Genomic DNA, 72,089 nt, shown 5'->3' on the forward strand with positions numbered 1-72,089 from the left:
GCTTAACTTAGACAAAAAAAAAATTAAACACAAAAAAAAAGCTGTTTAACCCTTTAAATTACCCAAATTAATTCAAATCTGTTTGTTATCCTCATACTATCTAAGTATTACTATTCAAATCAGAATTTGAATTAAATACTATCATTCTTCAGATATTCAAATTTGAAAAAGAAAATCAAAATTTGCAATCATTTTAGGATATCCAAATCCATCAAAATTCAAATTAAAATCTACTAGAATTCTTTTTATTTATATATAAAATCAAATTTAGTGAATTCGAATATCTAAGTTCGAATATGTTATCTAAAAAATCATGCAAATTCAGATGATTGATATCTGGGATCTTTGTGTACATACTCCAAATTTGCAAGAGATAATAATTTTAAAATTTAAATTCGAATAATATCTAAATTTGAAAAAAATAAATCATATGTATGAATGGTGAAATCCGCACTCCAAATAATTAAAGTTGGATTTGAGATAAAAAATTATTTGTTTAAACTTATTCAATTACTCTCTATTAGGCTCAATTCAATTCAATTAGGCTCATTTAGCTAGTAAAAGTTCATGCTTTGCTTTGAATTTTATTATTTGTGCTATTAATATATATTAAAATTTAAAAATATCCGAGTAGGTTGACCGCTACTCAAATGGAGTCTTGGGGTCCTACGGGTTTTTTTTCACTAGGATTTAAGCTTTCTTTTTCGAAACTGACTCAAACAAATTAAATAATTATGAAAATGATCTACGAGTAAAATCATGTATAAGAATAACCTGAAATCTATGATGTTCATCTATGTTGATTTCGTCTTTAGTCAATCATTAACTTTTAAAAAGAATAAAAGTTTTTGGGTGTTGTCATTGTATCCAATGGCGCCTGTATGTATTTTTCAAAATAGTTATATTTCTCACGAATATTCACGGTGAGAAAAAAAAATTATTTTGGTGTCATCTCCATGTTAGGCTATACTTTTTTTTTTTAAAGTTTTGGTCTTTTTGTCATATCAAGCGACATCGTTGTCAGATTTTAAAAAAATATATATTTTTTCTTTGTGTTGTTGGTGTGTCAAGTAGCACCGGTGATTGTTTTTACAAAAATATTTTTTATGATTAAAAAAAAGCAAATCTTAAATATAGTGAAAGAGAAGAAAAAGAAATTGTAAGAACCAAAACACAAATAGAAAAAATCCAAGCTAAAAATAAAAGCCCCAGTGGCAGAAGAAAACAAAATGGAAAATAAATATATACATGGAAAAGAGTATTAAAAGAAACTAATGTTTTTTACTTCCAAATTTTCTAGGTAAAAGAGCAAATGTACACATGAATTAATGGTAAAAGAAAGAAAGGAAAGTCAAAAGAGGAAAATGAGGTCTTCCACTGAAGATGAAAGGAGGTTAGATTTGGTAACTTTTGGATTTGATTGAATGCATTTTTAAGTTATAAAAATGATGAGCTATGAAGATTGAAGGTATAGCTTGAGGAAGTTAAAACAAAAACAAAAATTTAGCTTGAAAGAGAGAAGAGGAAGACATGATAACAAAGAGACCCATTTTTTAAACTTTGAAAGATTTCTTAAGTTTATTAATGAATGATTAATAAGAAGATTAAAAGTAAGTTTGAATGAGAAAGGGAGAGGATTGTTGAAAACTTTTTCTAGGAAACCCTTTTCTGAAACGAAAATGAAAAATGAGAGAAAGATTTAAAAAGAGAGAGTAATAATTAACATAATTATCATAATTTACTTACGTTAAGTGGTGTACTAGAAGAAATTAATGTTTTTGGTTCCAGATTTTCTAGACTTAATTGCATTAATTATGTTAATTATTACTTTTTGAATCCTGAAAATATGTAAAATGTTGACAACTTTTATCAATCCATTTACTTTCTTTTTGACCTTATCGGTTTTGTTAACTTGTGTCCAAAATTTTTTAAGTTTTCCACTTTTCTTTCTCAATATATTTTCTTAAGAGTGAAGATTTTAAAGTTTTCACTTCATTTCTCTACTCTTGCAAATAACTTTTTTAGGTATTTTTTTTTTCCATTTTGTTTTCTTCTGCTTCTTTTTATTGCACCTTGTCATTGGAGCTTCTCCTTTTTTAGCCCGGATTTCTTTGCTTTTTTCTAACCATATAAAATAATTTTTGTAAAAACAGATGCCGCTTGATGCATCAGCGACAGCAAAAATTTATTTTTTTAAAAATTTAATAATGGTATCGTTTAATATAACTGCGGATAAAAAAAAGTGTCACTTAATACGGTGGCGGCACCAAAATAAAAAGAAGTTACTTTTTTTTCTCTTCTTTTCCCACCATGAATACTTATGAAAAATATGAGTATTTTTAAAAATATATACTGGTACCGCCCAAAAAAATTATTTAAAAAAAATCGATGATTGACTAATGATGAGTGGCGATGCTGCCAGTGTGTCAGACAGCACCAACAAACACTGTAGATTTCAAGTCATCCTTGTATATAATTTTACTCTTAAATTATTTTTATAATTATTTAATTTGTGTAGATCAGTTTCGAAAAAATGCCTGGGATTTAATTCTCGTAGAGTTTTTGGATTTTTAATATCCGACTTTTGATGTCTTCATAGAGGTGGTTTTGGTGCTATACTAGACCGTCACCCTGTGTCATTTCTTATGCCTTAAAGCTGTAATTTCTATTCAATAAATTCCTTCCTTCCAACCAAAAAACACAAATAAATAAAACTCACACTTTGATCTTTTACACTTATTATACAATGCCCGAATTTGTGTTGACGAACAACCCTCCAAGTCTAACATTTTTATTCAACTCCATAGCTTAAAAATGATACAAGAAAAAAAGCTTGAAATCTAATCAACATGACTTCCTACATTTAACACCTCACATTTAGCCCATTAAGTAACCACATGTTTGCCCTGCACATCAGCATGGACTCCAGATTCTTCACTTTTGTACTAATTATCTCTGCCCACAATTTCACTGGAAAAAAATTGAAATTAATTTTAGCAAAATTGCATTAATTAAAAGTTATCCATTGAAAAAAAAAATCATTACCGGAGTACTCCAGTTAATTGAGCAGCAGTGCCAAAATCGGCTTGTTGTCTTGCCTTGAGGATACTGAACATCAGGCCGAGTCGGATTTGAGTGTTGGCACTGCATCGGATCATTAGATCAATTTCGTCGCGAAGCTGCTTGCATTCTTGTTCGATAGCATTGAATTTTGCTACAACTTGACCTTGCCCTTCTTTGATGCTTTGCTGCACTTTGCTGGTCTTTTTCATATCCATTTTCAACCTTTCAAAACTCTTCATGTATTTTGTTGACTTAATCTTTCTCTAATTCCCAACATAATTCAAAATTTAGAGCAAATTTAAGTAACAAAACGAATATCAATCTCTAATTACTAAATTTTGTATCATAATTTTAAAGCAAAGACATTACCAAAAATAATGAAACTAAAGTTCACAATAAATTTTTTAAAAATTAAGTTGGAAACCCTAAAATTTGTTTTAGTAGAAAAAATTGCATGGCATAAAATTCTTCTTAATGTAATATCAACCATTCAGGGAAATTTTGTCTTTAAAGGATTCTACTTTTACATAAATCTACCTATATGCCATGGATTTTGCATAGATAATTTGCTACATGAAGTTAATATATCAATTTTACATCACATTCCTTAAAATATGTACATAAATTCATTCTAAATCTAAAGTTGAGGATCTTATCAATTTTAGCCAAGACAACAATTTCATGTTTGCTTTAAATTCTTTGGGTAACATGTTACAACCTATGACTGTTGATGATGTGTTAGAACAAGCTGGAAAATATAATGAAGACGAAACACAATTGTAAAAAAGAGTTTAGAGTTCCCTACATACCTTTGGCTTTTTACTCAAAATGAAATGTCGTTTTGACGGCTCCATTGAATACTGAAAACGGGACAACAAAAAGGGACACATCATGTAGTTCTTGCAAACGACGGCCAAAGCCATGAGGAACCTATTTAGTATTTATAGGAGGAGTAAGTCGGTTGTGCATTATTAAAATTCAGCCAGCTTTCCTAACTATGTCCACACACGGCAGCCTTCATTCCTTAATCGCTCGATCACCTAACGATTTCATATTCAGAGCTGGCCTGGGTCGCGCGCGATTTTATTCCTTTTGAAATAAAAAAATGCTTTGCTTAAGGAAACAAGATATCTCACCGATCAAACTTAAATATTTTTTTTTCTAAGTTTAAAACATACCCCAGCAAGTACAAGTAAGAGTTATAAGTCGGTATTTAGGTTGAGTACAAATCCATCTCTTCTCTCAAATTTGAATGTGTTCAAAAACTTTTAAGAAGTTCATACGCAACAGAAAGCCAAGTTTTCTTTGAATTTGAAGAAGAGATGAAAAATAAATGCATGATGACTATTTTTTTCAAAAGACAAAAAAAAAAAAAGTAAACTTCCAGATTATTCTCGTTTAGTTTATAAGGAATTCTTTTTTTCCCCTCTTTTCTTCAAAGAATTTGCAGGTCTTTTACCGAATAAAATGGATAGATAAAAAAATGAAATCTGCATATAATTTTTGCAAAATTAAACTATTTGATGAAGAAATCTAACTGAACAGTCACAGAAATAAACAAAGATTACAAGTATTAATTGAGGAAACTTGAATTCTTACATGAGCGCGTTGTTAATCGAAATCTGGGCATCCATCGGGCTATCTAACACTTACTGGTTCTAGTATCGATGGCCAGAAAATCAGAGATCAGGCATGCGACGTCTGATAAGAAACAGAGAGGAAATCCGAGAAATTAAGAGAAAAATTAACAGAGAAATAAACCAGACCGCAAGACAGCGGTGTAAAAGACCGATCGAAATAGAATACAACTGTAATAGTATTATTATATTTGGTCGAATGAAATAAAATTGTAATAGTATAATAAAAATTTGAAATAATCAGACTACCCTTAACAAAATTTTTTAGATAGATTATTACTATTAAATTTTAATGTGAATATTATTTAATTTTAATAGGATTATTATTAAATATTTTATATTAATTTAATTTAATGTTTTATAATAAATTATATTAAAATATTTTATTTATTTTATTTTATATTTTTGAAATTTGGAAATAATATTTTATATTGAATTATATTAAAATGTTTTTTTTATTTTTTATATTTAACATATTTGATATTAAAGCTCCATCCTAATATAGAAATCTTAAACCCAATTTCCATCATTACTAGAAAAGGACTTTCCACTGAAAATAAACTTTCATAAAATAACTAGATCAACATCAGTAAGAAATATGTGCTATCACGGCTTCAATCTAATTCAAAAATAAACAAATTTTATTTCCAAATTACCTTTCTTAAGCACAGGCAACCAAGAAATCATAAATAGATAAGGTTATATTTATGAGCAAAACTGGTAGGCTTTCTTGATAGCCCTATACATATTCGAAAAGGTCACCTACATCTCAAATTATTTTTCAAACCCCCTTCACTCGAATTCAAGAAAAGAAAAGAATTTAACAACATAAAGCTAAGAAATGATTGCTCCAACCTCTTAAGCTTTATCGATCCCTATGTTAGCAGCTAAATTTCCTTCGAAGCCGTCAAGATCAACATCTGTGGCATCATGAACAACAGACTCAGTAGGCACCTTTGGGATGTACCAGATCTTATTGCCGCCTTGAGAAGGAGATTTCCAGTGGGATAAATCTGGTCTCAAGCTTGAAAGTGATGCCAAAATAGTAGCCCCAGTAACAGTTGATGGATCTCCCGACATATCTAATTGCAAAACCTTTTCTACGAAATTCTGGACCTCTGAACCTTTAAAAGCAACCTCAGTCATAAGCTGCTGAAATATCTAGATTAAGTGGCATTAAATTAAAGAGATAACAAAACAAGCATAGATGCATAAAGCATCACCACTAGAGTAACTTAAAGCACTATAAAACGTCACCAATACTTTCTAAAATGGCTATTCCACTTCCTTCTTGTTGATCATGTGGACAAATTATGAGTACTCATACTGCAATTACATATTAGGGAGTTTATCTCCCAAAAAAAAGGAATATAAAAACAATAGCTTCCCAAACAAAACATTGAAAAAAAAAAGAGAAGAAGAAAGCAAACAGAACCCTAAATCTAAAGAGCTAAAGCATCTAAAGAGAGATAGAATCCAAAATCACATGAGTCAAGTGTCAAATTCCTCGTTGCAGAAGCATTCTTAATTTCGTAACAATCCAACAACCTTAGTGTGTTTTATCTTGCAAAGAAATGGCTTGGTTCTTTAATTGGAAATTATAGTGCCTATTCAATCTAATTGTGAAATTTGATGTGCAAATGGGAACATTAGGATTCTGCGGTTCACAAAAATGCTAAACTCATTACAAATATTATTAGAATTTTGATTTAAGTCAAAACTTAGAAAGATTGCCACTAGTTAGGAAATCTAAATTTAGCAAACATGAAATGCTTAAATATACCGAGAAGATTATGATTGAAAAGATAATATAAGAGAGAATGCTTTATATGTCAACAATCAATTAAACAAATACTAACTACTACAGAAGATAATTTTTCTTTAGAAATGTTTAAACTTACTAGAGCCGACTGTGATGAAAGCTTGCACCAATGTGTACAAGTCTTAGGATTTGGATTCTATTTTTGGCCAATAGTCCATGTAGAGAATGAACTCCTCCCCTTGTCTAAAGCAATTGGCACTGAACCTTTAAAACAACCAAATTCAATTTCAGTCAAAATGACACTCATGAATTGAAAAGAAAAAGCTAAAATGAATGTTTCAAGAATTAAGAATCAAAATCACTCAAACCACACTTGTAAATTCAAGAATCAATAATATCTAAAAACTCAAATGCAAGTCCAAATTAACTAAAATTAAACTCAAATAAACAATATACATATGCCAATAAAAAATAGCTGAAAACAAGAACTAACTATCAACTATAGGTACTGCCACGGTGACAGTAGCTGAAGAAGTCTCGCCCTTCTCGACGTTCATGTCATTGTTGATTGGAGCCTTTCCGTTCCTACAATCGCCGGGATGCACGGTAGGAGACGTGCACATTTCTTGGGAAAGCTTCACCTCTGACACCGGTTTCTCCACATTTTCCACCACATGCAAAACCCAAAAATAGAGAGTCTCTTGATGCATTTTATGCAAAACCTAAGAAGATCTCTTGCTAGTGTTACCAGAATGATAAGCGAAGGTGGAAGGATATTTTTGTCTTCAAAAAAGTGAGAGCTATTACGAGAGGAATTGAATAGGCAATTCAAAGCCCAACCCTCTAAATGAGTATGCAATGTTCATACGTAATAGGATTCGTATGGAATAATTGATTCGACACTTAAATTTCAACCAGGCAAATGTAACACTGTAGTGCGTGGAATAGGGATAGAATGGAATTGTAATAGCCTAATTTTCAGTGGTGACGAAACAGTGGTTTTGGGACCACAAATTTCTGTCACATCGACTCTAATTATTATTTTTAGAATTTTTATAGAGTCATTATAGTCGTATTAAAATTTGGTTTAAAAATATTAACGTTTAGATAGTTAATTAAAAGAAATTGACTAAATTGAAAAAGGTGCAAAATTTAGTAAATCTTGAATTCTATAGACTTAATAGCTTAATTATGGAATAAAAAGGGGCTTAAATAATAATTAGCCCATTTGATTATTAATGAACCATAATGGGTTTTTAAATTGTGGTTTTAAAAGGTTTTAATTAAGGGTAATAAGGTAATTTAGTAAATAAATTAATGTTTAATAAAACAAAAGTCAAAATTATCATCCTTTTCATCTTCTTGCAGAAAACCTAAGGCATTTTTCACCATTTTTGGAAGCTTTACAATCGGTTGAGCATAGAAGCTTGCATGAATTTCCATTTTAATTCAGTTTCCTGTAATTTTTATATTTTTGATATCGTTGCAACTAGGTCCAACTAGCACGTACCTTCGTTTTTTATTCTGTTAAAAATTTTGGAAGTTTCCATTGATGAATATTGAATTTTTTTTATGAATACCAAGTGTTTGGATCTTTGATTATGCTATTTGATGAATTTGTAAAGTGATTTTTGTTAGATTTTGATTTAGGATTATAAATTGTGAAAATGTTAAAATTTTAGGGTTTAATAGTGAATTTGATGTTTATTAGGGACTTTTTTAGGGCCTGGTATATTTGGATAAAATATTGACTTGATAAAAATGGTTAATCTGATGAATTTCGGGTTAAAGGACTAATTTACAAAAATTATAAAAGTTTGGGATAATTGTGTAAATTTAAAAAATAAAAGAATATTAATTGTAAAATGTATTGGAAATGAAATATATGCTAATAAATGAGTAATTTTACATTTTAGATCAAGATCTCGTAGATACTCATGGAAAAGAAAAAATAGCGGAATAGTCTCTGAATTTCTGCAGTTTTTACAATTCAGTCCAGGTAAGTTCGTATGGTTAAAATTTAATATTTATATACATAAGTGATTGGAATTACATGATATAATATATATGTTCCATTTTTGGAAATGAATCATTATCTGAGTTATAATATTGAATTTGATGCTCGATTTGAATTGAACACGGGATAGAGTACATTTGTGTTTTGGTGTATTACGGGAGTTTGGAGTGAAGATGGTATTGGAGGGAGATATTTGTATATTACCCAAGTAAACGGAGGTTTAGCATGTAACACCCCTATGCCCGATCCAACTATATGGACCCGATGTGAGACTATTACATTTGGCGCCAAAGCAACTTTGGCTAGACATTCTATAATTCAATCATTCATACATAGTGTTTTAACTTATTTAACTCAAAAATTATTAATATAAATATCTGAGGTTATTAATGGATGTTTGTTTGCGTTTGGAAATGATTTAAAAATTATTTTTACTTAAAACAGGGGCAAAATATCGATACTTAAAAAAAGTATTGATATTTTATGAAAAGTGTCTATACTGTTAAATAAAAACGATACCAAAATAGCATCTAGAACTCCAAAAATTCAAGTTTTGATGAAGGTATCGATACCTTAAGCCTAGGTATTGATACCTAGGCTTATATCGATACCTACCTCAAAAACAATACCAAAATTGCTCTTTGTTTCTAAAAAAAATTTGATTTTTAGGTCAAGGTATTGATACCTTTTAGCTATGGTGACAAAAAAATAGTTTGGAAAAATTGCTAAAAAGCCCCCTGCACTAATTCAAAGTATTCAAACACTTTCAAATCAATTTAATTACCCTCAAACTCATTAAAATTCACCACAAAATCTATATAATAACATCATATATGATGCATATGTTAAGCTATTATAAATTTCTTTCAAAAGCTTACAAAATATACCATTAGATCACCAAAATAAAAATGTTTCCAATGTTTGAATTTTAGTCCATCTAACATTCACCTATACTAAAAACCTATATACATGCCATACTAACCCCAAAAGTCATACATACAACCTTGCCTCTTGGAATGGTGATGAGATGGGATGCACACGACCTCAATATTAGCCCAACCGGATCTACTTCACCTACGCGTTAGAGAATTAATGCGGTAAGTCTGTGAAAACATAGTAAGTACTTCAAGATTTTTTTTAAAATCTACTATTAATAATAACATAAAAATAAAATTTTATTCATTTTATAGACATATAATTTTCATCAAATTAGTTCCTAAAGTTTAATATATTTTTCTTAAAAATCACACTTACCATTACTTAACGTAACCCAATAATTGATAATAGCCGAATTACAACACTGTAGCCCAATGTAGACTACTTGAACACTTAGGATATGCAGAAATAAATCAATAATGCATTGTTAATGCATATCATATATCACTAAGCACAAAGTGCAAATAACGATAAGCACCGAAGTGCAAAATAATTATGATAAGCACCAAAGGGCAAATTTTACAACGATAATCATCGAAGTACGAAATAATACGATAAGCGCGCTAATTTTTCCTTAATTGTATGTCATCAATATCCCAATAGTTCAAGAATCATCTACATAGGCTTTTCTTATTATTAAATCTTTTTATTCATTCACTTGACAAAAAATAATATAACTTTATATTTTTTACGATTTAGTCCTTATCACAATAATAACAATATAACATGTAAATTCTCTTTATTTTACCATATAAAACACTATAATTTTTACATTACTTTATTTAAACTCACTTTCCACATATTCATAATATAATAACATATTTTAATTTCTTTCAATTTAGTCCTTTTTCATTATCACCACTGTCGAAACTCTTTTTTGAAATCAGCTTTTTATTTTAAAACAAAAGAAGATGGGAGTCGCCACCAATCATTTTTATGAGGTGCGATCGGATCACCTCGCAATTTGATTATTTTACTAAAAGGTTTGACTTAAAACAATGATTTTCGATCTACAAAATTCAAGAAATGGGTTCGGGATTCGGTTACGCACGAGGAAGGATTAGCACCCTCATGACCCCCAAAATTGGTGCCTAGTTGATTAATTGATGTTTTAATGTCTAAAATTAAAAATTTGAAAAGAATTTAAAACACGATCCCTCTTTACATATTATTAAGATATGACTTAACTAAATTAAATTAAATGGAAAAGGCCTTATTTCAAGTTAATCAATAAGGAAGACCATGCCCCGTGAGTTAGGACATGATACATTGAATTCTCAAAAACAAGAATGATCGCCATTTGGTCATTACTTAAATCTCATTTTTATATTTTTAAAATAGATATTCAACGATTTCAGTTTTAGAAAGAGGACATACTCCGTAAGTTAGGTGCACGACTCCTCTAATTCCAAAAATGATGAACATTGTCTTGTTCTTTAAAAAAAAAACATTTCCTATTCATATGGTAAAGCGAACGCAACCCTTTAACGATATGCTTTTCTAATTTATCTAGACCTAGTAATAAAATGGACGAGTATCTTTTAACATGATACTCAATACGTATGTTGGCAAAAATAAAATAACATGGTAGCGGGTAAACAAAGGCGATATTAAAATAATAGGCAAATAAATAAATGAACAAATAAATAAGAAATAAAATAAAGATGCTATGCTAGTGAGTGATAATAATGCAACTACAATGATAAAATGTCAATTTATAATAATAGAGATAATCATAATTTTAATACGAATAATAAAAGTATAATAAATAATAATGATAACAATGATAAAACATAAAAATACATAAAAGAGGAATTTAAATAACATAAATTTTAAATATTTTTAAAAAGGTAAGAAAATAATAAAAATAAAATAAGTCCATAAAGGGTAAAAAAAGATAAACGAATATTTAAATTGAAATTAAAATGAAATTAAAAGCAAAAACTATAAAGAAAAAATAAACAAACAAATAAATGAAGACCTAAAATGAAAAAGCGAAAACAAACAGGGACAAAATGGGAAATTATCCCAATCCTCCGGACACGCAGTCTTTCTCCAGAAGATCAGCGAACCGAGGACCTAATTGAAAGCGAGTTAAAATTGAATAGCATAATTTCTAAAAAGAAAGAATAGTGAAATTAAGACTAAATTAAAATAACTCAAAAGGTAGAAGGACTAAAGTTGAAAATATCCCCTTAAGAAAAACACGCGGATCTTAAGGGTGGTTCGGGTCAGATCTCGGGTCGCGTCAAAATGACGCCGTTTTGGCACCTGAAGCTTAAGCCCAAAACGACGTCGTTTTATGAGGCTATATAATTAAAAAAGTGTTTAAAAAATTTCATTTTTTCAGTTTCTAAAAAAAGAAATCCGAGCTCTCTTTTTTTCTCTCTCAAACATCCTTTAATAGCCTTTGTCGCCCCGCCGTGGTCCACCGTGGCCACCGGTCATCGGCGACGGCGGCCGTCGCCTCTAGTGGCCGGAAAAATGCCCTTTTGCCTTTTTTTTATAAAAAAAACCTTTTAAACATTTTTTAGCCCCGATCTCGAAGGCAAAACCTTCTATTCGCAAAAAAAAAAAAAAAGAAACAAAAAAAGCTTTTGATCCCTTTACAAAACTGGTGCGCACGACCACGCCTTGCTCCGTTGAACTCAAACCAAACCTTAATGGGCTTTAGGTCTTTTTGGTGCCAGAGAAAACTTCTGATGACGGAAGGAGATGAATCGACTCAAGTAAGGAAACGATTACTATCTTTTTCTTTATTATTTTTTCGAAATAAAAAATAAAAAGCTGAAAATCACCTTTGAAATTTTCTTTATATTCTGTCTTTTTTTCTATTGCTTTGTGTATATTTCTCCCCGTAAAAATTAGATTACATGGTGGCCATGGCTTTTATAGTCGAATATGATACACTTTGTTGTTTTTTTTTTTGTTCACCATCGCCCTTGCATCGTTCTTTCCGTTTTTTTGCTTCTGTCCTTGTTCTTTCTTTTTTGCAGGTGTCCTTGGCCGCCGCCGACGACGGACAGACGAGGTGTCAGACCTTGAGCGACAAAACCGTTAGCGAAGTGGAGACGGCGGCACGCAGAAACCCTAAGGTTTCTGACTTTTTTGAAAAAATTTAAGTTTTTGGGCCACTGGGCCTCTTTTTTTGCATTTGGGCTTGTAATATTTTTTTGGCCATTTTGTAATTGTTTTATTTATTTATTGTTTTTTGGGTTTAGTTTGGGTTGATTAGTTTGGGCCTTTTATTTGTTTGTAATTCGGGCCCGAGCAAAATTGGGCTATTACAACCACAAGACATCATATAATGGTACACCAAAGCCAACATTTATAACATTTACATTATTTACCCCTACTAAATACTTACTATGATATCATTAATTTAGTAATTAACTACTTAATTAACATAATTATCTAATTAACATAACTTAAACAAAATTACTACTTGAAGTACTTACAACCAAAATTTGGATGATGAGTTTTTCTTCTCTTTTACTGGCCACTTTTTTTCCTTTCTTTTCACTTTTGTCCTCAAACTTCTTCTCTTTTCCTTTAATTTCATAACAACATATAACATTTATAAGTTAAAACTAAAAATCAAATAACTTTTCTGTACTAGATTATGAAAATAAACATGTATGCTATGAGAATTTTCATCATCCTTACCTTTTTTGAAAACCCAAAACCCTAACTCATGTATTTCTCTCTTTTAACTCATCTATGGAAGTTTACTCATGAAATAAAGTTGCTCACTAGTCTTCTTTTTAGATTTTACTAAAGAAATTTCAAAGAAAAATGAAAGTTTGGAGCTTAGATGGTTCAACAATGGAGGAAGGACATGGAAGGAAATAAAAGAAAAGTTGGATAGATTTTAGGGGGGGTGAGTGACAGTTGGTATGTTGGAAAAGATGATATCTTTCATCTTTCCTCCACTTTTGTACACATTTCCACTAAAAATATCTCACTTTTTTTTTATTAAATGGTCAATTTGCTAATAAGTCATCAAGCCATCCATGTTTGCACTTTTACCCATCATCATTACACCTTAAAATATCTACTTGGCTATTTACTATTTTATCCCAACTCATCTTTTATAATTCCTAGAATGACTCATACTTCACTTAGTTAAATTTCTTTTTAGTCCTTCCTTCCTTTCTACTACCACTATGTATCTCCTAACTTTCTAAATTCCTACTTCCACCACAACAATTTTTATACTCTTTCAATTTAGTCTAAGCTTCTATTTAAATCTTTTCTATCTCGAAAATATTTTCTAATCTCCTATCAAGTCTAAATACTTTCTAATTTAATACTAAAAATCTCTATTTAGTAAATTTTAAAATTTCTCCACTATTTTCTGACCCGGTCCATCACTGTACCTAACTCCAAGTCAAAATGTGGTCGTTACACAGCATTTGTTGCGAACTCTCGCGTTATACTTTCTGTTTGGCGTGATTCGAATGGATCAACTCTTATGAGCTTCTGTTGGCATGTTTCAAGTGGACCAGCTCTTATGAGCTTCTGTTTGGCATATTTACGTTGGATAAGCTCTTATGAGCTTCTGTCTGGTGTGTTCGGTCTATCTAATGATGTACTCTTACCCGTAAGTCATTCTTCGAATGGAAAATCTCGGTAAGGTAATCTGTTTAATGAATTTGAAAGATATGTTACTTATTCCATATTGATCTGAACATAGATGAATTTATCGATTGAAATTGTGAATGACAGAAGTTCTCATGAATGATTATTATTGTTAGAATTATTATAATTAGTTTGGTAAGATTTATCGTTTAATACGTCAAACTTACTAAGCTTCATTAAGCTTACTTATGTTGTTTAATGTCATTGTAGATTCTTGGAAGGTTGGACGATCAGATCAACACTCAAGTCACACTATCCAGCTCATCTCGGTAGTTTTTGGAACGTTTAATTCAGATTATATGGCATGTATAGGCTCTTGTGTGGTTTTGGTTATTGTTTGACTTATGTAAATATTATGAATGATATTTTGTGTAAATAACCAACTTACATATTACATGAGAATGAGGTATAATTTTTATGCTAGTCTGAATGGTATATATAAATGAAATGTTGTTATTGTGGTACCTTTTATAGGTATTTTGATTAGGTATTGCTTGAAAGAATCGATGAATTGAATTGATGTTTATTTTGATGTATAATTGTATATACTTGTGGTACCAATGAAGGTACATTGGTTAGGCACTTATTAGGTTGGTTTTGGTGTGTTTTTTGGCTCGATTAATGTCATTTTGAGTTGGTATTTTGGTTGGTATTTGAGTTTTTTAAGGTCCAAGCAAACTTGAAAATGGTAAACTTGTGTTTTAAAGTTCATTTTAGGGATACACGGCCTGAGACACGGACGTGTGTCTCAGCCATGTGTGACACACGACCATGCGACATGACCGTGTGTCCCCTATAGGTTCAAGGCATGCAAGTCAGACAGTTACACGGCCTAGCACACGGGCGTGTGAGGCCATTTCGAGGGTTACACGACTTGGTACACGGGCGTGTGGCTTGGCCGTGTGACCCAAGTCAGTGAGGTACATGAGCATGAACACCGGCTAGGACACGGTCGTGTGTCCCTATTTCGAATGTCCACACGACTGCGTGACCCTTACAGTCCAAATTTTTTGACTTTTTCCTAAAATTTTCAAATATTTTCGATTTTGTCTCGAACTATTTCTATAGTATTTTTAGGGCCTCGAGGGCTCCATTAAGGGACATTATGAATGAAATTAGATTATGTTTGCATTGATGTATGAATTGAATGGTTTACTATTCCATTGGTCCAGTCTGAATTGAATAATTTTCAAAAATTATTTGTATGAGATGAGATTTGAATTCACACAAATTATTGAATTAGTATTTAATCAAAACTTTATTTAAATATTATATTTTTTATTTTAATATCTACAATTTACTATATTCATCTATGTTAATTTAAATTTGTGTATGCATGTAATAAGATTCATAGTATGTAATAAATTTTTATTACATCCAATGTAGAAAAATACAAAAAAAAAGGGTTAACAATCATTTCATTACTATTGTTATATTTTAACAAATTGAATACCTAATTGAGTGACTTAATAAAATATTTTGAAATTTTGAAAGATTTTACAACCAAAATTAAAGAAAATAAAACAATATATATTATTAAAGTCATATTAATAATTTAATTTTCATTTATTATTTTCCTTATTTAGTCACTCTCTTCACTCCTTTTATCTCAAGTTATTTCACTATTATTATCATTATTATTATTTACTTTTTTCTATTATAAATATATTATTTTCCATTATTTTTATTTTAAATATATCTTTATACTAATTTTCCCAACTCAAGTGAGTATATATAAGATTAATATATGTTTATAACAAATTTTCATTTATAATAACAACATCCATAATTATATTTTATTAAATAAAATAACATTAATTAAAATATTATTTCAATAAAATAATTAAATTTCTCAAGAAATATATTAATTATATTTTATTAACTACAATCTTCAATGAGTCGAATTAAATATATCAATTTAAGAAACTATTAAGTTCCCTAACTAAATATTCTACTATGAATTTGGAACATCGTAAACTTATGAATTGATTACTTGAAATTAGTAACTTATTATAAATTAATTAATTTTATTTCATAACTCATATTGATTAATTGAACTTGTTAGATTTAAGAACTTTATAATTAATTACGTGAAAGAATGTAAAAGAAAAGATGCATAAAAGCAATAATATATGCACATGTTATATGTCTTTTAATTTTGTTGATTTGATTCTTACTTTCTTTCTTTTTTGAAAATAATTCTCGCTTTCTTTATTTGTTAAAAATTCATTACATGAATTCTATGGTATTTTTACAACAGTTATCTCTCTATAACAAGTAAAATCTAGACAAACAAATGATGCTGTTATACAGAGTGTTGATTGCATATCTATACTCTATAAAAAATAGTTGCTTCAAATTACATTTTAGTCACTTATATTTGAAATATTACATTTTAGTATCTTATGTTATCGTTGTGTTACGAAGTGGACACTCTACCGTTAAACTCCGTTACCTCCCTAACAGTAGCCTACATGGTAGTCCAAATGGATTTTAAATGCCAACTTAGATATCTAATGCTGAGATGAAAATATGTTTTAATTAAATAAATTTAATTTAGATTGTCACGTAGGATATCTAAGTTGGTATTTAAAACCCATTTAGATTGCCACATAGAACTGCTGTTAGGGAGTTAACGAAGCTTAATGGTAGACTGACTACTTTGTAATAAAATAATAATGTAAGTGATTTAAATATAAAATTTTAAACATAAATAATTAAAATATAGTATGAGACAAATAAAAGTGATTATTTTGTAGTTAAAAAAAAAAACTCCCCCTGCATGTGACAACGGTCAAAATGAAATACAGTGCCATTTTACACTCTTCACATTTAGTTTAGATAAACCCTCAACCCCCCAATCAGAACAACTCTGGATGGAGGTTTCAATCCCCTGCGCCCAAACCCCTCTTCTCTTTTCTTCCTCTAAAACCCCTCAAACCCTCACTTTCTATCAGCTCCCTACAAGGCGCAGGCTCAATATTAGAGCTTCTTCTTCGTCTGCCAATCCCAGTGGGTCTGGCTCCAATGCCTTCTCTTGGCTCCGCCTCGGCTCGCAGAAGTTCTGGTTCAAATTTGGGGAGTCGGTTAAGAAGGAAACGGGGTTTGATTTGGATGAGGCGAATGTGAGGGTTGGTGAGTTGGTGGGGCGAGTTAACCAAGGGCTCAGGAAGGGCGAGGGTGAATTCAATCGGTTACGGACTGAGTTGCTTCCCGAGTTTGTTAGCTGGAACCGGTGGGATCGTTGGAAGGTTAGTTTCTTTGTTTCTTTTTCCTATTTGGCTATTGCATTTTCTTAGATAAAAATTATAACTAATGAATTACAAATTAAAAATAGTTTAATAAATAACTACTGAAATCCATAATGGTTTAAGCTACTGAATTATCATTATCACAAAGCCTGCAAATGTCGTAAACAAATATTATCCATGGAAAGATATGACTAGTCTCTACAATCCAGTTTCTCTTCTGTCTAGTTTCGAAAGTTTTGGCTATGCCCGGTAATGGTCTATTGCTGTTGTTTGAACTGACACGATGTATGCTAACCAAATAGAGCACCAAAGGCTAACATATTCCTAGAAGGAATGTGCATCATTAGGCTGTTACAAGCTTTTATAAGGAGTCTTTCTGGATTTTTTGCCACCATGCCTTGAAATTTGCCTCAGTCGACTTTTCTTTTTGGAATTCTTTCTTCATTTGCTTTTATATAAAATTGTTCTCCAACTTAGGAATTCTGTAAATAGTAAATTCACTGCCGAACAAATGTAGTTTTTTCCCCCTTTCATGATCGTAAAAGGTCAAATGTAGTTGATAGGCAACAAATCCGATGATTTTCAGTGCATCTTCAGGTCATGGTTTTGAATTAAAAAATTAAAATTTCCTTGAAAATAAACCAACGTAACAATATTGTAGCAATCTTTAATAGTGATTGGGAATAGTGCTAGAGTGCCTTTCTACTTGCCCTTTAATTGTTACCCTATTGCCTGCTCAAGGAAGTTGAGTTTCAGGATATAGTTCATGGTGTACCACTTACAGTAGCTTTCTGCTTTTCTATTTTTTTTGCCTGGACCATTTCATTGTTTTTAAGCTGATAATTGGTTAACTCTTTTCAGGATTTAAAAAATTGGGAGCTCAAACGGATAGCTGCTTTGATCCTCTATATTTTTGTTGCAATAATTTCTTGTCAAAAGTTGTATGCTGTTGTGCGAGCTCCTCAACAAGATCAAGAAAGAAAACAATTAACAGAGGCTTATATGGAGGCTTTGATTCCTGAGCCATCTCCTAATAATATTAGAAAGTAAATGCATTTCTTTTATTACGTGCAATTACAATTGCAGTTTACTAATTTCTTTATATTCTAATAATATACCAGGCATGACTATCTAGTTGTGCTTTGCTGCATGATTTTTTACTCAACCAACATCTAAGTTCACGTTTTAATGGAAGTTTAATCTCCTTCTATATAATTTTCGTGATTTTGAACCTTTTAGATTTTTCTGCTTATTGTTTATTTATTTTCTTGGTTTTGAAGTAAGTTGGTCACTTTCATGTGTGTCTAGGGATTTTCAAAAATATCAATCTTTTATAATATAAAGATTTTGCTCAAAATCTGTCTATGAATCTATTTTCGGACAATGCACAGTATCATTTTGAGTAAAGGTCTAGATACTCATACATAATTGTGGAAGTAAGTGATTTGTTGTGTTAAAAAGAATGTGTTCTTCTTTAATTTACTAAATTCTTGAAGGGAATACAAGTGATGTCTTCTGCACATATACTACTCCCAATCATTTTAGCTATATCTACTGTTTTTGAGTAACAAGTAACCTGCATCTTATGTTTAGTCTATTGTTGGTTATTATGAAGCATTTATTTGGCCTATAAATACTCATGTGTGCCTATAATCTAATTTTCTTTCCCAGTTCTATTGTCTCTGAGCTTTGTTAATTTGAGTTCTTTCTTGTGATACAAACATTGAAAATGGTAAAGCAACACAGGGATTTTGCAGCATGCAGGCCTTTCGATTAATTCTTATATCTCTAGCTTTCATGTAATTACAGGTTTAAGAAGGGTTTATGGAGGAAGACAACTCCCAAAGGCCTCAAATTGAAGAAATTCATTGAAGGGCCGAATGGAATGCTTATTCACGATAGTTTTTATGTTGGAGAAAATGCGTGGGACGATGATCCAGAGTCTTCTAAGGAGAATGTGAAACAAATTATTGACAATGATGCACGATTGAATGCAGAAGAAAAGGAGGAGCTGAGAAAAGAGTTAGGCATTTCAGGTCAGTTAATATGTATGCTTGTACATAGCCATCAATCATTAATGCAAGGCTTTTATTTGCTTCTACAGAAGAAAGTTCTCTTGCATTGTGTTTTGAGTCTTCTCTTTTTTTCAATGGAAACTTTTCATTCTAGTATTTTACCTTAGTTCGTCTCCAGTACATGAGTAGTAACTGGCTTCCTGCTTTAGTATTTTCTGCATGTCAGGTATATAACTTGTGGTTAATTTATGACAAGTGTTTTTCTTAAAGTCATGTCGGTTTTTTGGGTATTTGACTTGAATTTTATCTATCTATAATGACTGAATATTTTTCCCTTTGTGTTTATTGACACCCTGTTTTATTCATGCTTGCTCCGGCAGGTGAAGTTCCAGATAGCATGGGAACATGGCGTGACAGGCTTCAAGCTTGGAAAGAGATCCTGAGAAAGGAAAAGTTATCTGAGCAATTAGATTCCATAAATGCCAAGTATGTGGTTGAATTTGACATGAAAGAGGTGGAAAATAGCCTTCGCAAGGATGTAGTTGAAAAGGTAACAGAAACACAGGGAACTAGAGCTCTATGGATATCTAAGAGATGGTGGCTTTATCGTCCTAAACTACCTTACACTTACTTTCTTCAAAAACTTGAGTCCTCTGAGGTAAGCTGGTGTCCCGTCTTGTTTATTCTTGCACTTTTTGGGAAATAACTAGCATGCTTCTTGAATTCCATTGCTTGAATTTTTTTTTATTGTTTTCCATACCCTACTAACTGGAATTTATTTTGCATTTCGTTGGTGAATTTCATATTGTTACCATCAAAATTCATACACACATTAATACCATAGTTGTCTAGATGAGAGTACATGCTGGTACATTCCATTTGTTTTATGTGCCTCTCAGTCTCAGTTTATTTCTTTGTACTGGCTTGTTTCAAAGCATTATGTTTCAGTGAGAGCAAATCTTCTGTGGTTTTTTATTTTGTTTTTCATTTTCAAAATCTAATGCTACAGATCTCATAAAATCACTTGAGAATAGCTGCCCTATAACACCAAAAGGCAAAAGCTGCAAACACCAGGAATTATATAGTTAGAGATTTGTGTTGTAGAGCAGTAAAATGACTTCAATTTTCCTCTCAGAAAGGTAAGGAGTTGTTGAGAGATTGGCAAAATGAAAGCCCATGTGGAGGGAAAGAGGACCTACATAAAAACTGATACTGTAGAAACATGGGCAGAATGGGTCAATAATTTCCAGTGGTCATGCATAATAAAACATATACCTTTTGTGTTTACTCAAACCGAGCTTGGCGTTCTGTCTTTAAGATGAGCGCTGTATGGTTTTCTTATTCTAGAAATTAAGAGCTTCCACATTTTTCACTTCCAGTTATATCTTCTAGGTGCTTGGTGATTTGAATGGGTGGGCATTTGCCCACTAAAAAGTTAAAATGTCTTCACCTGTATATTCAGTTTTACTAAGCAAGGAGATTTTATTTGTGGCAAATTTCTCAATTACTTTTGTTTAAGATTATTACTTTTGTTTAAGATTTTTTGTTTTGATTATTGTTTAGAGGACTATGATACCGTGTTGATTTACATTTTGGTATTGTTATAATCAAAGAGAATATAATTTATATTCTCTCTGTTATTAATATTATTCAAACTATTTTTTATTATGTAACTTGAGTTAATTTTCCTGTTTTCATTTCATGCATATAAACAAATGTCTGAAATTCATTTCGTTATATATGCCATAAGACTGAAATGGTATATCGAAATGCATTGTACCAGCATGTACAACTTTTCTGAGAAAATGGAATGCTGCTTATCAATATGGTACTTGCAATCTTTGAATATGTGGTGTCTGTGTACACATATATTTGTATGCAGACATGTGTGCTCATCTGTCATGTACATATGTAAGCATGTGCATTGCCAATGCGCTTGCACTTGCTCGTGCATCTTCATAAGCATATTCCCTTTATTTGCTTTTTGGGGTGAGGATTTAGATGGTTGTATAGAAATCCTCTAAATTTTAGAAAGTGTGAATCCAACATAAAAGAAAGGGAGGAGGTACATTGTGACACGAAATTCAGGGGATAAAATGCATGGTGCTAACATAATTATTTGTTGTTAAAACAATTATTACTGTATGATTTTTGTGGGATACCAGAATAGCAGTGGAGGAAGTTTTGATAATGCATTCTTTTTAAAAACAGGTTGCTGCTGTCGTGTTCACTGAGGACTTGAAAAGATTGTATGTAACAATGAAAGAAGGTTTTCCATTAGAATATATTGTAAGTATGATGTTTCTTTCTTGTTGCTTCTGAAACAGAGTTATATATACATATCCTTTTCATAAAATTTCTTGTTTCCATACCTCTTTGGCAGGTTGATATTCCCCTTGATCCTCACTTATTTGAGATTATCTCAAGTTCTGGAGTTGAAGTAGACCTCCTTCAGAAGCGACAGATCCATTATTTTATGAAAGTTGTGATTGCACTGGTTCCTGGATTATTAATTTTATGGTTAATTAGGGAGTCTGCAATGCTTCTCCATATCACTTCTAAGCGTTTTCTTTACAAAAAGTATAACCAACTATTTGATATGGCTTATGCGGAAAACTTCATTCTGGTAAAATTTTCAAATTTCCCTTTTGTTTTTCCCTGCTGTCAAATTCTTCACATTCTTAAATTCTGATTTCATTCTGTACTTATTCAGCCAGTTGGAGATGTTGGTGAAACAAAATCCATGTACAAAGAAGTGGTATTGGGTGGTGATGTCTGGGATCTTCTTGATGAGCTGATGATTTACATGGGAAATCCTATGCAATACTATGAAAAAGGCGTTCAGTTTGTTAGGGTAAACTTTTTATACTCGATGGATGTTTTCTCAGTCTTCTACTATTGATTGGATACTAAGGTAAGCATGTCATTGGTATGTCATGATAGGGTGTACTTCTCTCTGGACCTCCTGGGACAGGCAAAACACTTTTTGCTAGAACACTAGCTAAAGAAAGTGGGTTGCCTTTTGTTTTTGCTTCTGGTGCAGAGTTTACAGATAGTGAAAAAAGTGGCGCAGCTAGGATCAATGAGATGTTTTCTATAGCAAGGAGAAATGTAAGCCTCCTCCTTCACCCCCCCCCCCCTCTCTCTTCAATTTTGAAAAAAAATTGTTAATTTTCAGTTCCATTTTGGCTCATTTATTTATTGACATTTTGGAGCTCATTTTTTGCTGGTGGAATCTGGTTGCTCTGGTGATTTGGAACTACTTTACCCATCGAAAGCATGAAAACTAATTGCTACTAAAGCTTTCTTGGTTTGACTTGATTGAAGTTTCTGTAAACTGTCTTGAAACTTAAATCAGTTGGATTCCAGGTGCAGTCCTAAAATAGCTCTTTCGATTTTCACCCCTAATATACTCCGTGAATAGCTTCTCAAATGTTTTAAGAAAGAGTGGTGAAGCAAAATCATGATTGGAATAATTAAGAATAAAGTGGTTGTCTGATGTTGTTGTAATTTTGGCCTTCTCTTTTTTCTTTTTAATTAACAATAAGTAAAAAGTTAAAAAATTGATGTTTTTAATTTTTAAAATCAGAAAAAGTTAACATGGAAAATGGAAAAAGATATCTTTTATGCTTCCAAAATAAGTAGAAAGTTAAAAAAATTGATGTTTTTAGTTTCTAAAATCAGAAAAAAAAGTTTGAGTTAATGTGGAAAATAGAAGAAAGATGCCTTTTATTCTTCCAAAAGTTCTAGAAACAAGAGAAAACAGTTAATTCTTTTTGGCACTGTATGACACTCTACCAAATACTCTTCATTCACCACCTTTTCATGAGAACAACCATCGAGAGTGACTTCCAAAGTTTTCAACACATGCGCTGCTCTGCCATCTTTCACAGCTTGCACCATCTGAACTCTGCATTTTCTCAAAATGATTAAATTTTATCATACACTAGTTGCTAATCCCCGCATTGTCTCTATTACCTTGTAGGACTACAATTACTCTGCTTAGTTCCAGTATTCGTGCCAACCACCAAAATTTTAAATAACACAATATTTTGTAATCCATGACTGCATCATGATTTAGCATCATAATCTCTTTCTATTCATGATTGCCTTTTATTCATAATTTAGTGTCATAATTACCTTAAGTAGTCTCAGTTACTAAAAGAAAGACAGTTTGGATTGCGGCAAAAACTTGATTAATGTTGATGGATAATGATAAAAAGTTCTTTGCCTTTTATGAGTCCTTGGATAAGTGATAGAAGACTTCATAAAACTTAGTAATTATTTCTTGAGCATTTGGTCTTTTTTAAAAAAAAATTCTTGAGAATTTAGACAGTAAAATCTCCTAAGATTAGTTAGAACTGGTTATTGGCAATTGATTGTGCTTTTTCTTCTTTTAATACCATTATCACACTCTATATTCATCTCTCTCTTGGCCATAGAAGAACATAATATTATTAATGGAAAGGAGAGGCCTACTGTAATACCAATGAGAACAGCTTTCGTGGTAAGAAGTAGGGACACTGATCAAAACTGAGCATCCTCCCTTAAAGGTTATAATGGTCCTTCTCCTGGATTTATTAGTGCGAATAATGGATGTCAGGAAGTTACCTTTATTTTTTTTCTCTTTAAAATTTCAGCCAATTGTTTCTTGATCTTTTAAGGACCATGAGGACTTTCATTTCCAAAGGTTCTGTTGGCATTCTGATATGGCTTTAGTTGAACACATTGGTTAAATGAAACCAAATGCTACATTGGAATTTATCTGTCTTTATTCATAATTTTGCTTGCTGAGTACTGACAGCATTGTTATTTTCAAGTAGCAGTTCTAATATGCCAGCATTCTCATTCTAATTCCCTTGTAATAATTTTTGATTTTCTTACTCTAGTTGTTTTCCGCTTATCAGAATTACATGCATATCCTTTGTTCCAGGCACCTGCATTTGTGTTTGTTGATGAAATTGATGCTATTGCTGGAAGGCATGCAAGAAAAGATCCACGCAGAAGGGCAACATTTGAAGCACTTATTGCTCAGCTTGATGGGGAGTAAGTGTACTAGTTTTTGTCACTGCATATGCCAGTATTTGCTCTCGTAGCTACTTGTTTGCCTTCGGATTTATTGGAGAATAATTAGAATTCTTAAACAATATTTAGTAATACTCATTATTGTTTAATTCAAATTTCCATGCTCATCTCATCTAAGTGTCTTGTTTTCATTTTCTTTTTAGATTAATAAACATTCTAATCATTTTAACAGAGATTGATTTGTTATGAGCCTTCAGGGTGGTGGGACTGAGTTGGTAGAGTTTGTTCAGCTGATGTGCATTTTTGGACTTCTAGTTAATATTTTTCACTTTTCCTCACTTTTTTTTTTTTACTTATTGAACAATGATAAGTACTCTCTTTTGGTGCTGTACTAGAGCATCTGGTCAAAGGTTAAATCAGTTTGAATCCTAAAATGGTCATATTTTTAATTCTTGAAAGGAGCTCTGTATTTTGTTGTTTTGTAGACTCTGCAGACTAAGCTACTTTTTTCAGGCCTTTTCATGCTTGCAAATTAGTTTTCTTATTGAACTCTACATCATATAGGAAGGAAAAAACTGGTGTTGATCGGTTTTCACTCAGACAAGCAGTGATATTCATCTGCGCCACCAATAGGCCAGATGAATTGGACCTTGAATTTGTTCGCCCTGGACGCATTGATCGCCGTCTATACATTGGTTTGCCAGATGCAAAGCAACGAGTGCAAATATTTGGTGTGCATAGTGCAGGAAAGCTGCTAGCTGAAGATGTGAACTTTGAACAGGTAAGTTAATGTAATTTGAGCATGTGTCTAAGTATAGTGGTTGGTCTGTTCTTAACTTCTTATTCATGTGTTTTCCTAAATTTGCTCAAGTTCATCCAACCCTTTTTTCATGTATCATGCACCTATAGATTAAAGGGATAACATATCTGCTGTTGACGAATAAATAGCATTTTCTTACCATCATCATCATCATCATCATCATCATTGCATGTAACACTTGTTTGATGCTTTTATAAAGTCTGATTATGTGTTAAAGCACCCAACCTACAAGGTTAAAACTAACTGGCATTAAGCAAAGAGGCCCAATTCTATACAAGGACAAGGCATTGTCCAAAGCTAATTGACGTTAAATACATACCACTTAGTCCACTAGTAAGCTCTATTATCCATCAATTATGCACTTGATGTCATTTTCTTAACCTTGTACATCACCAATGATCCCTTGTTCTGCCTTCCTGAAGCATATCAGTCTTCATAACTAGTCACAACTCTTGGCATGCTCAAGAATGAGTTCAAAAGCTGCTGAGATTGGTCAAATATACCTAGAATCTTCATGTTGTATCTTTTTTGGTCTGATTACAATATTTTCTGACCTGCTTTTATTTTTTTGTGATATTTGGTGAGAAGGCAATGGAAGCTGCCTTCTGAAGTTTATGTTAAGGGGATAAACAATTCTAGTACTTAGCAAATTTAAAAAATCACTCTTTCTTTTTCTTTACTGAGCTTGCCAATAACTCAAGCATTATCACCATTTTTCTTTCAGTTGGAAATGTTCTGCTGGATTTTATATTGTCTTCTGCATCTACTGCACTGAGAAAAATCATTGAAGAATGTGTATTATGTAAACATTTTTTAACTCCTATGAGTTAGGCAGCTGTTTTTACCAATATATATAGGTGAAGTTATTTGGGTGGTTGTGTTGCTTCACTCTAGTGAAAGGGACAACCAAACAAGTATGTCTTTGTGTAATTGTTTTTGAGAAATAAAGGTTGATGTGTAATTTGATTGAACAAGATTTTTCGCCTGCTGCTTTCTCATATTATTGTAATTATTAAGACCCTATTGGTATATGACTGCACAGTTGCACAATCCACACTCTGTTTAGAAGGATTAAATAGACAAATAATTTGAAGTAATGCAATTTTTAAATAAATGTAAAAATGAGGAGAGAAAATATGTTAGCTGTTAGAATGAAAATGGTATTTCAGGAAAATGGAAAAAAGAGAGAGAGAGAGAAGGAATATGGATTTTTAGTGTAGATCAGAGTTCTTCGTTAGAAAAATGGAGTGCCACCTTTTTGGTGCAGTAATGTGCACAATATGGCTTATCAGTTTTCAATTAGACATACTAAGTGTTTGAGTTTGAATGCTATCTAATTTGGTTTTGGGCTAACTGTTGTCTTATCTCATCCCACTACAGCTTGTATTTCGCACAGTTGGTTTTTCCGGGGCAGATATCCGAAATCTTGTCAATGAAGCAGCAATAATGTCGGTAAGTACTCATTTTGTCATTAATCCAAAAATAATTGCTTTGACATATGATTCTAATGAAGTATATGTTTTTAGTCTACTCTCAGTTATGTATCTAGCCCTCATGATAGCTTTCTTTCGGATATAGCTTTTTCATGTTTGCAGATGCTTAATTGTTAGGGATGTCATACTGATTGTTGCCTGGAAATATGTAGATGCTTTGTCTCCTAAGTTGATCATATTCGTTAGTCTGTAGGAATAGAGCTGTGATTTGGTAAAAGAAAGCAGGTTGTCAATGTTGTTTAAATCAGTCAATTCTAAATTGGGACACTGGAGGAGTTGAGTTTGGTAATCCCAGTTTTCAGGTTAGCCCCTCTATGAAGCTGTGAAATACATGGCTCAATTTACATTTCCATGTCAAATCTGGTTAAATGTCTAACATGGCTGGATACATGTATATACTACCAAAGATGCCAAAGCTGTTAAATAACAAGATTATTTTGTTTTCCAGCATGAGACAGACATAGTGTGGCCATGCTATATGCTGGTGAAGCAAGAAATAATTATTGCCACCATATTAGTGAAAAGAGAGAGCGATTGTGATGACTGTTTAGTCATACCTTGGCTTTGCCTCGTGCATCAATCTTCATAGCTAAGGTTCATGGTAGAACTGAACACAGCATAGTTGATGCAATAAAGGAGTGAAAGGCGATACAATGATGTTCAAAAGCAGCTTGTGACAGCTGCTATGAAAGAAAAGATGAGTTTAACTAGTGAGGCACAAGTTTTTAAAAGTTTTGGTACAAGTGAGCTTTCTTAGTCAAAAGATTTCACGCCTTCTGGGCTGGAGGTTTTAGATGAAAAAAGTAATTGGGTTTAGATAAATTTGAAGATCAACCCAATGGAGAATTTATGCATGATAACAAAATTACTTTTAAGCATTTGTTAATAGTGACATACCCTCAATTATGTATATTGTTTTCTGTTTTCTCTTTTTGTCAAACTGTGAAATTTTAAATAATATAGACGTGTATATAACCATAATATTGTACCATGTTCATGCCCTAATTGATGTAGCTATGTCCATGCCTCTTTCTTTTGTTTTTGTTGTTGTGTGTGTGTGAGGCTACCAGGAATTTAGCCCTGGTCACGGGAACTAAATCCAACATTCTATGTACAAACCACACGGTAGCACACGCCTGTTTCCTGTTTTTGTGTTCGTGTCCATGCTTCTTAGTGCTGGAGCTTGTTTGAAAACCTTTGGACTACTGTGGTGACCTCTAGTGCAATCTGAGCGAAAGTTATTTTTTGTTGTTTCCTTCGGCCTTGGGTTTCTGTTACATTTATATCGTATTGCAGGTGAGAAAAGGGCATTCTAAGATCTCCCAGCAAGATATTATTGATGTGTTAGATAAACAGTTGCTTGAAGGTATGGGTGTACTCCTTACAGAGGAAGAGCAGCAAAAATGTGAAGCAAGTGTAAGTGCTGAAATCTACTATTCTTAAGTAGTGCTATCAGACAAACTTTGCAACCTTTTGTTGTAATATGCCAGACTTTAAGAAGTTCGATTTTCATATTTTCTGTTCCAAGGGTGCATTTTTACATCTAGAGATATGATTACTGGTTATAAAATTTCAGGGAAAGATCACCTAGAATCCTGAAATTGGCTAGCACTAAAAGCATGTAACAAAAAATTGAAAAAGGATTTTCAAGTTTTATGAAAATATCCTAGTGTAATCATTTGGTGGAGTAGTAGAAGCTGGTGGAATAACTACTATTGCCCTTTAAATTACTTCCTGTTGATTATTGGAAATTTGACAATGAAAGGAAGCTGATCATTTTGTATTATAGAATGTTTTAGCTTATTTTTCTGGTTTTTTTGGTTGACATAATATAGGTATCTTTTGAAAAGAAGAGACTTCTGGCTGTTCATGAAGCTGGGCACATAGTTTTAGCTCACTTGTTTCCTCGATTTGATTGGCATGCATTTTCTCAGCTCCTGCCTGGTGGCAAGGTACAAATGTTTTATCCTCAATTGGTTTCTATTTGATGGTTTGTTATGTACTTTTTATTTTTTTTTTCCTTTCTTTGTTATTTTATCTTCTTCTTCTTCCCAACATGAATAGGAAACGGCAATATCTGTATTCTACCCCCGTGAAGACATGGTTGACCAAGGTTATACAACATTTGGTTACATGAAAATGCAAATGGTGGTAGCCCATGGTGGACGTTGTGCTGAACGTGTTGTGTTTGGTGATGACATAACTGATGGTGGAAGGGATGATTTGGAAAAGATAACAAAGGTGTTTGCCTTATAGCATTTGTTTTTTGATAGAACAGTTCAAATGCGTTGCTCATTTTGAGGAAAATTTACAAATATTACTCTTGTCACGTTAGCATGTTCTCGCCACTAACCCCCCCCCCCTTCTCTCTCCTTTTTTTTTTTGATTTGGTGAATTTTGGAGTCAAAGCTTTCTTCTGAAATCTGTTGAATATGAGTTCAGGATAATTTGTCTTTTGCCAGTATCTTCTGCCTCGGTGATAGTGTTCTTTGTGTGGAACCTTAAGGAAGCTTGAGGCAGGTGCCTGCACTGGTTTGGTTTAGTTAGAAGGAATCAGAAAAAGAGGTAGCTTTGAGAAGAGATGAAGAAATGTTTTATTGAAGTTAAATGGAATTTCAAAATCCTTAATTTATTTATCTGGCTCCCTGTCTTTTCTCTTGCACTGGTTCAAACTAATCTGAGTTGAGAAGCTAGTTGAGGTACCTGCTGCCATAGGAGTTAAAATTGATGATATCTGACGTCTAAGTTAGTGGGCTAGGTTTACCTTTGTTCCACTCTGCATTACTGAGAAAGTGTTATGGAAATGGAGCAAACAAAGATTTCATGATCTAGTTCTTTTCTGAATTTGTTTTCTCAAACTTAAGCACTGATTTTATTCGTAGTTTATCTTGATAGTCATTTTAGAAGCTTTTCCAGCTGCATAAGCATAGCATGTCTTGAGTCACAACTTGGTGCACTACACACAAATGCCCTAAGGACTAGATCAAATTGACTCATGAACATGGATGCTTACTTCTGTAAGAACATATACAGATAGGTTTTTTTGTGTTTGTATTGTTTTTTTGACTCTTGTTCAACCTTTTAGTCTCGAACTTTTGCTCTTACCCAGGGTTAGCCTCATGGCATTTTACATTGTCACAACTCACCTTTCAGGCATTAAGAGGGAAATTTTGTTTTAGTTTTCTTCTCCAAGAAATCATGTCTGAAGTATGAGCTAAGCTTTAATAAGAGTTTTTTATTTATAATTTTAGATGTGCCTTATTTTACGTCATAATTTTTCTTAAGGATGTAAGTATCTAAACTAATTGCACTTCGGGGTGTCTTAAATTTACAATGATCTATGTCTTTGTTTTTTATTTGAAAAGTACCCTTCAAATCTTGTTTTTTCTCACTGAATGTGTCTCTTCAGATTGCAAGGGAAATGGTAATCAGTCCACAAAATGCAAGGTTAGGGCTTACTCAACTAACCAAAAGAGTGGGGCTGTTAGATCGACCAGATAGCCCAGATGGTGAATTAATAAAATATAGGGTATAACTCTCAAGTTGTAAATTTTAATAGAAACATCCTATTTCTTTTTAACTAATTATTTTTCCCTACTCCTCTGTTGTGCTAGTGGGATGATCCTCATGTAATTCCTGCCAATATGACACTTGAAGTATCTGAGCTGTTTAGTCGAGAGTTGACAAGGGTAATTTTAGCTTGCTCTGTCTTTTTATAACTGTTGTTTGATATTGTGATAATGTACCATTAGTCTATTAGTAGTAGGTGCTACTACCTGCACAGTAGTAACAAATATCTGTTTCTTTATAATCTGATTCCCATCGGTGAAGAACAAAATATGGTGAAATATCTTTTAATCTCCCCCCCCCAACTGTCAAATCTTTAGTTAGTTGACAGGCTTGATAAGTGGTAACATCGTCTATCTTACTCTTAGATTTTACTTCTTTACAGCCAAAATGATTACTCTTCTGCATGATGAATTGGTATTGTCAAATGCATGCACAGAACATATGATCTTGTGACAGCTACCTCAAAATGAGTACTGCATTTGTTCTTGCAATTGCCCACTTAACTATATGCATTCATGTAATTACATGTAAGAACAGGCATGAAGTAGCTTTGAAGCAGTGAGCAAGCTATTTGGCTTGAATTAAGCCATAGCTATTCATACATATTTTAATCTAAACACAGGCACATCTGTATGTATATAAGAAAGATGAAGAAAGAATGTCTACCCCTGCTGCAATGAGGTCTGATTGCAAATTATAGTCACTGCTGTTATATTCACGTAGGATGAATATGAAATTCTGGTGGAGCTTAATCATTTGATTATTTGATGAACTGTTTGATATTTATCTGAAGTAGGATGGAGTTTTGGCTTAAAAAATTCCTACTCTTAACATGTAAAGTGCTACCTCAAAATGAGTACTGCATTTGTTCTTGCAATTGCCCACTTAACTATATGCATTCATGTAATTACATGTAAGAACAGGCATGAAGTAGCTTTGAAGCAGTGAGCAAGCTATTTGGCTTGAATTAAGCCATAGCTATTCATACATATTTTAATCTAAACACAGGCACATCTGTATGTATATAAGAAAGATGAAGAAAGAATGTCTACCCCTGCTGCAATGAGGTCTGATTGCAAATTATAGTCACTGCTGTTATATTCACGTAGGATGAATATGAAATTCTGGTGGAGCTTAATCATTTGATTATTTGATGAACTGTTTGATATTTATCTGAAGTAGGATGGAGTTTTGGCTTAAAAAATTCCTACTCTTAACATGTAAAGTGCTACCATACTAGGGACAATGTTTAGTTTTATCAACAAATTGGTTTCACTTCAAAATAGATATTCGACACCACCTATAAATCTCAATAAAAAGATGTGCATGCCTTTAAGGTATCTGTGAGTGTACGATTTTTGTTTGTTAAACAGGCATTGAAATGCTTTATTTTTTCCTTTTAAGTATAAATATGAAGGATGTGTTTAGTTTTCTGACTTTTTAACTTCAATTGAAATTATGATGCTTGTTGTTCATGCAGTACATTGAAGAGACTGAAGAGCTTGCAATAAATGCTTTGAAAGACAACAGGCACATACTGGATATGATTGCAAAGGAACTGTTGGAAAAGTCAAGAATCACAGGATTGGTATGCTAAAATACACCTATTCCATATATTGGTTGATTTAAAGTTGGACAATTTTGCTGTGTTGTCCGTGATTATTCTTTAATGTTCTTGGGTTTAACTCTTAGGATAAATCATATTCAGTTGAGGCCTTTAATCAACTCACTTTTTTGTCCTTGATCCTCTATACATTTCTTTTGGTCTCTTTTATTGCCTTTTTAAGTTTTGTGGAAACTGCTGATTCACTGATGTAGTTCAGTAGCTACATCTTCATGTTGCATGTATGCTTTTCTATCATATGATCATGGAAAATCCCATGGTTGCCCATTCTCAAAGTGTATCGTTGACATCCTATCCCAGAAATTACTTGTATGTAAACAACGTACAACATTTGAAGCAGAAAGCAAAGAAGTAAGATTATAAGATAAGAACATAAGGCGATTATAAGATAGGAACATAAGGCGTGCGAGTATATTGCTATATATATATATTCATGTTATGGAACTAATAGTATGATCTGGTAGTAAAGCACCTCATGAGACAGAGGCTTATCGTACTGCATTTTTTCCTATAGACCTCTTGAGATAAATACTTGAATTTCCATTACGACCGCCTCCTATACTTTGGCAACTATTGTCTGTGTATTTTCTTATAACCTTTCTGCTGAGATCAGTTTTGCATTCTTAGTTATCAAAGTAATTGGCCTATACATTGGTTAGATATCTGACCCTTTAGGGTCTTGATGCTTTTCGCAAGCATAATTTCATCCTTGATAAACATTAAAAATTTTCAGTTTTGAAAGTAAATTGGCCTTTCCTCAAAACTTATTAGGTTCCTGTTGAGAATGAGGACCAAACTTTTGCTGATGATTTGGTGAGAATGTGGCATTTAAATTTAAGTGGCCAGCTACTCCTGATAAAAAAAGAAGACCAAATGGGAGCTAACCACATTTTTTACTGCAAATTTGACATGTTGATGTATCTTTGGGTTTAGCAGTTACTTTTCATATCGTATACATGATCTTTGCTTTATCTTCTGCTGTTTTCTTTCAAATAATGGAGATTAGGCAAGAAAAACTTTCCTTTCTTCAAAATGAATTAGCTTTTCCAAATTAGAGTATGTGAAATTACACGTAGAAAGAGATCTCAAAATGATTCTGGAAACGTACATCAAAAAAATGCTGTTCAGAATGTCAAGATTATGCAATTTATTCCAAATGGTATTGGCCAGCCCTTACTAAAGGGTAATTCTATCCAAACACACTCTGCACTAGTCTAGTGGGCCATGATTGCTGAATTATGACATTCACATAATTAAGGTTTGGAGATTACATCCATCCAAGTAGAATTTATAGTTTCGGTATCCATTATTGGCTATTGTATCACCTACGGAACTCTTACAACATGGCTTGGGGTTTTTGTTATGACCCTCCTAAGCATATTGAGTTGTTTCTTCTTGTAGGAAGTTGAGGAGAAAATTAAGGGACTCTATCCAGTGATGTTTGAGGATTTTGTCAAGCCATTCCAGATCAACTTGGATGAGGTATTTTAATTTGCATTTTATCAACTATTATAATTCATTACAGATCTGAAAAGGTATGGACAAATAAAATTTTAGTGATCCGAGTGTTGGAAAAAAATTGTGATACGAGTGTTTTTAGCATGTCTAATGCTGGTTTTATATGGACATTATTCCTTAAAACATCTGCTTAAGTGGTGAATTGAACTGTCCAGCCCTTTCTGGATTTATCATTTAGGGATATAGTTGCCTTGGCTAAGTTGTTTATGCATTTTTTTTTCATTTCGTCCTAACTGCCTGTTGTACCTTTGTCTAACAACTCACTTGTTTTAGTCAAACTTGACTTCACTTAATACACTTGTTAAAATACACAGGAGGGACCTTTGCCTCATAATGATCGCTTACGATATCAACCTCTGGACATATATCCTGCTCCCCTTCACAGATGCTGATGGTTCCTAAATTTAATGACAAATCGTGGCATTCAAGACTTATGGTTGTTGGATGTCAAGAGGCTAGATATCAGCCCCACCTTCCAAATTTCAGTATTTGTCTCCTAACTGAGGAATTTTGATGGTTGCTTGAGTTATTACATACAAAAAACGCCTCTGCTCCGTGTGAAAGCCTTGCTTATTATGATGTTCATAATCATGATTCAATACTACTACTGAAGTCCATTGAAGCTTTCATAATTTCATAGATGAGTTGCAGTTTGACTTTTCAACAAATTAGAATCTGAATTGCTAAAATTGAGTTGAAAGTCCCAATATCCATCGGCTAGATGCCAATTCCAAGCAGTTCGTTTCAACAAAGGAAGGTGGAAATCCAGGAATTCAGCTGTGTTGTGTGCAATAAGCAAAGCATAATAATTGTTTTCCTGAACTGTAATAGTAATTTCCTCGCCTGAAAAGTTTTGGTCTATTTCCATTCCGATAAACTTGTGATTCTTATTCTTTAGATCTTTAGAGCAATTTACGTGCTGAAAATGAAAATATGAGAAGTTGTATGTTGTTCCTAGCCTTTTTTGATCCCCTATTCCATAATGTTGTGAACATATGATAAAGGCTAATACTTTATTTTTATATCGACGAATTTATTGCAAATGATTTTACATGTTTAAATATTTTAATTTATTAAATTCATGTAAGGTAAAATAATGAACATAATTAAACTATATAAATTATTTTGATAATTCAGTATTATCATAGTAATATATTTCAGATCATAATTAAAGAATTTGTATAATATTATAAAATAAATGTATTGTAAATTTTTCCAATGCTTTTTCCTTTATTTAATAAATTGAACTATGTTTGTTCAAAAATTATTTATGTTTGTGCTTTTATATATTATTCATCATTTACATGCGTTGCATGTGGTGTGCATTAATTTTGATATTATGCAATTTTGATTACATTTTAGTTGCTTAGTTGATTTACAGTTGTTTGATAAGTTTTTAATATTGGCTTCGTGCATCATCATTTTTTTTTGGTAAAGGGCGTAGTGCATCATTTAGTCATTGAAGTGTATATATACACACACATATATATATATATACTACTTTGGTCTTTAAAAGTTTTTTTTTATCCAACTAAGGACTTAACGTTTCTGTTGATCACTGGACTACACCAAAACAGGCTTTTAGCGACGCTTTTTTAAGCCTTTAGCGGTACTTTTTAGCGCCACAAATACTTTTAGCGGCGCTTTTAGAAGCGCCGGAAAAAATGCCGCTAAAGAACGCGTCGCTAACTTTAGCGGCGCGTATACCACAAACGCCGCTAAAGACCAAGACCTTTAGCGGCGCTTTTCCCACAACGCCGCTAAAGACCAGGTCCTTTAGCGGCGCTTTTTCCACAAACACCGCTAAAGACCAAGACCTTTAGCGGCGCTTTTCCCAAAAACGCCGCTAAAGACCAAGACCTTTAGCGGCGCTTATACCACAAACGCCGCTAAAGACTAAGACCTTTAGCGGCGCTTTTACCACAAACGCCGCTAAAGACCAAAACCTTTAGCGGCGCTTTTTATCACAAACGCCGCTAAAAACATAATCTTTAAAAAAAATTTATTTTAATCAAATAATATTTATTTTTATGATAAATATTATATTATATTATATTATGTTTTATTTTTTAAATTTGACTTTAAATATACTTTTTAAGGATAAATAAAAAATATTATTTAAATTAAATTTTCTATGAAAATTTTAACTTTAAAACTAAATATAAAAATTAATGAATTTAGTTTTAGAATTTAGGGCAGTAAATTAATAAGGCAATTAAAATCTAAAAGTTAGAACTCAAGTTGTCGTAAATATTAAAGTAAAAATAAAAATTTAGAATCAAAACTAAAATAAACAATGGAAAGATAGCTCAAATGTAAGTTTTTGCTACAAGTTACATGATAATAACGAAAAATTAAACACCACACATAAAATTTATCAAACTAGTTAAGAAATACATGGTGCGACCATGCAATATAAATACAATAGAATCATAGGGTAATTTTGCATAAATATCTTGAGTACCAAGAACAATTTGTCACAAAATTATAAAACATGAAAAAAAAAAAAAAACAGGTAGCAGACAAGCTATTTGTTACTTTTTGTTTTGCTTCCAAGGCTTCCTCACCGCCTTCATCTTGGCAACAAAATCATCTTCATCATCTCTCGCTTAAGAAAACAAAGAACCTATTGTTAAACAATTTAGAACTTGAAAAGAAAAGAACCATGTTACTCGGACTTAGGTATGAGTGTTAGGTGTCGAGATAAAGACATGTCGATATGGGTATGAAGGCATGTCCGAGATGAGTATGTTCAATTTTTTTCCAAGTTTTCCCACATCCATGAGTTCAACACCGGTACTTAAATCATAAAGAGTCGGAATAAAAGCATAACCATAATAATAAAGTATGAACCTAAAAGAGCAAGTACATTCAACAACAGATGTCTTGATAATGAATCAAGATAACAAGCAATTTGTAGGCTATGATCAATGACCCCATGAATAATTAAAAACCCCATGAATCAGCATGTTCATGAGTCAAAACAATCTGCAGTTCATACAAGAATCGGTACTAGTTTTGAAATTCCATTCATCAATGAAGAGATTATATTTGTAAAAAAAAAAAGCACAAAGCCATCATATACATCAACAAACTCGCTATAAATCCTATAAAAAACATGAGAACAACTAAAATCATATACATAAAATAAGATAGATACTCTGCAAAGACACAAAGACAAAAACCCAAAGAAGACAGATCAAATTTTAAAGCAAATTTTAAAGCAAATTGTTGATGAATTATAAATAAAATAAGGGAAGAAGAAACAGCAACCTTAAAACCAGATCTGACGGCGAAATCAGTGGTGGTAGTATTATTAAACCATCCAAATGCAATCAAAATCACGTTATTATTATTTTTCTATTATTTGTATAGCTTTTGTTCATCAAACTAAACTAGAAGAATAGCTCGAAATAAGAACTATAGTTTTTAAGTGTAACAAAACATACAAATTGAGAAAAGATACCATAGAACTCTCTTATGCTTGCTTTCCTTTCATGTGTAGACATGGTGGTAGTACCATCGACATAAACCTGCATGATATGATAACGATGAAGAAACGGCTAATTTTCACTATTACATCAAGAGATAAACATGAAGTAACAAAATATAACTTTGTAAATTAAGATTCTTAACAGCCCGAGTGCACCTGCAAGGTGAAAGTCAGTCCACTGCACCAAGAATAGGAAGAGGTGTGCAGTCGGACTGTATGACATTCTCATTTGAAGGCATTCACCGTCATATTCCCTCGGAAAATCAGAAGCCCTGCACCTTGCATTACACGATGGCCATTTACACAGGATGAGAAGAACATAATTAACGTTAAGTTAGATGGATAAACAAAAAGATAAAAAATCTATAAAGATAATGAAAATTATCCTCACAAACATGCAATCTCTGAAAAGAAACATTGCACTATTTTGTTACTCTATTTTAACATTACCAAAATAAAAGATTATATAAAAAAATGGCACTCATAATTAAGAAATATAGTGTCCAATTGGGGAAAATAAGTGCCAGATAAAGAAATTGAACTCAACCTATCATTTAACTAGAAATATTAAATGCATTACTCACTTAAAATAAGCTGGAAGAACCTCACCTGGTTTATTATTATACAAGTTCTTTTGAAGACTACACATAACATTGTATGAATAGCTGAAAAAGAAGTCCTTTGTAAGATCCACTGAGCTTAGGAGCTTCTTGTACCTAAACAAAAATGAAACAACAAATATCAAATTACAAACCATATGTGTAAAATGCATAGCAGAATAAAAGCACCTGGGTTAAAAACAAACACAAATGAGACTCTATCACATACAGACAATTTTCTACTTTTCACACAATAGAACATAATAGAATAGAACATCTTTCGCAAAACAATGACTCTCTAGTCAGAGACGCAGTTCTTTAATGAATAGAAGAATACTGTTCTCTTTCCTAAAGTCCGTAATGCTTGGGTTAATGAGATGAATTTGGGAGGGAATCATCTCACTTTTCAAATCGCATATACATTGTGTCCGAAAAATATTATTACAAATTTAATAAACCCTAAAACATTACCTAAAATTTACATAACATTAACAATTCCTAAAGTCATATTACAAATTTGCAAACAAACATAATTTATGGCAATACGCGTATTTACACAACAAAAAGAAGAAGAAGAAGAAAAAGATTTTTTAAGCAAAGATGCAAAAAGAAAGCTGAAAGAGATTCTTCACCTTCTTCGACCTTTTTTATCTCTTTATTTCAATGAACGACCTTACTCCCCCTCTTCGTTTCCTTTATCTTTCAACTCCTCTTACTCCGATTTCCTTTATCTCTTTATTTTTCTTAAGAAAATCTAAATCATAAAGAAAAGAAAGAAAAATTGGAAGCAAAACAGAGAAGAAGAATGAGAGAAGAATATGAAAAGCTTACAAAGTGATGAACAACCCAAAAAGCAGATGAAGGCAACCAAGTCGAACACAAAGAATACAATAATAATGGAAGAAGGAGACGCAAATATATCTTACGCTTCAAAACATGGAAAGGTTTTGTTCAAATCTCTTTTCATGCTTCTTCTTGGTGGGTTTAGACTTTAGAATTGATGTGCATCTCCATGACTTAAACTGCGAGTTGATGATGAGTGCGTAGAAAGTTTTATGGAGCAACTTAAAGCCAAAGTGAAGAGTAAAGTAGATTATTCGACTTCCAAATCTTAGAAGAGGATTTAGGAAGGATTTGAGAATGGTTGGGAGATTTAGTGTTTCGCTACGCTGGCTCTTATTGTAAAATGAATCAAAGATGGGTTTGGCTTCACTTGGGAAGAAACACGAGTTGAAAAACTTCTGGGTTTCTTTCTTGGATGTGGGAAATTAGGGATTTTAGGAGGGAAAGATGGGGATTTCAGGGGGAGGGGGGTAGGGAATTAAAAAAAATGGCGCTATTTTTTTAAAAGTAAATTTTATTTTGTATGCGTTTTTATAAAACGCGCTATTGTTTATCTATTATGCGTTTTTACACAAACGCCATAAAAAATTATTTTATTTGGAATAAACGAGGAATTTAAAAAATGGCGCTATTTTTTAAAAGTAAATTTTATTTTGTATGTTTTTTTATAAAAACGCCGCTATTGCTATCTATTATGGCGTTTTTACGTAAACGCATAAAAAATTATTTTATTTGGAATAAAATGACACTGTTTTGCTATATAAAATCTAAATTTTTAAAATAAAATTATTTTTGTGGCGTTTTTACAAAACGCATACAAAAATTATTTCATTTGGAATAAAACGACACTATTTTGCTATGCTAAAATCTTTTATTTTGTCTCATTAAAAATTATTAGTTAAGTGATTTTATAAAACATTTATTATTTTTTATAAATTAAATTTTTATAAAAAAATCAAGTACTCTCAAAATAAATATCGTATATTTTAATAAGAAAAAATGATTAAATGGCTGTAATTAATTATTAAGTTAGAATTATTCAATGTAAGCAATTAATCTCACATATCAAGTTTCTATTAAAGATTGAGACATTAATCATGATTTTATATTGTTCATTTCGATCTAATCTCCATTTTATTAGAGATATTTCTTCCTAACTAAAATATAATTATTTTACTAGATGTTCGATGTGGAATGATTTTAGTTTTTGTATTTTATTTTTATTTGCTATAATTTGGTCCTATATATCCAAAATAGATAGTTACCTATCGTATCAATTTGTTACATATTTTATTAATTTTTAAATCTAATATTTAAATATATCAAATGGTAATTTAGATTAAATATTTTTAGTCATAAACATCGCTAATGTTACCTTTTCCGCGTCTCTGTAAGAAACGCCACTAATAAATTAAATTCTTGTAATGAAACGACACTGTTTTGAAAATTCTAATACATATTAGCGGCGTTTTTGCTATAAACGCCGCCAAAACTCAGATATTTTATAATTTTAATATTCAATTATTGTATATTGCATATCAATTTTAAACTAATAATCTTTACAATTTATTATTTCTCTTTTACAATTATATAAGAACTTATTTAATATATAAATTAAAAAATACTAATTAATCTAAACCTTAAACCCTAACTCGACCTCAAATCTCTAAACCCTAAATCACTAACTCTTAACCCCAAACCCCAAACCACTAACCTCTAAACCTTATTTAATATAGAAATTAAAAAACACTAATTAATCTAAATCATAAACCCTAACATGACCCCAAATCCCTAACTCCTAAACATTATTTAATATATAAATTAAAACACACTAATTAATCTAAACCCTAAACCCTAAACTAACACTAAATCTATAAACCCTAAATTCCTAACTCTTAATCTCTAACCCTTACCCCTATCCCCTAACCCATAAACCTTAAATCACAACCCTTAAATTAGAATCCCTAATCCATAATCCCTAATTCCATAATTTATAAACCTTAAAATTGCAACTCTTAAACCAGCCCTAAATCCTAAATTAACCATATATATACCCTAAACCATATATATTAAACCCTAAATTATAATGATAATTAAATTAAATATTTTAAAATTAATACTATAATATCTTTTACAATTATATTTGAAATTATTTAATATATAAATTAAAAATCAATCAATGATGTACAAAAAAAATTTAAAATTATTTTAAATAATAGTATTTTAATTTCTTCATTTTAACAAATATTATTCTATGTTTTTTATTTTTACGTGTCATTATTTCAAATTTATACATTTTAACAAATATTCAATTAAAATAAATTAAATAGTAAATAGCAGATAAAATGTTTTTTGGCGCTTTTTCAAAACGCCGCTAAAGATTCGAGCATTAGCGGCGCTTTCTCAAAACGCCGCTAAAGATTCGAGCATTAGCGGCGCTTTTTTAAAAACACCGCTAAAGATCTGAGCATTAGTGGTGCTTTCTCAAAAATGCCGCTAAAGATCTGAGCATTAGCGGCGTTTTTTTAAAAATGCCGCTAAAGATCTGAGCATTAGCGGCGCTTTCTCAAAAAGCGCCGCTAAAGACTTGAGCATTAGCGGCGCTTTCTCAAAAACGCCGCTAAAGATCTGAGCATTAGCAGCGCTTTTTTAAAAACGCCGCTAAAGATCTGAAAGGTACAAAACGATGTCGTTGGGCTTAGACTTTTTGCGGCATTTTTCCAAAAAACGCCGCTAATGCTAATTTTTAGCGGCGCTTTCCTAGAAACGCCGCTAATGCTCGATCTTTAGCGGCGTTTTACGTTAAGCGCCGCTAATGCTCGATTTTTAGTGGCGTTTTTTGTCCAAACGCTGCTAAAAACGCCGCTAAAAGCCTATTTTGGTGTAGTGCTGGTTAAATTTTTGGACATTAAAAATACTGGTTGGGATATCTTACGAATTATAAATCATCGTATATTTGATGATGATACCGTTGTGACCTTATCATTTAAAAATTCTAAAAATTTATAAGAATTATAAAAAATAATGAAAAATATTAAAAATTGTAAAAAATTACAAAAAAAAAAAGCTGTGCATAAGGTGAGGAGGGTCATTTGCTCTTAAACTAGACATGAGTAAAATCTATGATCGTATTGAGTGGTACTTTGTTATAGATTTACTGGTTAAAATGGGTTTTGTAGGTTGATGGATCAATTTGGTAACGTGATGTGTTTCTTCGATTTGGTATTTAGTTGTGCTTAATGGGTTTGCTAGAGGAAGAATTACCCCATCTAGAGCGCCATAACAAGGAGGTTGTTATGTTGTGACTTGCACATTAGGAGGGGGCTTTACAAAAGGCAAGAGTTGGTCGAGGTGGTCTTTTAGATAACGCACCTTTTTTTTTTGTCGCTGACAATAACATCTTTGGTGAGGCTTTGGTTGAAGGAACCAATGTGATTAAGGGAATCATCAATGAATATGAACAATGTTTTGGACAAATTGTGAATTTTGAGAAATTGCTTATTTGTTTGTGCTAATATGACTACGCCTGATAGGCACTTGGTAGCTTGAGCTTTTGGGGTTCATAATTTGGCTTATCTGGAAAAGTACTTGATGGCCTTCCTATTATGATAAGTTGGAATAAGAAATCAAGTTATTAGGCTTTAAAAGATAGGATTAGGAGTAAGATCAATAGATTGAGTATACGACACTTTCTTAGGGAGGTAATGGGGTGTTTATAAAGTTTGATTTGCAGGCTATTCCCACTTACATTATGGATTGTTTTCTGTTACCGAATTTATTATGCAAAGAATTGGAATCCATTTTAATTTGATATTGATGGAAAAAATCTCATGGTAAGAGAGGGGATTCACTGGTGTTCGTGGGCCGCACTATGTGATCTTAAAGAGGTGGGCAGTTTGGGTTTCAAGATTTAGCAAAATTTAACATAGCTCTATTGGCTAAGCAAGGATGTCGTCTCTTCTGTAATTCTAGTTCTTTTATTTATCATGTTTTAAAGGCGAAGTATTTTACGAATAAAGAATTTTTACGAGCTGAGTTAGGAAATCAACTTTTATTCATTTGGGGTGGTATTTGGTTGACTAGGGGCTTTTAGAGAACATGATCCAATAGGAGGTAGGTTCTGGGAATTGTATTATTGTCTAGAATGATTGTTGGCTTCTATGCAAGTTCCTTGTAAGGTGTGTGTAAGTAAAGTGAATAATATATAATGGATTGCTGATCTTATTAACTCTAATAGAAATTTTTGGAATGAGAACCTAGTCCTGTTGGTATTTCATGTGGAGGAGGCAAATATGATTCTCAATGTTCCCATTTCGCTACATGGCTAAGAGGACCATCTAGTTTGGTTTGTGAAGAGTATTGGTGTCTACACGGTCTGTAGCGGGTATAGATTGTTGCTGCAGGGGTTCACTTTGAGTGAGGATGATGCTTATGTAGATATTGGTTCAGACATTGAGAACCTTTATCGACAACTATAGTTTTCAACGGCCTCAGAGATAGTAAAACAAACTCGGACATGTGGGTGAACTACACCACACTAAGATAGCTCGTATGAGTATAAACTACACCACACCAACACATCGTAGTGCAAAGCCTATAGGCATCAAATGTTTAAACATATTAAAATACATACCTCCACCATACTAAGGTCTCTGTATAGATAGTAAATACTCGATGATCTGCAATAAATGTTGGATCCCAAAATAACACATCATAATCTCCACATCGTCAACTATCTTGTACACAAGTGTCACATCCCACAATTGGGCCTAGTAGTTTTGAGGGTAATTTAGGGATTTTAGCTCAAAATGTGCCTGAAAATTTTGATGTATGGCAAACCAAATATATATTTGACTATGCCTTTTTGAAAGTTAAATCAAATTTTGAAAATAATGTAGAAAAGATCTGCAATATTAAAATGAGGATTGTTTTGAAGAATGAGTTAAAATCAAGAGTACCATGAAGGTAAAAATCCCAAAACTTAAAAAAAAAACACCCTATTTCCACACTCCCCTCACCTATTTGTGCTGCCATTTGAAATTCCCAAACTCCATTAATCTATTTTGATCTTCCAAACTCTAATCCTTTGGTTTTCATCAAATCTTAAACACCAAATCCCTCTTAAATTCAAAGAGAAACACTAGAAACACCATTGATTTTATCATTGTTCGACTTGTGAGTTTTCTGGATTTTCAATCAAACACTTGTTTTACTTTCAATGAAGGTAATGTTTAATTTTCCTAATAGTTTTCATGAACTCTAGCTATTTAAATTGAGTTTTTATCTACTGAATCAAAGGTTTTGTGTAAATGCCAAAATTTAGGGCTTTAATGGTGAAATTCAAGATTGTGAATGAAAATAATATTTCAAAGTATTTTTCAACTTGTTTTGATATGATTAGAAGATTTCTAATCTCACTTTAAATATTTGTTAAAAGATTCTAAGGTTTTATTGAATTTTCATGAAAAAGGGCGATTATATGTCGAAATATCGGAACCACGAATCTGTATAGTTTTGTGTAGTTTAAGGGTTGAGAATCATTCTTAGACAAATAACTAGATGATTGGAATTGATTTTAGGGAAAGGTAATGAGTAAAGATTAAGATATTTGAGTTTCGAATTTCCAAGTAAAAAATTTCAGTTCCAAGAGGAAGAAACCTTAGACATGCATTTTTGATTGATTAGGTGTGTCTATACCTATAATTTAATTATGTTTATTGTGTAGTTATTAGGTGTGAAGCTTTGGAGTCGTTAGGACTTTCTTCGAGTAAGGCGAAAGGTAAGAAAAAACTAGTTTAGGCTTTCCACAACTAGGCAAAAGCGCGTACGGTGAGTGTTTGGAATCGCTTCTAGTAGACACAATTCATAGTGTTAATTGGGAACTTAGAAGTAGCCTAAACCCCTACTCTAACTTCCAAGTGTAAGCTTTCTTATACCTCTCGTTTAATTTGAAAAGCATGTGATTGTGTGAAGTGGATTGAGTATTAAGTTGTGATAATGTGACATGTGATATATATTGTAATAACTCTTGTGAATGTGTTATTTGTGGGCATATTAAACATGCCGAATGACAGTGATGATGTTGTGTTAGTGATATAAATGTGCAGTGAAAGTGTGCAGAAAACAATAAGTACATATGTGTCGAATTGTGGAATATGATGCCTATGTGATAGGTAAAGTAAGTGAATATTGGTATGTGGCATGTGATAATCTGATTTTTAATGCATTCATATGTGAACGAATATGTGATGACTCAATGAGCATAATTGTGGCACCTACAATGCAATTAAATGTGAATCCGATAAGTGTGTTATGAGTACAAATTGTGATGTAATTTGATGTTGATGAACATAGATAAAGTGCATGAGAACAATAATTAATTGTGTGTATTTGCGTATAATTTGGCATTGTGATCTCATGAAACCATTTGATATAGTTGGCATGCCATAGAATTGTGAGTACTTACCCTTTTGTTGTGTTTTTAGGGCATTGAGGCCCGGGACAATTTTGGAGAGATAAAGGAATGCGAGCTCAGCTCCATTCCACGGGATATGTTGGTGTGTTAGAGAGTATTTAGCTTTATGCTACACTTATGAGATATATTAGACTCTTTGAGTTATTGGTGTGATGGAGATCTGTGTATCCAATGTGTGGTGGTAGAGCCCACTTTTATGTTTCATATTTCCAAGTTGCCAAATGATCATTAATTGATTAATATATGAAAATGTTGTGTGTAAATGCATGTGAATATACAAGCTAGACTTGTGGGTTACTAAAGCATGATTACGTGGTTTTGTTTTGATGAATTATCGTTAAGTGAATTATATATATACGAGTTGAGTGTAATTGCATGTAAAAGTATATGCTAGTTCTGTTTTTTAATGAAGCATGAATATGTTATTTTGACTTGGTTGGAATATGGTTGTGAGTGTGTTGTAGTATGTTCTTGTTTAACCTCTAATATTGTGTATACCTTGTGGTTATTCCGACATTCACTGAGCTGTTTAAGCTCACTCAACCTTTCTAACCATTGTAGATATTTAGCATTGGGGTGTGAATAGTGCAGAATTCCAAGGAAGTGATCCAAGTTACGCTTTAGTATTTAAGTAGGTGATATTATTATTATTATTCGTTGAACTGTGGAAATAAAGGCAATATGGTTAGAACTTTGGCTAGTTATTATTATGTTCTTGTTGGTTTAATATGATTGTGAACTTCTAAAAATTTTGCTTGGTAATTATTACTATTTTTATTTGTTATCACCATGATTTGGATCAACAAGGTAAAAAGGTTACATTGGACTATGTTTTGGGTAAATTTGATGCTTGATACTGTGATGATTAATGCATGTTAGAATAGAGATATGTTGAGCATGTTAATACTCTGTTTTGCTGTGTTTTTTGCGAATCTGAGCAGAGGTATCGATACTCAAGACATAAATATTGATAACTCGGAGTTTAATTGTATCTTTGTGAAGTCAGTAGCCTAATTTGGTATCAATACACGATCATAAGTATCAATACTTGGGGTAAAAATACCGATACCTTTGCCTATGTATCGATAAAATGCTTTCGTTTAAAATTTGACAAAATGCTAGTTTGGTATCAATTTTCTTATTAGTATCGATACTTATCTTCCAAAATATCGATAGTTGTGATGGCATATCGATACCTACGTAGGTTCTTTATAATTTTATCAAATGGTTCCTAAGCATGTTTTTAAATTATTTTCAAATGTTGTCTAAAGTGTTTAAGACTCTTTACTCCTCTAAATATTTAAAAGTGACGATGGTTGTATGTATTTGAGACTGTATGGAATGTGTGTGAACTTGTGACATTTGGTAAAGCATCCTGTTACTCGAGCTCAGTGACTGGGCCGGGTATAGGGTGTTATAGAAGCGCGCATATGACCGTATTGACATGCTAATTGTATCTTATATTTTTACTAAGTTCACATGGACATCAATCAACATATGTATATATTCATAACTTGTAATAGTCACATATCAATTTATGAATTTAGTCGATTGAGCTTATTTCATTTCAATTTAATCACATTTACTAGCCATGCATGCTAATTTCCACCAAAATCTTAACTTGTGTTCAAGCATAGATATAATGAAAATAATGTTGGATATAGTGCCATAAGTGTAGTATATTCGTTTGTAAACATGTAATTTTTTCAAATAGATTGATTAATAAAATATTTCATGGATTACATTAATATCCATTGTATAATGTCCTCATGTGGTTTTTGCATGCAAAGCAAAATAGAAGCAAATATTGGCTCACTGGTTGTCTAATGTTAAACTAATAGTAAGCGATATTACGTGGCTGGATCGTAATACGAAAAGACAACTAATAGTAACCGATTGAAAGACTAACATGTCATCTATCAAGTCCAATTGGGGAGATGCCTTGTCTTGGACATCGAAGCGGATGATTCCCAGAAGATAGAGACACATATGTGATTAACTGAACTGACAGTACATCGAATTTGGGCCAAGAAGAATAGATCCTGAATCTATTTATAGATTTATTCACTTTTAATGTTCAAAGTGTGCCATGCCCTAATCATGAGTGGATGATGAACTATGCATGTATGACTCGTATACTTTGATGTAAGTGAAAGCCTGAGTTCAAATAGATTAGGAACCGAAAGTTGGTGCGTTAGGTATACAACTTCTGCAATTTGTAGCATCATTCACAACAGTGAAGTCCATAGCTCGAGATATGGGTAAATGATACCCTCTCATTGGCATTACATGATAGATGAAAAGTAAACATTAACATGAGTCATTCATCTTTGTGATGAATGTCTTGATTACTATTTGATAGTATTTGACTTTTCATGAAAGAAAATGTAATGGTTACCATGAGATAAAATAAGATCATATTGGGAGAGTGGATTTATCTAAAAAAGATTAAGGATATCTTATGAGGGTAACACACTTATGACAAGGTCATTGGATGAACATTGATCGAGTTGCTTTCGTAATGATATATCATTAGGGAGAGCTCAACCATGATACTATAGTGGAATGACTTCGCGACTAAATGAGTTTATAATTAATAGGCGAAAAGTTGAAACTTAATTATAAATCATTTGAGCCTTAATTGCATATGTCCAATCGGTCCTCCCACTAGCTCGTTGAAACAAGAAATGAATTGCATGTTAAATCAAAAGAAAAAAAATAGATAGAGATGGTAAAGCTGGAGAAATAGAAACATTCGAAAACTAACGTGGTTTTCCCACTAAATGGAAATAACCTGGAAAATTAATTTATGGTTTTTTGAATTATTAATTAATTAATTGAGGGAGGTGATCTGCCACAAATTGATGTGTTAAATTGGGCCTTGTTTGTCACTTAACGAGCTTGTTTTCAAGTAGTTTTAGTGTCTTTTTAGTAGTTTTACGTAATTTTAATTTGTACAAGTAGATTTGTGAAATTGCCTCTTTTCCCTCATTTTTGATCCAAAATGGCCAATTGTGTCATTGAGGATACTAATGTGTGTTTGAGTTTTGTAAGGACATGTAAGCGGCCCAAATAGTGTGGAATTCAAGCCACAAGTAGTGGTATCGCGATATCAGAGCTAGGATATTGCCATACCATCGACAGACTCGAAATGGAGAAGATTTGGGACCAAGCTATAGGGGTATCGCGATATCCTTTTAGGGTATCGTGATATCTTTTTAGGGTATCGCAATACCCACCTCGTGACAACTCCCTCTGTGTATTCTGACTAGGGTATCATGATATCCTCACCTGGGTATCACGCCATCCTTGCCCTGTGGGGACAAAAAATGACATTAGGGGCAGAGTTTGTCCACCTAAAGCATTAATCAAAAGCCAACGTTTATGGGCACTTTAGGCAACATTTTTGGGGTAAAAAATAAGTTACTAAAAGCCACTCTTGGCTGAAAAAAAGTAGGTTATAGTTTTAGGTTAGTTTTAGGGTTTCTTTCATCTTTTAGCTTAGAAGCAGGGTAGTTTTCTTCTTTATAGTTTGAAGGTTTTAGTTTATATTTAATTCTGGTCTTACTTAGTTTCATAGTTGTTAGTTAAGTTAGTTTTTGTTGTAGCTTAGTTTTATTTACATGTTAAAGACTTTAAACTTAGTTGTCATCACTCTTTAATCTTTGAGTGAATGTTATTTGAGTTTTCTTTCTTTTCATTTCTTAAAGCTCTCATCTTTAGTGTTCTTGTTTCTTTATCTTTGTGTTAGTTGCTTTCATTTAAGTTTACTATGTTAAAAATCAAAGCTTTCATCTTTTTATTTAAGTTTAAGTTAATGGCTTCCATAGTTGTTTCTTTCATGTTTGTTAGCTTTAATATGGTAATGGGTAACTAAACCCTAGGTGGTTGGTTGATGGAAATGTTGTTTGGTTAGTTTTTGAGTTCGGGGACTAAATCACAAAATTGACTAAAAAAAATAAACCTAAAAACTTAGGATTGACGACTCTAAGGGAATATCAAGATAAGTGAGACCAAGAGGATATCTTATTGGGCACCAATTCTTTTGTCCCGGGTTAGTTGGTGAGATCGAGAGAGAAACCAAACTAATTTGTCTAAGTTGGTAAAGTTGAGACCAAGAGGTAAAATGAAGCCAATTTGGGAGTGTGAGCGATTTATATCCCTGATTCAAGGGTTAATGAAAAATATGGAAATCAACCATCCGCTGCCTATTATCGTATTTAGTAGTTTTATATCTTGAGTTATTTACAAATTAGTCATTTTCTGTCTTAGATAAGTAATTAGTTTTAATTAACTTCATTAATTATTTGTCATACTATAGCAATTAGTAAGTAGCTAGATAAACTCCTTTCTTGGGTGCACTTTTGAATAGAAAATTTTAAATCGCCAACTCCTTTGGGTTCGATTCTTGGAAGAATTTAGTGTTCTATTGTAACACTATAAATATTATAACTGATCTGTATGCTTGCAGTAAAATCACACTTTAAATTTGCTTTATAAAATCATTTGCTTTCTATGCACAAGCGCGATGTGTTCAAGAGGTTACGATGAGGTTCTTCCTCCTGCCAAGCATGTTCCTCCTCCACCTGCTCCTTCGGATGGTTCTTCACAAGCTGCTCATTTTTCCGTCGAGACCGCCGCTCTCCTATATGCCATTTATTCTTTTGGAGATGAATTTCTAGGTTTTGAAGTTGAGGTTAACAATGCATTTCATAGTTTGGGCTTTAGGATGCTTTCATTAAAGGATCAAATGGCTTAATTTATGGGTAATTATCCTACTCTGCCGCCTCCTCCTCAAGAGGATTAGACTAGCATATGCATTCTCATACATCTTTCATTTAGCTTGACTTTGTTTCCTATAACTATGAATGACTGCACTTAATGTTTATCTAGTATGTTTAAATACTTTGAAGTTTTTATTTGACATGGAATTTCCAATTTTCTCAATTGCTTCCTTTTATTAAACTAACAATATCTCTCTCTTAAGCTTTACTTGCTGCCTTTTGATATAACAAAAGGGGGGAGAAAAGAAAGGTAAATTTTGGTGAAAGATTGATTATTTGTGCTTGTGCCAAATTACAAATTTAGTGACCAAGTTTTCAAAATTCCTTTAACTGAAAATGAATGACCAATTTACAAATGAATGCCAAATTTTGATAATGAACGACAAATTTTTTTAAGCCTTAAATTGAAAATAATTTTTAGAAAGGGGGAGCAAACTTATTTGAAACCGAATTTACCAAAATGTATTGTTATATCAAAAAAGGGGAGATTTTTGGACCAAGCTTAACTCGAAAAATTATTTTGATATAACAAATATTATGTTTTGAATAAAATCATTTTAAACAAAACTTGCCAAAAATTCATTTCAAATGATATCTAAAGAGAAAAATTGTTGAATTCATAGTAGAAAATATTTTAAGGCCAAGTTAGTTAAATAATTTTCAAACTTGTGAAAATTGCACCAGGCCAAAAAGTATCGGTCCAGTATCGATACTTTGTATCAAATATCGATAAATTTTGTTGAATATTGATATATTCAAAAATTTATCGATACATTTTTCAATATCGACACAAAAATGACATTCCATTTTCCAAAGTTTTTATCAAGTATTGATACCATATCGATACCTTTTGTTTGGTATCGATAAATTTCTTCAAGTATCGATAGCAGTATACTTTTATCGATACATTTTTCAGTATCAATACAAATTTGGCAATCTTACTTCCTAAAGATTTATCAAGTATCACTATAATATTAATACCTTATATTTGGTATCCATAAAATTCCCCTGGTATAGATATTGATGGCTCAAATGATCACCAAATTAGGCTATAAATGCTTATAGTATCGATACTCATAGAAAAAATATTGATACTTGTTGTTGTAGGTGACATTAATGTACTGATATTTTCATCTCCAACGGCTCTATTCAATATTCCAATAGCCACAACGGTTGGAAATCAATTAAAGGGTACAAATACCAATTAGAGGTGTTCATGGGTCGGGCCGGGCCCAACCAAAATTTTAGGTCCATTTGCCAGGCCCGAGCTCGGCCCAAAAAATGGGTCTAAAATTTTGCCCATGCTTAGCCCGAATAAAAATGTTAAAACTCGGGCTCGACTCGACCTGGCCATATTAAATTTTTTATATAAATTTTTTAAAAATATAATACATCAAAAATACTAAAAACACTAAAAGAAATGTTCCCTAACAAATTGAAAATAAATTAAAAATATGTATACTTATATAACACTAAGATAGGTGCAACTTAACAAGCAAATTGCCTCTAAAATAGTAACAAAATTAACAATAAAATAATAGTTATACAATATCCAAACAATAGCAACAAAATGATATCAACATAATAGTGAAATGGTAGCAAAATAGTGAAAAAAACAAGAAAATAGCAACAAAACAGTAAAAAAACAAGAAAATAGTAAAAAAAATAATAGTTTTTTTTTACATATTCGGGCCGGGCACGACCCGTTTCCTAAACGGGCCTTATTTTTTTTCCAAGTCCCTTTTTTGGGCCTATATTTTTATCCAAACACTCCACTTTTCAGGCGGGCCTTTCTAGCCCAGCCCGACCCATGAATAGGTCTAATACTAGCCTCCAAAAGGTCTACAACAATAGGAGAGATTATACAAGTAAAAATTTCAATCAATCAACCTTTGTGCATAAATTTTTCATACATTTCTTGTGCACACTTGTGAGCTTGCATTGTTGTTTATTCAGGTAAAGTGTTTTATTATTTCATTTGTGCTAAATTGGAAAACAATCAAATATTGTAAGGATTAATTCTTAGTTTGCTTATTTGTAACACTCTTTGAGAGGGTTTATCTTAAGGTTTGGGTAGAAACCTTAAGGGATTTGTAAGGTTAAACCTTGTCCTCAAAGGTTAGTCAAATTAGTGAATTTGAGAAAATCTTTAGTAGTGGAAAGCTAAGGTAGTGGAGGAAGTAGTTGGGGTTGAACCACTTTAAATCATTGGGGTCATTTGTTCTATATTTTCTTTCAAGTTTCCACATTTTTTAAAAAGCCAATTCACCCCCTCTTGCCGATTTTGGATTGATTATTCGAGCTAACAACTAAGATCAGAGCTAGTCTCCAAAAGATAATCTATCAGCCAAGAGAAGATCCTTGAGGTTGCTCAACATTCATCAAATCAATCTACACAAGATGATGTCCACTTCTGGGTTAATTTTTTATGGTGAATCTCAATCTATCTCTAAACCTCATACTTTAATGGAACCAATTACTCTTTTTAGAAGACGAGGATGAGTTGTTCATTCAAGACAATGATCTTGCAGGTTGGGACATCATCATGAGGGACCCTTCATCCCTCAAAAACAAGAAGGGGAGCTTTTGGTGCCAAAAAGCAAGGAGTGGACTGAAGATGATAGAAAGAGTATTCAACTAAATTCTAAGGTAATGCAGACTTTACTTTGTGCACTTGATTGGAAAGAATATAGTAGGGTATCATCATGTCCCAATGCCAAGGAAATTTAAGATAAATTAGAAGTCACTCATGAGGGAACAAGCCAAGTTAAAAAGTTGAAGGTTGGAATTCTCACACTCAATTATGAAACATTCAAGATGAAGCCCAAGGAAGATATCAAAACTACATCCGATCGGTTCACAGTTATTATTAATAGGCTCAAGTCATATGAGAAGACTTATCCCAATGAAGAAGTGAGGAGAAAAATACTTCGAAGCTTACCAAAATCATGGGAAGCTAAAGTGATAGCCATAGAAAAAGTGAAGAACTTGGAAACACTTTCACTTGATGAGTTGATTGGTTCTTTGCTCACTCATAGATGAGAATCAAAGAAGGGGTTGAAGAATAGAAGGTTGAGAAAAAAGAGGGTTAGTGTAGCTATCAAATCCACAACTATTGAAGAAAGTGAATCAAGTGATGATGTGGATGAAGGTAAATAGATAGCCATATTTGCTAAAAGATTCAAGAGCTTCATGAGGTCCAACGAAAGGGAGAAGATTCCAAAATAAACAAGGGTTGAAGCCTGAATCTACCAAAAAAATAATCCCATCATTTACTATGAGTGCAAAAATTCGAGACACACCAAATTCAATTGTCTCTAATGAAAGAAGAAGGGGTATAGCAAACAAAAGCACAAGGCTAATGTTGGTACATGGAGTGGTGACGAAGACTCCTCCAATGATGAAGAACATGAAGTATCAAATTTTTTCCTTATGGTTATTGAAGAATCAAAGGTACCTTCTTACTTATCTTGTTCAATTCCTTATTCTTTTGATGAGTTGCAAGATGCCTATGATGAACTAGGCTTGGAGTTGAATTAATGGTTTCAAAATATAAGAAAAATATTTCAAAAAAGATGAAAATGATTCAGTCTCCAAACCCAAGCATAAACTTGAAAGTAAAATTAATGATATGTAAGAAATCATTAATGATTTTGATAAAAACGAATTTAAGCTTTCATAATATACTTTCAAAAGTTTATGAAGATCATTAAAAGCAACTTGAGTTACTTAAGAGTTAAAAAGCTCACTCTAAAAAATTTTTTTAAACATAGAAGTCCCTCATGATTTTATAAGGGAAAACTTGTTAAAAGTATATAGGTCCTTAAAGGACTTGATGCTACTTTATACAAGGAAGCTCTTTCAAAATAGATACCTAAAGGGACAAGGATTTTAGGAACTAATGTTTATGGACCAAAAAGAATTTGGGTACCAAAAATCAAAATTTAGTTCTATGTTTGTAGGGAAAGGAGTATTGCTTCAAGGTGGACAATTCAAGCACAAATTCATGGTACCTTGATAGCAGATGCTCAAGATATATGACTGGTGATAAGAGCCATTTTATCGATTTAAAGCCAAAAAGTGGAGGAGAAGTTACACTTGGTGACAACTCCAAAGGACTCTTTGAAAGAATTGACTCTATTGGTAAAAACCCTTCAATCTTTATTGAAAATGTCTTATATGTCAAAGATCTTAAGCATAATCTCTTAAGTATAGTTAATTGTGCGATAAAGGTTTCAATGTCTTTTTTTAGTCAAATGGTTGTAAAGTTTTTGACATTGTATCTAATAAGATTATGCTTGTAGGTCATAGGATAGGAAACATATACATGGTGCATCTAGATGACTTACATAATTTAAATGTTTGTCTCATAGCCAAGAATGAAAACACTTCTTGGTTATGACATAGGAAAATATGACATGCTAGCCTAAACATATTGTATAAAGTAGCTAAAAATGACTTAGTAAGAGGTTTACCAAAACTAATTTTGATTTAGATAAAGTTTGTGATGCATGTAATAAAGACAAACGTAAAAAATCTCTTTAAACCTATTAATGATGTATCTACTAGTAGAGTCTTACAACTAATTCACATAGATCTTTTGGACCTATTCTAGATTTACTTAGGTCGAAAACAATATGAATTTTTGCTTGTTGATAACTATTCTAGATTTACTTGGGTTCTTTTCTTAAGTACTAAAGATGAAGCTTTAGAGAAATTCATCACATTTTCAAAAATTAATTAAAATGAAAATTTTACCCCATCACTAGTGTTAGAAGTGACCATGGAACCGAATTTTAAAATCTTGGTTTTGAAAATTTTTGCATCTCAAATGGTATTAGCCATAAATTTTCTACACCTAGAATCCCTCAACAAAATGTTGTTGAGGGGAAAAATAGAACTTTAGAAGAAATGGCTAGAACCATGCATTGTGGAAGCATTTGCCAAAGTATTTTTGGGCGGAAGCCACAAACAATGCATGTTATATTGTAAATTGAGTAATGATTAGACCTATTTTGAAGAAAACACCATATAAACTTTTTAAAAATAAATAGCCTAACATTAGCTATTTTCATCCTTTTGGACGTAAGTGTTTTGTTCTAAATAATAGAAAAGATAATCGTGGAAAATTTGATGCAAAAATTGATGAATGAATTTTTCTTGGCTATTCTTTAAATTCTAAAGATTATCGAGTCTTTAACAAAAGAACTTTGGTAGTAGAATAGTCTATAAATGTTGTTTTTGATGACTCTAACCCTCTTTTAAGAAAGCAATATTGTGTTGTTGTTGTTGATGATAATAAGAAAGTGGATCAATCATCAAGTGAGAAGACACAAGAACAAACTTAAGATGCTTTAAAGGAGCTTACATTAGAGGAAAGAGAAGTCAATCATCTAGGGAATACAACTGTGTGAAGGATGGTAAGATTTTGGAAGGTCCATCCAAAGGGGTAACTACTAGATCTTCTCTTAGATATACTTGTAATCATATTGCATTTATCTCATGCATTAAGTGTAACACCCCTTACCCGTGTCCATCACCAGATTAGGGTTATGGAATACTACCATTAAAAATAGAACAAAAACAAGCTATCACAGTTCAAATTTTCTTTAAATAAAATTATTCATTAAAAATGTAATAAAAAACATGATATTCATACATAATCGGGATTAAATTAAGCTTACAGAAGTTTTAAAAAAATTTGGAACGAAGTAGGGACTAATTTGAAACGTCTAAGAAAAAATAAGGAAAAAATGCAAAACATGGGTCACACGGCCATATGGCTAGGTCGTGTGATAGCCTAAGGCCGTTTGGTACAAGGTCATACGCTCGTGTCCTCAAACTGTGTAACAATATGATGCCATGCGATAAAGGGCCACATGACCGTGTAACAAACTGTGGCCGTGTGAACCATCCTGCACCTAAATTAATAGGTCACATGGTTAAGTCATGCAATCGTGTCTGGCACATGGCCATGTGACAGATCGTGTCACCATTGAAAAAATGGGTTTGGAAAACGTAACAGAAAATAAATTTAGGGAAAAACCAGAGTTCTAAAAAATTTTCCAAAACAAGATCTTGGTTGTGATATCTAAAGTAATAAACACTTAATCAAAATTGTACCTTTTCGATTCGACTAGGGTGACCGCTTCGACCGAGTAGTTTTCTTTGCTATCCTCAAGCTCACGTCTGTCAAGTGTGGGCTTGCTTCGAATAAAAAATTTCACAAAAATTACCAGTGGGGTAATTTTGCAATTTCTCTAAACTTTTGGGTAAAGTTGTAAATCAGAAAAATATCACTTGAAATTTTCTGGAATAATCTTTTCAAAGAATTCTCTCTACAACTTTCTCTTGAATTCAAGTGTGTGTAAATAAAGACCCAAGATTCTCTTTATATAGGGAGAGGTTAGAGAGTTCAATTATGATTAAACTTAATCACTTTAATATTATATTAATATAATATTTATCAAGATAAATATTAGATTAAATTGAATATTAAATCTTATTAAAATAATAGAACATTTACCTACAAGATAAATATTAAATTAAATTTAATATTAAGATAACCACTTTAATATTAAATTAATAAAATACTATTAAGATAAGTATTAAATTAAATTTAATATTAAACTATTAAAATAATATTATTTTTGGAATAATTAATCTGAAATCAAATTCTCTGGTAGAGTCCCAGTAATAGTATAACTCTTCCACTACTCAACCACTAGCCACCAACTGACGCCGACCACTGGGATGTAGGTGTGACACCTTTACGGCACCTCTAGTCGATTCGGCTATTGTTGGTTCGGTTCAGGTTAATGACGACCCGACCAGTCTAATCTAGCCATCGGTTGGACCATCGGCTAGGTTTCACATACCGGGCTCGATTCAACCAGGTTTTAGGTCTTGGTCTCGATTTTGGGCTCTCGGGCCAAATTTACAATCTTTGGTCCAAATTCCAAGTTGGATTACCTATTTGGCCAATTGTCTGGCTTGAAAATTAACTTCCAAAAATATCATATTAATTTTAATTGATTTGATTAATTTTATTTTATTTGATTAAAATTAAAATTTCCAAAAATCACTTAGATTTTCTAAATTAATTTTTCAACAAAATTCTTTAATCAAATTCTTGAGTTGAACAATTCTCACGACCACCTAATTTCTTTTCACATCGAATAAATTGACACAATTAAATTATTCCCAAAGTTATAGAATTTTCTTCTGATTCAAATGCAGACCGATCGAGTTTTTGTTGATCTAGCGGAGGGACCAATCGGACATATACATTAGGCTTTAGTGATTGCAATTATGTCCATAAGCATCGTTTCGATAATTCGCAATTACTTAATCATGGAGTCAGTCCACAAGAAGTACCATGATTGAAAACTCCTTATTGTATACTCTTTATGAAAGCAATTTATCCAACTACTTTGTCCAATGACCTCGTCGTGTGTGTGTTACCCTCATATGATATCCTAGATTCCTTTGAGTTAAATCTTTCCACTCAATACAATCCTATTTTATCTCATTGTCACCATTGTGTCTTCTTAATGATTAATATGATCACTGCCAACAAATGACTGTGATAAATTGCTTGTTCGAGAAGAAGCAACTTGTGGCTACGTTCCATATTTATCAATCCACACAATACAAATGAGAGGATTTCATTAAATCTTTAATTGAGGAATGAATTCCACTGTTGCTAGTATATTCATGCCATACACAAGTCATGTACCCAACATACTAGCTATGAGTTTGATCATCTTTGGAGCATAAGCCTCCACTTATATCAAATCACATGAGTTGCATACAAGTGGTCAGTGACTAACTCGGGATTTAGGTAAATCACACCATAAACATCATAAGTGAATTAATTCACAAATAGATTCAGAATTAATTCATCTTGGGTCCAGTCCTATGTATCATTCTACCAATGAATACATCTATCTCTACTCATGGAGTCAATTGCTCTAATAGCCAAGACTAGCCATCTTCCCAATTGGAATTGTAGAAGACATAATAATCCTTCTCAGTATTTGAATCAAATGCTCACTTTAATTCTTTTACGGGATTACGGACTTATATAGATTATCTATTAGAATAAGTTGTCTTTCTCACAATGTAAACGTTCTTTACAATGCCACTTATCTTCAGTTTGAACTTTAGACAATTAATGAGCTAATATTTGCTTGTCACAATTTCGCTATGCATGCAAAATATAAAAGACATAAATACAAAAGACAAAATAGTGAAATTTGAAATTAAATTTATTTATTTATTCATCGTTCAAATAAATAGAAAACAGTTACATGTTTACTACAATATGAGCACATTTCCCAACAGTCACAAGCCGTGTGCACCTAAACATGCCTTCAAAACCAAGTTATTTCACCTACATATAATAAATAACATTTAACCTAACTGCCTAACTAATATGCCCTTATTGGCACCACAATTCAAACTTTAAAACATAAGCCATTTAAGCATTTAACAAACCAAACCAAAACAAACCTTCCATCCTTATACATTCACCAAATCAACAAGAAATACCAAATGTCAAAATCATCAATTATTACCAAGTTTCAAATGATAGCATAAACCAACCTAAGTTCAATAGGTTACCAAAACATGAGTACCTATTTTCACAAGTTAAGCATTCCTTATTTAACCATGTTTTTAACCATTCATACCATTCAAGTCAATCATTCCAAACATCAACAGTTACCAACATTGATTATGAAGTTTTGCTAATACCTAAACATACACATAATACCATTCAAATAATGGCTAACATCATTAACTTAGTAAAATATCAAACATGTACCAAGCACCTAATACATCAAGGTTTCTTAGAATCTTATACACAACCAAAGCACCAAAACATGATCATTAACTTGCAAAATAAACATCCTATATACTTGGCACAAGTAACTAGCTTTCAAACTTAAAATTCTATCGAGTCAAGTGACAATAGGTGTGAGCTTCTCGCTAATCCGATTGAGACGTTCCGAACAACCAAAATTTACAGAGAAGTGTAACACGAATAAGTATATAAAATACTTAGTAAGCTTATACAATATAAACATTCACTTACCTCATATTCTTATCATATACAAGTTCATTAATAAATAAAAATAAACCTATCAAAATTCAACCCACATCATCAATATATAAGGTGTTGAGCTCATACACATAAATAACCATAAACATTTTCATTTCCAAGCAAGCAAAATTTGATCTCATAATCAAAACATATTAGTCATGTAGCCAATCTGAAATGGCATATCTTTAAAACTTCAATAACAATTCTACCTAATGAAATTTCGTAAAAGATCTCAATATACAGGTGAAAATAACAGTGCCTGGTTACCCGTTAAGGTTAAACCTAAACAATAAATAGCCTGGCTAGGGCTTAACATTTATGTATTTTCGAGTCCGCAACATATGTAGGAGCTCGGACCTGGGCTAAACTCAATACCCTGTATACGGGGATTTCACTAATTTCATCGGGACTTATCTCACATTATAAAACAATTTCAAATTCACCAACAATCAATATCAACCACTAAAATATAACACATTAGTATAAACAATTTAAATTATATTGTATGAACTTACCTACCGAAACTGTAGCGGTTTAACTAACAATGACTAGTCAGCAATTTTTTCTTTTCCTCGTACGTCCACCGATTATTGAATTTCTTGATCTAATTCATAATTTGTTTCAAGTAACCAATTATAATAATATAAAACAACATATGAACACAATATAATTGTTAAAATTCTAATTTTACAACATATCTCCAAATTTTTATATTTATCACAATTTAGTCCCTAAAACCTAAACTAGTATAATTTTCATATTTGAGCTTTGATTTTGAAATTGGTATCAATTAAGTCCTCTAACAATCCAATAGAACACAAAAATTTAGAATATTCACACACATTTTGAACTCATTACATTTTAGTCCCTAAGTTCAAAACTAACAACTTTTACTTTAGAAACTAGTCCATTAACATATCTAAGCTTTCAAACTAACAAAATAACCACAAAAGCTTCAAGAAAACATCGATTGATACTTTAACAAACATTAACAGTTTCACAAAATAGTCCCCAAGTTAGCTAAATCAAGCTCTCGAGATTCCAAAACTATAAAAAATTATAAGAAAATGACCTGAAAAACTCACTCAATTGAAGAAGATGACAAAGTATTTTCTCTTTTTTCCATGTTCTTATCATCTTTTTTTTCTTATTTTAACGTGTAATTTAAAAAAAAATAATTACTTAAGCTTAAATAGCTTAATGTTGTCCACCAACTATCAAGGTGGTCTAATTTCCACTTAAGGCCTTGTTTCCAATCTAACTAATCATTTTAACAACTAAAAATCAATAGTGATAGAGTTTTATGCATTTTATGATTTAGTCTTTTTTCCTTAATTAACTAAACAAATAAAGAAATTACTAGACCAAAAATTAATATGACACTTAAATAATTTCGTAAATATTAGATAATTGATATTTACAGACTCACATGTCAGAATTGTGGTCCCAAAACCATAGTTCCTGACATCACTGAAAAAGAGTTGTTACATTAAGCCTAAAAATACCAAAGAAACATTAAATGATGAATAGTGAATATTGGTTATGCAAGAAGAGTGAAATCAATTTGAGAGAAGTAAAGTATAAACCTTAGTTGAAAGACCTTGTGATAAACCAACTATAGGAACTAAATGATTTTTTAGGAACAAGCTAGATAAGAGTGGTAACATAGTGAGGAATAAGGCTAGGCTTGTTGCTCAAGGTTACAATCAAGAGGAAGCAACAGATTACGATGAGGCTTGTGCTCCCGTAGCTAGAATGGAAGCCAATAGAATGCTTTTAGCTTTTGCATGCTTTAATAATTTCAATTATATCAAATGAATGTTAAAAATGTTGTTCTAAATGGTTTTTATGTTGAAAAACCACCCAATTTTGATGATTCAAAATTTCCAAATCTTGTTTTCGAACTTTGAAAAGCCTTTATGGTTTAAAACAAGCTACTAGAGCTTGGTATGAAAGATTATCAAATTTTTTTGTTTAAAAATATTTTTGGAAAGGGGAAGTTGACAAAACATTTTTTCTTAAAAGAAAAGACAAAGATTTTTTAGTAGTACAAATCTATGTTGATGACATTATCTTTGGTACTACTAATAATTTTCTTTGTGAATTTTTTTTCAAAGCTAATTAACCGCCTTTGGGTGTACCAATGTCCAGAGTGTGAATACTGCAACTAAAGATATAGATTTGAGGCGGTGTCCGCAAGTATATGGGTCAGGTTGTAATATAGTTTGCTTACAATGAAACATTTGGTAAGTATTCTGAGGATCATACCCAAAGGATTGCAGTTTGGGGAAAAATGTTATCAAGCCAATTACGATAAATAATTACTAATCTACTCGAATCACGAATTAGTAGTGTTAATCAAGAAGCAAGGTGACAATAATAATATTAAGAACCTAAATAAATTTAACTAAACCTAAATCTACTCCTAGGTTCCTGTATAGGCTTTTCCAATTTCTTATTTTGACTACGCAAGTTCTTTTTAGCCTAGATCCAATTGTTTTTACCTAATTAATTACTGATGTAGGTTCTAATCAATCAACTAGTCGATACCTTAGCAAGATCTTTTGATCTTCCACTAAAATAACAAGTCAGTAAGGACTACTTATCCTTCGACCTCACAGTCCAGAACAGTTTGGGGTTAAGGTGTTCACGGATAGGCCATAATACTTTTGGGTTAATTCCCACTTAAATGACATCCTAGGGTTGTCAAGCCTAGGGTTTAATTTCTTCCTCTCCCAAACAACTGATCCGCTAAAAAACTCTATCTTTCAATCAATTAATTAAGTTAAAGAATTTGAAACATGCAAAATATGTAGAAATCATAAATTGATTCTAATCTTTACACAAACATTCATCTAACAATGGTAAAGAAATAAATATAAAAAAGAGAATAGCAAAAAGACATGCTCATGGATTTATCGATGAAAGCATGATTTTGAAACAATCTCCTATTACGGAAGTCTCACTTTGAAATAGGATCTTCCGATTAGAAGAACATAAATTAACCTATGTGTTAACTAGGAATGCAAGAAAAACCTAAGAATTGAACCCTAAAAAATTATGCGTTTAACGTGATTATAATGGCCTTTATATAGGCTCAACTTGGAATATTAAAGTGCCTAAATTATCCTTGAAGTCTTGAGAGTTCGACTAGGATAAATACACCTAATTTCCCTCTAAGATGTAATTAAAATGTGCAGGATATGCAAGGCCTTGGTTGCAACACAGCCCTGCATTGTTGCAACATCAGAGTCCGATGTTGCGACATCGAAGGGCCGTGTTGCGACATTGAGGGTAGTTTCACTTCAAAACTTGTTTTTAGCTTCTGTCTTCGACATTGAGACATCAATATCTTGGTGTCGCGACATAGGTATCAATTTTGGCTCGAATAGGCATATTTAGCTCCTGACTTGACCTACAACACCATGTAACCTTATTTAGATATATAAAATGTAATAAAAACTACTAAAAAGCATACATTAATACTTTAAGTATGAAAATCCTTAATATATACTAAGATGTTTTGATTTAACTATCGAACAAGCTAAAGTTATGTGTAAAAAGGGTATAAATAATAGTGTAATTCATGGCAGATCACACCCCCACACTTAACTTGTTGCTTGTCCTCAAGCAACCAAAACACATATATTGAAAAAAATGACAGAATAAAATAAAATAAAATAAAATAAAAGTTTAACACGAAAATGAGTTAATTTCTTTCTTTAACAAGCTAGAGTTAATGAAGATGGATGTAAATAAGAACCTTAAACCTAAACTCTCCCCCGCACTTAACGTTTTGTTTGTCTTCATGCAAACCAAGTCTAGACACATAGCATCCAAAAAGAAGACGTCCCTTGGATTTTATTACCACTAAGAACATGATTGTCAAAAATTAAAGGTATAATAATTCTTATCGTACATGTAACTTAACCTTAATAGTTCGTTGCCTTGAAATTTTTTAAAGTAAATTAGTATTAGCTTACAGAGTTACATTACTAACAAATTAGAAATAATTCCCATGACCAAATGTTTAACAATATCACCATTAACATAAGTCAAACAAATATGTAGCAAACACAATCATGTGAATCAAAAACATTCTTTAAGTAAAATTGTTAGCAATTCCGGAAGATTATGCACAGAGAACGCTTAAGTCACATTGGCCTTCTAGGCTTGCAACGTTCTAAGGTTTAAGACGGTATGAGTTCAAAGAAAAATATGGCTCAAAACGGTTCAGACAGTTGAAATAGTTAGGCACATGACATTGTTCCTGTAATGGCCCAAATTCAAGGTTATCGGAATAGTGGTTTCGTAACCACAAATCTGATTTAGATAGAAATTTATTTTAATATTTTTGCATGAATATTGGTATGATAGGAAAATCGTATGAAAATATCGATAGAAAAATTTTACCGATTTAGAGGTTAGTTAGAAAAGAAAGTATTGAAGAAATTGGGTAAAAATAAGGCATCGAGACCTCGATCTCGTAAAATTGAGTCAAAAATATTTTTATAAATATTTATGAAGTGTTAGTAATATGGTATTAAAATTTCGTTAGAAAATTTTAATGTTTGGGTAGTCAATTAAGTGAAAAGGACTAAATTGAAAAAGATGTAAAAGTTACTAGAAGGATTAAATAGCTCAATTGTTAAATGAAGAGGGATATAAATTGAAAATAAGCCCAAAAAAAGATATTTTGGGCGGCATACGCTGAGAAAAATCAGGAGAGTTGAAGAATTAAGGGTAAAATTGGAATATTGCAAAATTTACTTTAAAAATTAGGACTAAAGTGGAATATCTAGAATTCTCTTTATTTTTCTGCATTCTCATCAGCCAAAAAACGTCCTAAGGGTTTCTTCAAGCTGTTTTTTCATAATTTTTGCACCAAGTGAGTTAATCATTGCCTTTTTCTTGTAATTTTTGTGTTTCTCTGACTTTTACAACTAGGTCCTATTACTAAATTCATTAGTTTTTGATTTTATGAATGAATTTGAAAGTTGCTATGAATATGTGCTGGAATTTTATGATGAAATAGATTGAAATTTAAGCTTTAATTTGTTTATGAGATGATTTTATTAGGTAATTTCAATAGAAATTGATTTGTAGGACTTAATTGTGAAAAAGTTTGGAATTAAAGTCTAGTGCTAAAATTCTGATTTCCAAAGGTTATAAAGTAGTTTAAAGTGATAGAAGAAAGTGTTGGTTGAGAAAAATGTTGGTTGAGAAAAATCAGCTCAATTGAGAGGTTAATTGAGCAGGGATGGAATTAGCATTTATTGAAAGTTTAGGGAAAAATGGTAATGAACATCATACACTAAAGCAGTTTTGGACAGCAGCAGTACTCTAACTTTGAAAAATCACCAAAAATTGTATAGATCAAATTAGAAGATGAATAAAATATTAAATTCAGGATTATTGAGCCTAGTTTCTTATAAAAGAAACGGTGTAAGCAATGGAATTGCAAATCATTGATATAATAGATTTTGTGAGACAAGTTCAGAATGAATTCGGGTTCCCCTGTTCTGACTTTGGAAAATCATTAAAAATTGTAAAAAAATTATTATGAGTTATAATTTATATGGTTATAATCCTTAATGAGCCTATTTTCAGAAGAAACAAATGGAAACATCTTCCAAATTCTGTACAATGATATAATTAATTTTTAGTGAAGAGGGGTCGGAACTGTCAAACAATGAAATAGGGGAAACTTTAAAGAATAAATTGTACTTTTTGGCTAAACTAAAAATTCTGAAAATTTTATGGTTAGAAGATATGTAAGCATCGTTTCAGGGAAAATTAACAGATCTTAATTTGGAGTTCCGTAGCTCAATATATAAATAATTTAGTAGCTGTGACTCAATGAGACAGCTTCGAATGCACTATAAATAATAATGGAATTATAGAGAATGATACATATGAACATGAAATGTATAGATTGATGATTAAATTTATTTATTTAGATCCAGAAAATTCAAATACGAAGCAAGATCGAGGAAAAGAAAAAGTTCGGGATTAGTAGATTTTTGGTTACGAAAAAGTGTCGAGGTAAGTTCGTGTAACTTGAATTATATTCTTAAATGCTTGAAATGTTTGTTATTGATGTGAATATGATTTGAATGTTCATTATATGAAAATTGATGAAACATTGATATATTTGATAAAAAGGGGAAGAAATCCCAGTTGAATGGAAGGAAAATTCGATGGATCTCTGAAAAGGAATTGACGGTAAAAAGGATCTAGCCCGAACGGGTAATCCTAATTAGGGTCTGAATTTAGCCTGGACTGGTAATTCAGATCCAAGCTCATTAGAGTAATTGTCGTTTCAGGGGATTTAGCCTGGACTAGTAATCCCGACAATACTATATGAGTTTATATTACAGGGGATTTAGCTTGGACTGGTAATCCCGCTGTAAGGATGAGGTTCGCGGGAGTGTGCTCTCTGAAATGGAAATGTGTGCACATGAATATGAATTGACGGACTTGGATTTGTACACTTAGGTGTACCCTTGAAAATCCATCGAAATTCCAAGTAGTTCAACGGGATAAATATGGAAAAATAACAAGGAAATGGAAATCATGGAATCGATGAGCTCATCAATCATGGTATAAATTATTGATACATGGAAATTATTGGACTAATTTGAATGTTGAGTTTGTGCATGATAGGGGAATAATGCATTGAATGGATGTATGAATGTTTATTGCATTGTATTGAAAATATTAGGTAAGTATAATTCTTGTTACATGAGCTTACTAAGCACAAAGTGCTTACCCCGTGTTCCTTTTCCCCTGTTTTGTAGTGTTAAGAGCTCAGAGGTCGGATTTGGTCAGAGACGCATCACACTATGAACCTCAAGATCTCGGTATATAAAGAAACTTTATTTTGGAAATCAATGGCATGTATAAGCTAGTAAAGTAGATGTTAATGTGAAATGAATGTATAGTTAGCCATTGGTATGTCTAACAAATTTTGGTTTTGGCATGTGATGAGATTATCTTATGAATACGATAAATCTATCTTGAAAATATGTTGAAATGGATTGGTTGTGTCGGATTGGTCTCAGTTTGAAATTTGCAGGGAAGATTAGAGATTTATAAAGGGGTTATATTAAATTTCAAAAGAAATATTTATTCGATAAAATCTGGTAATACCTCGTACCTATTTCGGCGACGGATATGGGTAGGGGGTGTTACATTTGTTGGTATCAGAGCTATGGTTTAGCCGGTTCTCGAACTGACGTAGCAAATATGAGATTAGCTATACATGCCATTTAAATTATTATTGATAGTGTGATATCTCCATACCATTTGAAATGTGATTTTCTTATAGTAAATGTCTACCGATCGAGCGCAACCCGAGGAAGCCGGGAGTCATGCTCCGGCTTCAGAACAAAGAAAAGCTGAAGCTACTAGTAGTAGAAGGTCTGAGACAAGGGACCAAAATGAAGAAGCTAAAATGGCCTTCTATCAAATGATGAATGAATGGTTTACTCAGTATATAAGAACTAACCCGGTAGTGCAGCAAACTCAAGCTCCCCCTCCTCCTCCTCCTCCTCCATCGGTTCTCGAGATTCCGCAGGGTATAGGTGCCGAATCTATCAGAAAAGTGAAAGCTCCGGTTGATAAAATTAGAAAATATGGGGCAGAGGAATTCAGAGCTACAGTTAATGATGATCCCGAACGAGCTGAGTTTTGGTTAGAGAATACTATTCGGGTTTTGGAGGAATTATCTTGCACACCAGAAGAGTGTCTGAAATGTGTAGTATCATTGCTAAAAGATACAACTTACCACTAGTGTAATACTAAAGTTTCAGTTGTTCCGAAAGAAGAAATTACGTGGGAATTCTTTCAGACCGAGTTCAGAAAGAAATATATTAGTCAGAGGTTCCTTGATCAGAAGAGAAAAGAATTTCTTAAGCTGAAACAGGGTAATAGATCAGTATCTTAGTATGAAAGAGAATTTGTCCGATTGAGTAAATATGCTCAGGAATGGGTACAATTAGAGGCAGAAATGTGCAAACGATTCGAAAAAGGGTTGAATGAAGAAATTAAGCTACTGATCAGAATTCTTGAAATTCGAGAGTTTGCTACATTGGCAGAGCGAGCTTATAAAGCAGAAGAATTAAGAAAAGAAAAGAAACAAGCTGAAAGAGAAGCTCGGTTTTTCAGTAAAAGATCGATGGAAAAGTCTCAGTTTTCTGTTTCAAAGAAATTGAAGAAATACCAGGATCGTTTTACCTCAGCCACTGGGTATTCGGGTAGAGAGCAAGGTTTTCAGCGTACTAATCCAAGACCTTCTACTCCATCAGTGACCAGTGTTGGCAGTGTTGGTACCCCTAAGCCAAGATGCCAGTAATGTAATAAAACTCATTTTGGTGAATGCCGATTAAAGAGCAGGGCTTGTTACCGATGTGGTTCTTTCGATCATTTCCTCAGAGATTGTCCAGAAAGGGGTGAAAAAGAAGCTGAACAGACATCGAAGCCGAGTAATCCAGCTTCGAGGGGTAGACCACCTCGACCATCTAGTGATTTCGGTGGTAGCCGAGGAGCTACGAGAGATATTGCAGGCAGGCCTGAGGCACGAGCACCTGCTAGGACATATGCCATCCGTGCTAGAGAAGATGTTTCAGCACCTAATGTTATTACTGCATTGATTGATCCTGGTTCTACACATTCATACATATGAACAAAATTAATATTTGTTAAAAATTTATCTGTTTTATCCTACTGAATTTGTTGTTAAAGTCTCGGACCTCCTGGGCCAGTTTGTGATGGTGGATAAAGTTTGTAAAAATTGTCCACTGATGGTAAGAGGTTATTGTTTCTCGGCTGACTTGATGTTACTTCCTTTTGATGAGTTCGATGTGATATTGGGTATGGATTGGCTAACTCAGCATGATGCAGTAGTAAACTGTAGATAGAAATATACTGTGTTGAAGTGTCAGAATGGAGTATTACTTCGGGTTAAATCTGATCAGACAGAGGAATTATCTAATGTGATTTCAAGGTCTCGATATTTCGAGGTGTATCAGAAAAGGGTATGATGCTTATTTGGCATATGTGTTAGACACTAAGGTATCTAAGTCAAAGATCCAGGCAGTGCCAGTTGTATGTGAATTTTCTGATGTGTTTCCAGAGGAATTACCGGGGTTGCCACCAGAAAGAGAAGTGGAATTTTCTATATATCTGATTCTGGGAACTACTCCGATCTCCATAGCTCCGTATCGTATGGCTCCTACAGAATTAAAGGAGTTAAAGACACAGTTGCAAGAACTTGTTAACAAGGGTTTTGTCCGACCAAGTCATTTACCTTGGGGTGCTCCGGTTGCATTTGTGAAGAAGAAGGACGGGTCTTTAAGATTATGTATTGATTACCGACAGCTTAACAAAGTCACCATAAAGAATAAGTACCCATTGCCTCGGGTTGATGATCTGTTTGACCAGTTGAAGGGTGCCACTGTATTTTCAAAGATTGATCTCCGCTCAGGCTACTATCAGTTACGGGTAAAGGAGTCAGATGTACCGAAAATAGATTTCAGAACCAGGTATGGGCATTATGAGTTTTTGGTTATGCCGTTTGGGCTGACTAATGCACCTGCAGTATTTATGGACTTGATGAATCGGATATTCAGACCATACTTAGACAGGTTTATGGTAGTTTTTATTGATGATATCTTGGTCTATTCCCGAGATGAAAATGAGCATGCAGAACATTTGAGAATCGTGTTGCAAATTCTGCGAGAAAAGCAGTTATATGCTGAATTCAGTAAATGTGAATTTTGGCTTCGAGGGGTGGGTTTTCACGAACATATTGTATCCGCAGAACGCATCAGGGTAGATCCGAGTAAAATCTCAGCTATTGTCAATTGGAGTCCACCAAAAAATGTATCTGAAGTTAGAAGTTTCTTAGGTTTAGCTGGTTCTTATCGAAGAATTGTACAGGGGTTTTCTATGATAGCTTCTCCGATGACCCGTTTATTACAGAAAGATGTTAAATTCGAGTGGACTAATGAATGCCAGCAGAGTTTTGACCGATTGAAAGATTTGTTGACGAAAGCACCTATGTTGGTACAACCTGAATCGGGTAAAGAATTTATTATTTATAGTGATGCATCATTAAATGGTTTAGGTTGTGTTTTGATGCAAGAAGGTAAAGTTATAGCCTATGCTTCGAGACAACTTAAGCCACATGAAAGAAATTACCCGGTGCATGATCTTGAATTAGCTGCTATTGTATTTGCATTAAAAATATGGCGGCTTTATTTGTATGGTGAAAAATGTCATATTTATACTGATCATAAAAGTTTGAAATATCTGATGACACAGAAAGATCTGAATTTGAGACAGCGTAGGTGGCTTGAATTGATAAAGGACTATGATTTGATTATTGATTACCATCCGGGTAAGGCTAATGTTGTTGCTGATGCTTTAAGTCGAAAATATCTGTTTCCTTTGCGAGCTATGAATGCCCAATTGTCTTTGGTTGATGATGGTTCAGTCGTAGCTGAGTTGAGAGTTAAACCGACATTTCTACAACAAATATATGAAGCTCAAAAAAATGATGAGAAGCTGTAGGCTAAACGGGTACAATGTGAGTCAGGTAATGATTCAGAATTTCAGATTGGAACTGATGATTGTTTATTATTCAAAGACAGAGTATGTGTACCAAAGAATTCAGAGCTTGTACAGAAGATTTTACACGAGGCACACAGTGGTATTATGTCCGTACATCCGGGAGGTAATAAAATGTATAATGATTTGAAGAAGATGTACTGGTGGCCAGGTATGAAACGTGATATTTTTGAGTTTGTATCAAGATGTCTGATATGTCAACAGGTCAAAGCAGAACATTAGGTACCTTCAGGATTGCTCCAGCCAATTATTATACCGAAACGGAAATGAGAAAGAATTACTATGGATTTTGTGTCGGGATTACCATTATCATCGAAAAAGAAAGATGGCATTTGGGCGATCGTTGATCGATTAACAAAATCAACACATTTTATCCCGGTACGTATGGATTATTCTCTAGATAAATTGGCTGAACTATATATATTTGAGATTGTCAGGCTACATGGAGTGCCAATCTCCATTATATCACATAGAGATCTCCGATTTACATCTCGTTTCTGGGACAAATTGCAAGAAGCCTTGGGTATTCAATTGCATTTCAGCACTGCATTTCATCCTCAGACAGATGGCCAATCTGAGCGTGTAATTCAGGTACTGGAAGATATGCTCTGATGTTGTATATTAGAGTTTAAAGGTAATTGGGAGAAGTATCTACCTTTGATTGAATTTGCTTATAATAACAGTTATCAGTCCAGTATTAAAATGGCTCCGTATGAAGCTTTGTATGGTAGAAAATGTAGAACACCATTATATTGGACAGAGCTTAGTGAAAAGAAGATACATGGGGTTGATTTGATCCGAGAAACGGAAGAAAAAGTCAAGGTGATTCGAGATAGTCTAAAAGCAGCTTCCGATTGTCAGAAGTGATATGCTGATCTTAAACGAAAAGAGATTGAATTTTAGGTGGGTGATAAGGTATTCTTAAAAGTGTCTCCTTGGAAGAAAGTTCACCGATTCGGTCGAAAGGACAAATTGAGTCCAAGATTTATTGGGCCATATGAAATCGTAGAAAGAATTGGACTGATCGCTTATCGATTGGCATTACCACCGAAACTCAATAGAATTTATAATATTTTTCATGTATCTATGCTACGACAGTATCGATCAGATCCTTTACATGTTATTTCTCCGACAAAAGTGGAGATTCAGCCGGATATGACTTACAATGAAGAATCGGTCAAGATATTGGCACGGGAAACAAAAGAGCTTAGAAATAAAAAGATAAATTTGGTGAAAGTATTATGGAAAAAGCACGGGATAGAGGAAGCGACATCGGAACCGGAGGAGGCAATGAGGAAACAATACCCGAACCTCTTTACTGGTAAGAATTTAGAGGACGAAAATCCTTAAGGGGGGAGAGTTGTAATGACCCAAATTCAAAGTTATCGGAATAGTGGTTTCGTAACCACAAATCTGATTTAAATAAAAATTTATTTTAATATTTTTACATGAATATTGGTATGATAGGAAAATCGTATGAAAATATCGATAGAAAAATTTACCGATTTAGAGGTTAGTTAGAAAAAGAAAGTATTGAAGAAATTGGGTAAAAATAAGGTATCGAGACCTCGATCTCGTAAAATTGAGTCAAAAATATTTTTATAAATATTTATGAAGTGGTAGTAATATGGTATTAAAATTTCGTTAGAAAATTTTAATGTTTGGGTAGTCAATTAAAAGAAAAGGACTAAATTGAAAAAGGTGTAAAAGTTACTAGAAGGATTAAATAGCTCAATTGCTAAATGAAGAGGGACATAAATTGAAAATAAGCCCAAAAGAAGATATTTTGGGCAGCATACGCTGAGAAAAATCAGGAGAGTTGAAGAATTAAGGGTAAAATTGGAATATTGCAAAATTTACTTTAAAAATTAGGACTAAAGTGGAATATCTAGAATTCTCTTTATTTTTCTGCATTCTTATCAGCCAAAAAATGTCCTAAGGGTTTCTTCAAGCTGGTTTTTCATAATTTTTTCACCAAGTGAGTTAATCATTGCCTTTTTCTTGTAATTTTTGTGTTTCTAAGACTTTTACAACTAGGTCCTATTACTAAATTCATTAGTTTTTTGATTTTATGAATGAATTTGAAAGTTGCTATGAATATGTGCTGGAAGTTTATGATGAAATAGATTGAAATTTAAGCTTTAATTTGTTTATGAGATTATTTTATTAGGTAATTTCAATAGAAATTGATTTGTAGGACTTAATTGTGAAAAAATTTGGAATTAAAGTCTAGTGCTAAAATTCTGATGTCCAAAGGTTATAAAGTAGTTTAAAGTGATAGAATAAAGTGTTGGTTGAGAAAAATCAGCTCAATTGAGAGGTTAATTGAGCAGGGATGGAATTAGCATTTATTGAAAGTTTAGGGAAAAATAGTAATTAACATCATACACTAAAATAGTTTTGGACAGCAGCAGTACTCTAACTTTGAAAAATCACCAAAAATTGTATAGATCGAATTAGAAGATGAATAAAATATTAAATTCAAGCTTATTTGTTCTAGTTTCTTATAAAAGAAACAGTGTAAGCAATGAAATTGTAAATCATGAGATATAATAGATTTTGTGAGACAAGTTCAGAATGAATTCGGGTTCCCCTGTTCTTACTTTGGAAAATCATTAAAAATTGTAAAAAAATTATTATGAGTTATAATTAATATGGTTAGAATTCTTAATGAGCTTATTTTCAGAAGAAACAAACAGAAACATCATCCAAATTCTTTACAATGAGATAATTAATTTTTAGTGAAGAGGGGTCGGAACTATCAAATAATGAAATAGGGGAAACT

The 72,089-nt window shown here is 32.4% G+C and overlaps 2 protein-coding genes and 1 long non-coding RNA gene across 4 annotated transcripts; 1 reads left to right on the forward strand and 2 right to left on the reverse strand.

Moving 5' to 3' along the window:
* Nucleotides 1–2,523: 2,523 nt before the first annotated feature.
* LOC105784524 (uncharacterized) lies at nt 2,524–5,703 on the reverse strand. Its single transcript, XM_012610430.2, has 5 exons — nt 5,556–5,703; nt 4,663–4,764; nt 3,873–4,152; nt 3,046–3,326; nt 2,524–2,970 (listed from the first exon to the last, which is right to left on the reverse strand). Exons 3-5 carry the CDS (start codon nt 3,984–3,986, stop codon nt 2,946–2,948), a joined length of 420 nt encoding a protein of 139 aa, XP_012465884.1. The 5' UTR covers nt 3,987–4,152; nt 4,663–4,764; nt 5,556–5,703; the 3' UTR covers nt 2,524–2,945.
* Nucleotides 5,704–16,915: 11,212 nt separating this feature from the next.
* On the forward strand, nt 16,916–34,415 carry LOC105782898 (ATP-dependent zinc metalloprotease FTSH 12, chloroplastic). Its single transcript, XM_012607977.2, has 19 exons — nt 16,916–17,307; nt 18,169–18,353; nt 19,117–19,343; nt 19,703–19,980; nt 21,534–21,611; nt 21,706–21,948; nt 22,036–22,176; nt 22,266–22,433; nt 24,256–24,368; nt 24,912–25,128; nt 26,548–26,619; nt 27,957–28,076; nt 28,496–28,612; nt 28,725–28,901; nt 30,070–30,189; nt 30,275–30,349; nt 31,711–31,818; nt 33,256–33,336; nt 33,687–34,415. The coding sequence occupies exons 1-19, from the start codon at nt 16,933–16,935 to the stop codon at nt 33,762–33,764; spliced, it is 2,973 nt and encodes a 990-aa protein (XP_012463431.1). The 5' UTR covers nt 16,916–16,932; the 3' UTR covers nt 33,765–34,415.
* A 1,421-nt stretch (nt 34,416–35,836) lies between these two features.
* On the reverse strand, nt 35,837–37,659 carry LOC105784514 (uncharacterized). Of its 2 annotated transcripts, none has more exons than XR_008192993.1 (4): nt 37,475–37,659; nt 36,987–37,143; nt 36,839–36,905; nt 35,837–35,976 (listed from the first exon to the last, which is right to left on the reverse strand). It is a non-coding gene; the product is annotated as an uncharacterized LOC105784514 (long non-coding RNA). The 2 variants fall into 2 exon arrangements; XR_008192992.1 differs by having other exon boundaries at nt 36,987–37,137; nt 37,475–37,650.
* Nucleotides 37,660–72,089: the final 34,430 nt, after the last annotated feature.

Source organism: Gossypium raimondii, chromosome 13 (assembly GCF_025698545.1).
Source record: "Gossypium raimondii isolate GPD5lz chromosome 13, ASM2569854v1, whole genome shotgun sequence".
NCBI lineage: Eukaryota > Viridiplantae > Streptophyta > Magnoliopsida > Malvales > Malvaceae > Gossypium > Gossypium raimondii.

What these genes read in the sequence shown, in the direction of transcription:
- LOC105784524 (XM_012610430.2), bottom strand. Translation starts at nt 3,986, where the DNA reads ATGGCTTTGGCCGTCGTTTGCAAGAACTACATGATGTGTCCCTTTTTG. An exon ending in TTTTGAGTAAAAAGCCAAAG is followed by an intron (nt 3,327 to 3,872) that starts GTATGTAGGGAA and finishes GTTGGGAATTAG; the next exon opens with AGAAAGATTAAGTCAACAAA. An exon ending in CAATTAACTGGAGTACTCCG is followed by an intron (nt 2,971 to 3,045) that starts GTAATGATTTTT and finishes ATTTTTTTCCAG; the next exon opens with TGAAATTGTGGGCAGAGATA.
- LOC105782898 (XM_012607977.2), top strand. Translation starts at nt 16,933, where the DNA reads ATGGAGGTTTCAATCCCCTGCGCCCAAACCCCTCTTCTCTTTTCTTCC. An exon ending in AAAAGAGTTAGGCATTTCAG is followed by an intron (nt 19,344 to 19,702) that starts GTCAGTTAATAT and finishes TTGCTCCGGCAG; the next exon opens with GTGAAGTTCCAGATAGCATG. An exon ending in AAGGCGTTCAGTTTGTTAGG is followed by an intron (nt 22,177 to 22,265) that starts GTAAACTTTTTA and finishes ATGTCATGATAG; the next exon opens with GGTGTACTTCTCTCTGGACC.